This window comes from Pan troglodytes, chromosome 12, assembly GCF_028858775.2.
Source record: "Pan troglodytes isolate AG18354 chromosome 12, NHGRI_mPanTro3-v2.0_pri, whole genome shotgun sequence".
NCBI lineage: Eukaryota > Metazoa > Chordata > Mammalia > Primates > Hominidae > Pan > Pan troglodytes.
In genome coordinates this window covers 44,597,018-44,669,106 of record NC_072410.2, presented here as the reverse complement: position 1 = coordinate 44,669,106, position 72,089 = coordinate 44,597,018, and the positions used below count along the sequence as shown (strand labels likewise).

At 35.6% G+C, this 72,089-nt stretch overlaps 1 long non-coding RNA gene across 1 annotated transcript; it reads left to right on the top strand.

Moving 5' to 3' along the window:
- The first annotated feature begins 19,319 nt into the window (after positions 1 to 19,319).
- LOC104005046 (uncharacterized) lies at positions 19,320 to 58,375 on the top strand. Its single transcript, XR_678186.3, has 6 exons — positions 19,320 to 19,381; positions 24,080 to 24,229; positions 25,198 to 25,337; positions 37,493 to 37,704; positions 42,363 to 42,593; positions 58,071 to 58,375. It is a non-coding gene; the product is annotated as an uncharacterized LOC104005046 (long non-coding RNA).
- Positions 58,376 to 72,089: the final 13,714 nt, after the last annotated feature.

Genomic DNA, 72,089 nt, shown 5'->3' with positions numbered 1-72,089 from the left:
TAGTAAATAATTATTTTAATTTTTAAGATTTTCAAAATTTGAAAAAAGTCAGGAGAAACACAAAAATAAAATGACAGAAATGACCTAGAGCAGGAATTAACAAATCTTTTCCATAAAGGGTCAGACGGTAAACCTTTTTGGCTTCCTGAGTCATATGGTCTCTGTCTCAACTACTCAACTCTGTAGTTAGAATAAAAGTAGCCAAAAACAATATGTAAATACATGAGCATGGCTGTGTTTCAATAAACTATATTTATGGATGCTGAAATCCGGATTTCAAATAACATTTATACATCATAAAATATTATTCTTCTTTTGCCCTTTTTAAATCACTTAAAATGTAAATACTTTTCTTAGCTCAGAGAAAAACAGGCTACGGTAAGACAGAAGGTGAGCTGGATTTGGTCTGTGGTTCTTAGTGTGCAGACTTCTGATCTATAGTTCTAGAATATAACCTTCATATAAATTGGCACAGCTGACATTGTGATTTTTGCTTTTTTCTCTTCTATTTTTATAATAATGTACCTTTATAAATGTATATTTTAATACAGTATTACAGTATATATACAGTGTTTATATATAAATATAAACCTCCTTTGTAAAAAGATTATGAACTGTATCTCATTAACATACTATCATGTTAATAAGAAATCTTATATATTAATATAATTGGTTTATACAATATCAGCATCATTACTGATATAATTTTCTTCATTTTACGGATAAGAAACCTCAAACTCAAAGACTATCTAGAGGTTCCAAGTTCAGGTCCTCTGTTTTGAAGATAGAAAGACTGAAGCAGAAAAATATAATTTAAATTGCAGTAACATAAATGGACCCTTCTGATCCTGAAACAACACTTGGGAGCCAGTATGCTAGGTAAATAGCAGTTTAAAATACATTAACAAAGAAAGTAATAACAAACACCATTATATCCAAACGATGGAGAAGACTCATAGATAATTCTTTTTTCTCAGAAAAAAAAATACAGCTCACCAGTGTGACAACAATAATGATTACTGATTATTTTCCAGTCTCAAAATTATTCATATGGACAGTGCTGAGTAAACACTCTCAAACTCTGTTTATTCTTCATTTCTTAATTCATGTTAACTATCAACATTTCCTTAGTAAAGATTTTCCATTAAGTACAATAAATTCAATTTAATTTCTTTTATATTACAATTTTCCAGTTCTGAGTTTAGCCCATGTCATCTTGACTGAACATGGTTGTGATGTTTTCCTTTACAGACAATTTACAGTTTTTGCTATCAGTGTATATCATTTATTACTATCACATACTATTAGTGTAATTAATTAGTCTAATTGTCAGAAAACCATCTTAGCCCGCCCCTGCGCCCAAACACCATTTTTTTCTAATTTCTTTGGAGACACCTTAAGGTTTTTTCTGAGTGTTTTCTATTTTACATGGTTGTAGAAACTGATTGAATGAGGTTTCACTCACAGTAGCTGCTAAATGCATTTTTGTGGTTTCTTACTTTCTTACCTCTCTCACATGTAATGTATTAAGGCAGAGAAAAAAAAAGCTCCATGCTTTAGCTTACTGTAAGTGTCTTCAGAAAAGCTCATTTTTTCTTTCTCAGTTCATTATGTAAAATATTTAATGCAGTTGGAAATTATAGCCCAAATCTCAATTATGGGAGAGAGAGTGTGTGTGTGTGTGTGTGTGTGTGCGTGTGCACACACGTATATGTGTGCACAATCTGTAAGCCAAATTTTCTGAGGTAATAGTTTATCTTTAAATTCTTAAAAGTTTTCTATTTTTATGCATATTTTCTCTGAGATCCCAGTTTCAAAATTGTGGTTTTACAGAGGGAAAATGCCTACTCTTTTCTCATAGCAAGGCTATTATTTACTCTCCTAAAATATTTATAAAGAGTTTTAAAGTATTAACCTAAATACCTTTTAAATTTTTGCTTAAATATATTTTTCATTCTGTTTTGGGAAGTTCTACCCTATAAGAATTGTGAATTGATGGGCATTGTAGAAGATTGAAGATAAATAAGCAGTTTTTAAAATATGACAACAAATTGGCAGTCATGTTAGCAATACATGAAAGTGACGTTATTAAAATATGTTGATTTGTAATTGTTTTGACATTTTACCACTGACTTTTCAAAACAGTATTATGAGTACAATCAACTCCATATTTTAAGAAGTATTAGCAGATAGCTATTAAGTACCTCTCTTGGTGCCAGACAGCAAATCAATGGAATGATCAATATCACAATCCACAGGCCCTGAATCAGCTACAAAATAAGTGAATTTTGTCCAAATATTAATGTTCACACAAAACAATCATTAAGGTTATTAGTAAGATCACTTGTAATCATTAATACTATCAATTATTTCAAAGTTTTTGGTTTTTTTTCTATCCCCAAAAATGTATTTTTTAGTAAATATATTATCCTGATCTCCTGAATTCAGATGTTGGGCTTATTTTTTAAAAGGTTGGAAGGGTTATGTGACTCTAAGTGTTATGACTTTAGCCAAAGAGCAAAACAAAATTCCAGTAAATGTGAGCTGCGCTTAAAGAAACTAATATAAACAGTTCCAGAGATTTGTTGTTCATTGGATTTATTTTTAACTGCTGGTAAAAAACTGATATCATCAGTAATTACACGAATATTCATCTTAAATTTTAGAGGAACTCTATATTAAATATATCTCAAACAAATAATCTATTATGCCTTTCTAATATACTCTGAAAGACCTCAGGTAACTTAATATTTAGTCACTGGGGAAATGAAAGAAGAGCATACATAAAGCTCTATGGCATCCTTAATCATTTTGTTAAAAACAGCAATAACTATTCTCTTTTAAGAAAGGAAAAGCAGACCAGGCGCGGTGGCTCACACCTGTAATCCTAGCACTTTGGGAGGCCGAGGTGGAAAGATCACAAGGCCAGGAGTTCAAGACCAGCCTGGTCAACATGATGAAGCCCTGCCTCTACTAAAAAAATAGAAAAGTTAGCTGGGCATGGTGGTGTGCTTCTGTAATCCCAGCTACTCTGGAGGCTGAGGCAGGAGAATCGCTTGAACCCGGGAGGTGGAGGTTGTAGTGAGCCAAGATCACGCCATGGCACTCCAGCCTGGGCAACAGAGCAAGACTCCGTCTCGAAAAAAAGAAAAAAAAGCAAAAACAGACACACACATACAAACTGAATAGGAGAGGATGTAAGCTGGGGATATGGAACTAGTGGAAATAAAATATATCCTGAAGGTGTATTTCTTATATATTTCAGAGACAGGAAGAGCTCTGGTTACTTCACTTTTAAGGTCGCAGGTTCTGAGAAGAAATAGTAGATACAAGGCATTATTTTCACTAAAGTTTCAATAATACTTCTCAGTACATATCTGTATGTATTAAGAATGCCACATAATAAAAATACACATAATAGAAATGATCAACAGCTGATAAATAATAAGCATCTCCTAAATCTAGTATTCTATTGCAATAATTATTGAAAGTCATTTAGCAATACTAACTAAAATGTATTAGATTTTTATCTTGAACTATGACCTAAAAATTCTACTCTTCTTCAAAACACTTATGTGAAGGAAATACACAGATCTATTGTAAAGTTGAACTGTCAGGATTTCCATCACAGTCTTCATTACAATAGAAAAATTAGGGACACTATAACTATCTAATGTAGGGCTTTGATTAAATAAATTATAATGTAATAAAATGCAATATAAAAAGTAAAATATTTACTAGAAATATTATCTGCATTAATTTGTTTATGATTTACTGATAAATAATTATAGCAGATTTATTTATTATTATAAAATTTATATTGATAAAGGATTACAAAACTAACTATATATTCGACCTCACTGTATTTAAAAGAGAGGCATAATATAAAGTGCTGAAAGTAAAGGAAATAAATGCTACAATTTATGGAGTGAGATTTAGGTCATAAAATGTGTTTTGGCTGCTTGTCTACATTTTAAAATTTATCATCAATTATTTTTGTAATCTGCATATTTAAAAAGATGTACATATTTGTTTCCAAAACAATATTAAATGTTGAAATTTTGAGAGGTCTAAGTTTCATCGATTTTTCTTCTTCATTCTTTCCTTGATAAAAAAATGAGAAAAAAAAAACTTTTTTTCAATAGTTTTACTTACAAAACAAATTGCCACAAATTAAACTGTCAACAAATATCAAAGGGAAAGCAAATCTTTTTGATAACTGCCTAGCAAAATGTCACTTTGGGATAGTTGACATTTTGATACAATCATTGATAATTGTTGTGAAAAGCTCAGTAAATTTGTAAACCAGGTGCAAATAATGTGGCATAAAATGATCATTATGCAAATTAAATGGCTTAAATCTTCACATGTAGCTAATGTGTTTATGCTGAAGTTGAAGGCATTTATTTTCTTCTCACCTAGCAGAACCAACTGCAAGCACATCCTTCTAATTGTCTACATGTTGAGAAAACTACTTATATTACTACCTAAAGAAGCCCACCAAAGACACGCTACATAAAATGGGATCATTTTAGGCCTTCTATCCAAGTGGTATAATAGGAGAAAAAGGTTTCAAGATAAAATGACTTACACACAGTTGTTATAGGAAAGAAACTTAATAATCACAGGTTCTTGTTCTCAGTCAGTGAGGAAATTGGAAACTAAAGTAATTGAATTTCTCCCTCAAAACTTAACAATTAGTGGAATAATGGGAGTGTAACTCTAGTCTAGTCATAAATTTACCTACGCATTAGATTATATGCAAAAAGAAAAGCTATTTCCTTTATTTCTTTGTTGCTGATTTTATCTCCCTTACTCTGCTTGGTGCATGAGGAATTGGCAGTGTCATAATGGCCAGTTCCAGTAATCCAAGCCCAAAGTAACGACTGTGTCTTTTTGCAACTCTTCATGAGAAGAGGCTTCTATTTCTCTGTATGTTTCTCTGAATAAGGGGCAGGTATGATGAGATAGATATTCTGAGGGAATTAGAGACTATTATAAATACTTAACAGTGGTGAGGAAAATGCAGAATGATACATGGGCAGCATAATACCACCAGTCTTACTTAATAAATATGTGCAATCATTATTTGTCAATTAAGAATACAATAAAACTTAAAGTTGTTCTTTTTTCCAGTGGCTTTTGAAAGCTAGATGGAAAAGATGAGAAGCCAACATTTAGACTTTTACAAAATCACAGTTTAACTGGCAGCATGTAATAGGCATGCAAATAAGGAAAAGAATTTGAGATGTTGGCAAGAGAATGATTAAAATGATGCAGCAGAGAATTTAGATAAAAGGGGAAGACAGATAATTCAGTAGCGGGGATATGGCTAGGAGGCTAATCAACAAAGAGATATTACAGGCCGGGCACACGGTGGCTCACAACTGTAATCCCAGCACTTTGGGAGGCTGAGGCGGGCGGATCACAAGGTCAGGAGATCGAGACCAACCTGGAGAACACGGTGAAACCCCGTCTCTACTAAAAACACAAAAAAATTAGCTGGGCGTGGTGGCGGGCACCTGTAGTCCCAGCTACTCGGGAGGCTGAGGCAGGAGAATGGTCTGAACCCGGGAGGCGGAGCTTTCAGTGAGCCGAGATCGCGCCACTGCACTCCAGCCTGGGCGACAGAGACTGACTCTGTCTCAAAAAAATAAAATAAAATAAAATAAATAAAGGGATATTACAGAAGTAATAGGCCTAGAGTTCTTGGTGAGAATGCAAGACAGGTGTAGGGGGCAGTCACATGTGAAAGCTACAAGGATAGGTTAGGATGGAAAAAGTGGGAGAGTTGATTTCAAAAGTTCAGAATTGCAGTGAGTTTAGATAAGTATGCAAATCAGTGGCTGAAACAGAGTCAAAGTGAAGGTCCCAGATGTTGAGAACATTATGGAATTAAGAAGTTTACATGTTGGATGTCTGTCTGGATGCCTAATTAACTTTGCAGAATCTATTACTGAACTTGAGTGAAGAGAATGACAAAGAGTCAGGTGATACAATCTTTAACTAATACTAAAATGTTGCCAAGAACTCTATAGGTGGGAACAACTAGAAAGAATAATGGATGGTATAAATATATGACACAAGTGAGTAGGCCAATATGGGCAGCATAGAACAAACACACCAAAAACAACAATGTCAAGTATAAACCCAGATTATTCTCAAGACATGTGAGGATTAAATGCAAGAATGCTCTAGAAATACACAGGGCTGGCCAGGAGTGGTAGCTCACGCTTGTAACCCCAGCACTTTGGGAGGGCGAGGTGGGTGGATCACGAGGTCAAGAGTTCGAGACCAGCCTGGCCAACATGGTGAAACCCCGTCTCTACTTAAAAATACAAAAATTAGCTGGGCGTGGAGGCGCGTGCCTGTAATCTCAGCTACTTGGGAGGCTGAGGTGGGAGAATCGCTTGACCCCGGGAAGTGGAGGTTGCAGTGAGCCAAGATCATGCCATTGCACTCCAGCTTGGGCAATAGGGCAAGACTCCATCTCAAAAAAAAAAAAAAAAAAAAGAAAAGAAAAGAAAAGAAAAGAAAAAAAGAAATACATAGGGCTAAAGTAACTTTCCTTCAGAGCTTGATTATAAAATGATCAACTGACAGACAAGCCTTAAAAATCAATGCCTAATGTATATTATTTATTATTTGTAGAAGTAATTCACCCAAAGATATTTTCTGCAAATATGTGGTTGACAATACACTGAAATCTAATCAAGACAACTGCTAAGTAATCTTTGACCTAGGCAAAAATTAAGGGAAGTTTAATGTATGCAACTTTATGAATAGTAGAATTAGTTGAATGAATTGAGTTTTTGTTTAGAGCAACTATTTATTGATGTGTCTTGAGCTCTCTCCAGAGGACCTTGTGCTCACACAAAGGTGAGTGTTTTGCCATGGCAAATATCTCTTTATAGCAGTAATGGTAATTATAGGTCCCAGAGCTTGTTCCTGAGAAGAGTCTTCAGGTAACTTTCTTCACTCTGATTCTGTGTAGAGGAAAAGAAATCATAGTTTATACATCAGTTTTGTTTTTGTTTTTGTTTTTTTAAGTTAGGGTCTGTATTAGCCAAGGTTCTCTAGAGGGACAGGAGTAATAGGATAGATGTATGGATGAAAGGGAGTTTATTAAAGAGTTTTAAAGAGTATTGACTCACATGATCACATGGTGAAGTCCCACAAGAGGCCATCTGCAAGCTAAGGAGCAAGGAAGCCATTTCCCAAAACCTTGAAAGTAGGGAAGCCAATAGTGCAGCCTTCATTCTGTGGCCAAGGGCTGGAGAGCTCCTGGTAAACCACTGGTGTAGGTCCCCAAGAGTCCAAAAGCTGAAGAACTTGGAGTCCGACGTTCAAGAGCAGGAAGCATCCGGCACGGGAGAAAGATGGAAGCCAGAAAACTCAGGCAGTCTAGTTCTTCCACATTCTTCTGCCTGCTTTTATTCTAGCCTTGCTGGCAGCTGTTTAGATTGTACCTTTCTGGATTGAGGATGGGTCTGCCTCTCCCAGTCCACTGACTCACATGTTAATCTCCTTTGGCAACACCTCACAGACACCCAGGAACAATACTTTGCATCCTTCAATACAATAAAGTTGACACTCAACATTAACCATCACAGGATCTCATTCTGTCATCCAGCCTGTATTGCAGTGGCACAATCATAGCTCACTGCAGCCTCCAACTCCTGGGCTCTAGTGATCCTCCCGCCTCAGACTCCCAAATTGCTGAGACGTCCAATGCACATGGCTAATTTTGTTTGCTTTTTGTAGAGATGGAGTCCCACTATTTTGCCTAGGCTGGTCTCAAACTCCTGGGCTCAATCTCCCTCCTACTTCAGCCTCCCAAAGTGTTGGGATTATAAAATAAGTGTGAGCCACGGTGCCTGGCATATATAATTCTTTTTGGAAAATTTAGGGAAAATAAACATGAAAAAAGATCGTATGTTTAAAATTACAGATTAGATTCTAATATTCTGTTTCTACTTGTGAAGCCCTGTCTTAGCAAGCAGCCTTTCTCCTTTTTTATAATTTCTACCCAATCACCTTCAACATTTATGCAAAAATGAGTTTCAAAGTATAACGTACAAAATATAAGAAACATATGAGAGCACTAGGCTTATTATCTATAGCATTTGTAGGCGTAGATAAGGTCAAATCTGTAAATTGTTAAAAAACAAAACACTTCGGATATTAATACTAAGCTGAGTGATAGATGGCAGGATGGTGATTTACATGTTGGCAGGATCAAAGTGTTCTGAGTGTGATGTGTGTGGAAGTGGCTTTGTCTCTCCTTTTCATACTACTGTGGTGCCGTAAACCATAGCCTCGTCCATGAGATGAGATCCAGGCATGCTTTGGAAGCTCTCCTTTCTGCCTTGCACATATGCCGTATAAGCCTAATGGGCCCCAAGGTACACTTCCTGTGTGCAGGCCCAGCTGTCTGCTATGTTTTCCCTCCTCCCATCTGACAGCCAGCAGGAGACTAACCAGCAGTAGTCTAGCAACCTGAGTCAGATCATCCCCAGGCACGTGAGACAAGTGATGAGTTCTGGGCTTTTTTGTTGTCTTTCTCTCATTGAAGATACTTTCCTGCAATTGTTAAGTGTGTGGTTTGGTGTGAAGTTGTTTAGTCCAAATTAGCTTATCAAAATCACGTTGCTGCCTGTAGTCCAGTTCAGCTTCTCCCAACTGCAGGTTTGGGCATCAATATAGATTTTTTTAAATGTGTTCCTTTGTTTTCATTTCTTGTTGCCCTCTGTGGCTATATCATCTTCAGATACCTTGACTGAATGTCCCTGAGTTCAGATCAGTTTATGGCAGAGGCAATGTTCAAAATCTTTAACAATTGGTGTAGCATGAATTCTTCAGCATAGATGCTGCCCTTACAGCTAGAGCAGGATCCTAGATAAACCAGTTAGGCCAGTAATTCTTATTTAATTGCTGGATCAAAGAGATTTCTCCAGGACGAGCTGGGTATTTGAGTGGTAGCAGCTTTCAGGTGGGCTGATTGTGGCAGAATTCTACCCACAACCAGTATAGCAAAATATAGTGTTTTCCAGGTAACTAAAAACACTGATTTAGTGAAGATTTTTCTTGTGTTACATTCAATGGCTATCAAGCTATTTTAATAGTATAAATAACCAATGATTATGTCTAACAACATTCAAAATATTGTGTTGACTATTTTAGGAAATATGATTGTGACTCAAGATCTGTTTGCTTAATTGGTTGGACTGGATTAAGGAAATTAGTAGCGAGTGCACTTAGGTTAACGATGACACAGTAGTCAGAGTTGGTAGTAACAATTTTTCTGCATTTTTGCTCTTTAATCAATTTAACTACATATACTTGACTGTCTGTTACTTCTGGATCAAAGAGTATCTTAGTACATTTTTATTTAGGTGTGAATTCTGAACTATCAAAGTCATTAAAAACATTGCTTGTGTTTCAGCCCACATTTCTGTGCATAGAAAAGGCCACTGTAACACTTTACAGTTATAATCTCACATCTCACTCCTCCCTTAAAAAAGGGACATGTCAGGGATCTTTCGTATATTGAAAATATCCGGAGATCTGAAGCAGCTTGAACAAACTTAATTCTCAGTGCCTTACCTTCTATGTTTTAGTAAGCCTACTACCAAAACACACAATAATACATGGAGTTGTAGACTATGCACATGTAATACTCTACACATACACACTTACATTCTTTCCCTCTTTGTCTCTCCCTCCCTCTCTTCCTCACTGACACACACACACACACCTACACACTTACATTCTTTCCCTCTTTGTCTCTCCCTCCCTCTCTTCCTCACTGACACACACACACACACACACACACACACACACACACACACGGAGGCAAAAATATGAGGAGGCTTTTGATTGGGGTCTAGTGTAGTCTGAAATTCTGCAATACAGTTCATTCAAATCCCTCTTTGCAATTTTAACTCTATTTGAATGAGATCAATTAACTAATTGTTTCAGCCTATTCTTTGTTTTCTATCTGGAGAACTCTAATATTGACGAATTAAAACACGAAGAATGAAAGAAAAGCTCTCCGAAGCTGGCACTGCTATTTAAAACACACCTTTCATTGCACACTTTTCAATGACTTGGTGGTCCCTAGGTTTGTGTTTTATATTATTTTCTGTTTGGTTAAATGCTTTATAAGTACATGTTCTCCTCTGTTGTACATAATTAGTCAAACCATCTCGTGTTTCCTTTATGCAAAACTGTTCCCACATTGGATGCACTTCCTTCCACACAAGAGACAACTGAAAATGTAAGATCATGCTAATACCTATGGGTGCTTCATTTAAAAGTTAAATGGATCTGCCTCTGAATTCCTGAATTTCTGTAACTCTTCCAGATGAAGTCATGGCTATCAAACTCTTGAGGTTCAGTTTTACATGTTCCTGATCTAATTATGTATAAGAAAGGAATCATATAATGAACTTCCTCACAGAAGTAAATGAAGTAGGGAAATAACTCTAGCTTTTGTCTTGTGGTATTCAGAATGCCTTGATGTTGGTCCTTCATGGGCTCATGATGTCAACTCTTCCCAGTCTTTTCCTGTTTCTTGCCATGTTCCAGAGGTGAAAATGTCTCAATGTGATTCTTCCTATTTGTCTCACTTCCTTTAAATAAAAGCTAAATACCATGCCAGAATTTTTGTTTTACCAATTGACTCCCTGACGGTAAAGATGGGTGGTGATGATAGCATGAGAAAGGCAAATTAAAGTATTTTAAATGTTCTGCAATATTCAACATCCCTATATATCAAAGATTGGTGACATTAATAATAAATTTGTCAAAGCTATTTGATTGAGACATACGGCAAGAACCAGTGGCTGCACTATAGAACTCAGCATTGCATTTGAGGTTTTACCGTTGATCTCTGATTCTTTGGTTCTTAACTTTCACTATGTATACGTGCATTGTTTACTCCAGCTTGTCACCTGATTCAGACTAGCAAATATCAGCAAGGAAGCTCATACTTGTGGCAACATATACTTATTTGATGAATTAAGGAAATAATACTTCATTTTATTTACTCTCTTCATTCCAACATTTTTTCATCAACGTCTAAGGTTTCACTGTTTTAAAATTCTACTCTCACTATCTTTTAATTCCCAAACTCCAGTAAACTTCACTTCAGCTTCTGCCATGTCCTTAGTGATCGCAATTATTATTAGAGATTTTTCAACTGTTGTTACAATCATCTGGTTCTATGTTAACAATAATGATCCCCAGACATCACCCTCAGAGAATTGGGTCTGGAACAGGGCTCTAGAATGTGCATAATCATAAAAACCCCAAGCAATTCTGATTCAGGTAGTGCTCCTGCTTACACTTCGGGAAACACTGACCTAGATATTCTAATCCACAAAGTTACTTCACCATATAAATAATAAAATTCAATATTATAGTCTTTGGACACAGCCTCATAACTTTTTATCTCTTTCTCACTCTCCTTCATAAATTCTAGACCTCATAGAATTATGCTTTCATGACAGGCAGTGTTTCTCAGACTATGCATCAGCTAAGCTAACTTACCTTCTGCGTCCTATTATTTACATTTAAATATTTTCTTGCCAGCGTCTTAATCCCCTTTCATGCCTTACTTCAGTCACAAAGATCCTCCCCGGAAAAGAGAAAGATAAACAGAAAAATGGAAAAAAATTAAATAACTATAATAATCCTATATCTACATTGCTGTGTGCAATTGAAGAAAATCATTCAACTAGTTGGTCACCAATAACAATTCTGAATTTTAAATTAAAATGTCCTCAGTACTATTTATCAATCACTTATTTTACCTCTATACCCTACTTCACCCATTTTAAAAAACATTATTCCAAATGCAAAGACCAATAATAGAAATCCTAGCTGTACTTTCAAAAAAAAATGTGTTGCTTTCTTCCATAATTTCCCATAAAATTGTTGTGTCTTTCACAAACTTAGAAACATCTGCATACAGGTCTTGTTTATCTAGTCTCATTTGTTGAAACGACTAGTCCTTCTTTTCCTAATCTGGGCCATTGTTGTTCTCCTTGACCACATAACTTATGAACTTTCATCATTGAACATATCCTTTCTCTTTTGTATATTCACTCTGTTGGACAGTTAGTGCCTTGTCTTTAGCCAATAATATGTATTTATTGTTCCCATTTTATAAAAATATATTTTGAACTTTATTTTTATCTAGCTATTGCAGTATTTTAAAACTTTTTTAAAGTTGTAGAAAGAGTTCTCTTTTGCTAACTCATGTTGATTGTGGCCCAGATGTTATCCAACCATTATTATCTACTTTCTATACCCATATCTTCTCTTATCTCCTTGACATAATGTTGGTTGGATAATTTTCTCTAACTGCTAAGTAGCTTCACCTTGTTCTCTTGAAATACATATTATCTTTCTTAGAATTTGCAATCATTTAGTCAAAAACCTAAGTTAAGTCTTTTGCTGCTATTTTCAGCAAACTAATGCAATTCATTTCTTGCTACATTTTCCATGATTTAGATTTTCATTTTATAAAGCTCACAATACACAGTAGCTAGATATATTGAATCTATCCTTCCTTGCCTTTTTACTTTTACTTTATAATTTTTATTTCTTTACATATTTGCATTTTTCTTTGGTACAGAGTCACTACATATTGTTTTAAACTTTAGGGTATTCTTTTATTTTGTCCCAAATACTTTTAAAAATAAGCAAAAATTTGATTAAAAGTTTTAAATAATTATTAAGTTTCATAATAAGTTTATCAATTAGCTTTGTTTTGTTTCTCTTTCTCAAATTTTCTATCTTTCTGATAATATTTAGCATCCTAAATAATTATAAATAAGTATTTACATGGCTAAAAATGTACTTGATATTAGGAGTGGAGAATCGCTTTCATTTCTTTTGAATTAAACAACTTTATTTTTAAGATGGATTTAGATTTACAGAAAATTGAGTAAATAGTACAGAGAGTTCCCAAAATATTCCCTTTCTTTCCTGTTCACAGTCTCCCCTATTATTAACATCTTGCATTAGTGTGGTACATATATTGTAGTTGATAAACTTATGTTGATACATTATTATGAACTAAATTTTACAGTTTGCGTTAGGGTTCACTCTGTGTGTTATATAATTCTATGAGTTTTGACAAATGCATAATATCATGTTTCCACAATTACAGTATCATAGAGAGTAGTTTCACTTCCTAAAGACTATCCAGTGCTCCATCAATTCATCCCTCCTCCTTCTCCCAAAGCCCTGGTAACCACTGAACTTGTTCACTGTTTCTACATCTTTGAGATGTGCGTGACTTTGACAGATGTCATATGGTTAGATCATGTAGCATGCACTTTTTTTAGACTGAGTTCTTTCCCTAAGCATTATGCATTTAATGGTCCTCCACATCTATCTGTGATTCAATAGCTCATTTGTTTTTATGAATGAATACTATTCCATTGTATGGATGTGCCACAGTTTGGTTATTCATTCACCCTTTGAAGAACATTCAGTTGCTTCATGTTTTTGAAGATTATGAATAAAGCTGCTATAAATATTTGCATGGAGATTTTTGTGTAGATATGACTTTTTAACTCATATGGGTAGATATGTACGGGCATGATTGCTAGATAATATATAAAGATTATGCTTAGCTTTGTAAGAAACTGACAGACTGTCTTTCAAAGTTGCTGTACCAGTTTATCCAATTTCTATGCTTATCCACCAAGTAGTCTTTAAATTTTTGATATGATAAACAATGATGTAGCATACATCATTTTAATGACAAATTTGTTCACATGCTTAAATATGTTTTTAAGACATCCACGTGTTTTCAGACATGAACTACTAGTCAAAGATTACACACATCTTAAGGTTATTTATATTAAGAATCATCATATAATAAGCTTAACCAGTTTTTATTTCTGCTCATATTTATAGCTTAGAAAAAAATAGCTTTTGGTTAAGGAATTTTGAAGGATTTCATGATAATAGCTTCTAAAGAAGGAAATTATAATAAAAGTAATAAATCAGCTTCTATAGCATGAGAATGAGTATTGCCCAAAAACTCAAACATGTGCTGGTGGGATAAATGAAGTCGGTTATGATGGAACATTTCTTATTGAAGATGACTGCAAATTCATAAGGTAAAGTAGAACTCCTAATATAAACAATAAAAAATCTGGAAGCTGAGGTAAACAGAAAATTTCTCAGAGATATGATGTACTTCTATCCTATTTTGTCATGATCATGAGATTAGAATGACCTTGAGGTCATGGTCATAAGATAAATATGAACACATTGGTATGCTCTGAACTGCGCCTAACAAAGCCATGTTTTGCCATAATGTTCTGTGCTTTAGAGACACTTGTGGAATAGTATGGCATTAAGAGGTTGATTTGCTGTGAAATTGATTGTTTCAATGGAAAGCACACATTCACACACCTACACCAAGATGAAGTTAAGTTCATTTCCTGGTGGCATGGAGAACAGCTCTTGTTGAAACAACAAATCTGAGGGTTGAGAACCGGCACTGATAATGTCCACGTCTCAGATAAACCTTCTCATGTGGAATAAGGTTGTGCCTCTTCGTGCATTCCATAAAATGATCAGACTTTCAAGGGAGCAATTCTGAAGTTCAGTAACATCAAACAGCACTTTCTTATGTTATAGATGAACACTAGAGCATAGTAACATTATGCTGGGTTTTGCCTCCAATTATTTGGAGCTAGATAGTTAAATGAATAGACAGATTAAATAGATAGATTAAATGAATGACTTGGAATTGTTTTTGTGTGTGTGTATGTGTGTGTGTTAGTGTGTTACATACGTGTGTTAATGCACATACATATGTATTTACATATTTAACACATTTAAAGCATGTGAGACTCGCATAACATATAACTCATTACTCTATGAAACTCAATGATAAAAAAGAATATCTAACTTTCTGCATAAAATTTAAAGTTCAAAACCAAGACTAAAATAATGGCCATTATGTATTAAAATAAAGTAAACGAGATAATACAAAAAGTAGTGATAAAACTAACTGTTTTAATTTCAGCTATTCTTCGAGGAGAGTGATAAATAAAGAAGGAGGCGCATAGGCAGTAATCATAAAGTCTTCACAAAGTAACTTCTGTTTTTTTTTTTTTTGTGATATTTCACCTATGTTATACACTTGAAAATGCCTCTGGGAATTAATTCTGATTCTTCAACATTTCCCCTGAATATATAAAATTAGAAAAAGCCAGAGTTGGCGATTTATGAGAGAATTAGGTAACATCTCTTGTTGTCTATTGAATATCTAAACAGAAAAAGATAAGATATATGTTTTAAAAGTATATGTAATGTTGAAAATGTATACTCTAAGTGAAGTCCAGGTGAAGTATCTGCTAGATATTCTGGACAGGACATAGATGAATTCAGTTCTATTAAATGGAGGTTAAAAAATTGTGGAAGATTAACTTGAATTGGAAAATGATAAATAAAAGGTATAATGAAGGTTACATTAGTTGTTTTTATAAACAATTTTAAATAGAGCATCAAATGTGGTATGGACTGAATTGTGCTCCCTTAAAATTCATGCTCGAGCCCTGTTTGCCAATGTGGTCATATTTGGAGGGGCGATTGGGAGTTAATTAGGTTTAGATGAGCTCACGAAGGTATGGTTTTAATGATGGTATTAGTACCCTTACAAAAAAAAGATACCAGAATGCTTGCTCTCTCTCACTCTCTTTCTCTCTCTCTCTTTCACCCTCTTTCTCCCCTTTCTCTCTTTCTGCATGTGAGGACACAGTGAGAAGGCATCTGTGTACAAGGAAGGAAGCAAGACCTCACCAGAAACCAACCATGCCAGCACCTTGATCTTGAACTTCTAGCCTCCAGAGCTGTGAGAAAATAAATTCCTCTTGCTTAAGACACCTGATCTATGGTGATTTGTTATGGCAGCCTGAGCTGAGTAAGACTATATGCTATACATAATTGCAATACACGAGAAAGTTGAGGTGTGTATGTATGTGTTTGTGTGAGCACATGTACAAATATGTTGAGATAGAGACAGCAGGCAATGAGAGAGAAAGATAGAGAGAGAGAGAGAGAGAGGGAGAGAGAGAGAGAAAGTAGCAAGCAAGCCACGAAAAATAATATTTTTCCCGGTACTTCCTGAGGTAGTGCGTCTGATACCTGTATGTTTTAAAGTGGAATAAAAATAGAATTTTAGTCAGGGTTCTTCACAACAACCACAAATCCATTGTTCTGGCCTGCTCGATGCAAGAATTTGGTGTTTGGCCTAGTGAATTCACTACATTGTGTTAAGAAGGAAGCATAAAATGAAGATTTCCTGTCCTGTGTAGCAAAAGAATCTTGTGTTATATCATTTATCACACTGTAATATATGCAAAATGCTATTTAGAAGCCTATCTTTTTTTCAACTTTTATTTTAGATTCAGGAGATACATGTGTATTTTCGTTACCTGGGTATATTGTGTGATGCTGAGGTTTGGAATATGAAAAATCCCATAACCAAGGTTCTGAGCATATACCCAATAGTTTTTCAACTGTTTCTCCCTTCACTTCCCCCCAGTAGTCCCCAGTTTCGATTGTCACCATATTTATGTCCATAAGTACCCAATGTTTAGCTTTCACTTACAAGTGAGAAGATGTGATATTTGGTTTTCTGTTCCTACATTAATTTGCTTAGGATCATGGCCTCTAGCTGCATCCATGCTGCTGCAAAGGACATCATTTCATTTTTTATGGCTGTATAATATTCCATGGCATATATGTACCACATTTTCTCTATCCAGTCCACCACTGATGGACATCAGGATGGTTCCTTGTTTTTGCTGTTTTGAGTCGTGCTGCGATGAACATGTGAGTGCATACATCTTTTTGATAGAATGATTTGTTTTCTTTTGGATATATATCCAGTAATGGGATTGCTGGGTCTAATGGTAGCTCTGTTTTAAGTTCTTTCAGAAATCTCCAAATTGCTTTCCAGAGTGAAGAAGCCTGTCTTTTAGATAATTTTCACTTTTCCCTACTTTAGTATCCTGACTGATACCTGTATTTGGTTTTAGATAGGTAATTTGATTTGAAACCAACAAACAAGAGTATGCCTTTTCCATAATGAATGTTCTATCATGCCAGAATTAGGTCTTTTAAAATATCACTTTTCAAAAGGCCATAGTTTTGAAGGGTTATGGAAGAAATGTTCTGCACTGTTGACCTCTAATATGTATCTATTTGGGATCTCAACCACTTACTACTTTTATGCTCAGCATACGTTATTATAAGGTGCCAAAATTAAAAACAAAATTCCTTCATATAAATTAGTGACTAAATACCATAGTTCCAAGTTTAGCGTGTGCTAAGGTGACAAATTGCTGAAGTATTGTAGAATAAATGATAAAGAACTATATCTTTGGAGGCAAATATATCTACATTTGAATGCTGTCTCTGTACCACCTGCTCATGTGATCTTCACAAGTTTAATGAAAAATGTACATAGGTACTTTGCCCAATGACTGGCATTTAGTCACTGCCCACTTAACGTTAGCAGATGTAGAAGTCTTTCAGCCTTAGAAATCGGAAGGATATTTATTGTTTCTATTTGCTGCAATGCACTTTTTTCCCTCAACATATGCAGAAATTTATTTCCAAAATGAAGGGAGATAAGGAGGGAAGGGGAAGGTAGTGGTACTAACCAAAGTCATCAAACCCAAGCTGCAACAAGAACAAGTCACTTTGGTTCCTGGAGCCAAACTTGAAGAGGAAATAGGCAGAAAGGAAGACACAATTGTAAGAATATACAGTCAGTGGGATTCTTTTTCTATCTGAATGATTTAGTTATAAATATAGATGTCTTCCCTCTATGCATGTAACAAATACAAAATTCACTACCGTGAAATTTTAAAACTGAACTCTTTCACATTTGTTAAAAAAGTTAAAATCACATAATTTTCTTCCCTTCAGTTTCTGAATTATTACATGGAATAATGGCTAGTCCTAACTTCTATACACAGTTAAGCTATATTAAACTCCTTTGACAGTATAAGGAGCTACATAATTTCTATCACACTTGCCTTGAATTTAGGCATGAGAAAAATTGCTTGAAGCGACTAAAAAGGAGCAAGTTAAGAAAAAGGAAAGCTATAAAGGAGACAAAAAGAAGACTACCAGATGAAACAATTACCCTGAAAAACTCATGTATTTTATTAAAGGGGTACAAATACCCCACAAATGACAATAAATGTAATCTATTACAACAAAGTAAGCAAAATAAAGTGCACATATCAAGCATGATAAATGGCCCTAATAGGCTATCTGCTGAAAGATGTAAGGCTCGAGATTAAGTCCACCAAAGGGTCCAAATTCCTTTTAGACCCTAAAGAAAAGGTTCTGCAATGCACTTCTATTTTTTTCTTTTAGTCTTTAAATTGTTGCATTGCACTTTTAATATACAAATGTATGTATACAATATTTCTCATGTATGCATTTAAGAAATATTCATTGTGAACCTACTATTCCAGATACTGTTATAGGCATTAGATTAACACACACACACACACACACACACACAGAAATCAGCAAATTTTCAGAAGCATTCTGGGCGGCACCCACTGGATTGATTACCAATGCTTCCTACATACTATTTGAATGGTCCTTATTTTCCATAAAATAAAGAGAAATGCATAGCTCAAAACATATCTTTACAATAATAAACTTCAAGATTTTCCTAGATAGTTGCAAATTTGAATATTATGTGTGATCAGACCATAATTCATATGTTTCATTGTCAATTTATATCTTATGGTTACCATTCTTTTATAGTACAAATACAATACAAATTTGAAATAATTCCTTTGTTAAAAAAATTAAAACCTAAAACAAAATTTAATTATGTAAAAGCAAAAACTGCAGTGATTCCAATAACAATATTCTATTATAAATATTAGAAATCACATTCTTCTCTTGGTTAGAGTGACCTGAGAATTTTTTTCTCCACATTTAGTATCAAATAATCTTATTGACCTGATATAGGGCATACATGTGTATTTACATCTGTGTGTATTTGGACACATATAAATATGTGTATATATTAATCATTATACACACACACATACATATATGTATATACACATATGCATTTAAGATGAGGACATTGAGACTTGAGGTGATAGGTGTTATGGTAATAGTTGAATGCCCTTTATTAAATAATTGTCTTTCAGCTCCAATCCCTCTACTTTCCACTCTGTTTGGCAACGATGGGCTTGGAACTTTGCAAATCACACTTCAACATCACCAACTGCTCACATTCTTCCAAGAGAGACCAGAAGGGAAACTGGGAAGCTGGAGGAGAAGGGGAGCGGACCATGCCTTCCCTGTGTGTTTCCCGTTAGTGTTAGCAGCATCTCAGTTTCTGTGTGTGTGTGTGTGTTTTGTGGCAGTTTATTTCCATCGCATTAGTTGCAGTGTATTTTCTAAAAGTCTTCTGCAGTTTTTTGTACCTGGGGTCTGGAGAGGGCTAGACAGAAGAGCTAGGAATAAAAATATGTGGAGTACTAAGTCAGAGTGGAGAGAAGGGTCCTCAAGATCCCCCTCCCCTCTTCTACCCCCATAAGGAAGTGTTTGCAGAGGTGCCTGAGGAAGGCCTCAGACAACGGGACCTCCAAATGAAGGCACGTGGGATAAGAATGCAGATATTTGTCAGGGCACAGCTGACCATATGGGTCTGAGTTTTTGCTGCAATGCATTCGCTGTATGCTAAATTCGATGTGAGGTATATAGCTTTGCTCCATGAGGCCTGCCAGGCCAAGCCTTTGTGATTGCCTGTGGTCAGGCCTGAAAGATCACCCATGGGATTTTAGCTGTACTGCTAGTTCCCTCATGTCATTTTTGAGTCGATTTATAGACCAAACCTCTCCCAAAATCCTGCAACCAGTGTGCGTATTTTTCTTCACTGTAGATTAGCTTTGCCTTTCCTAGAACTTGATGTGAATATAATACTAATGTCGATAGATATGGATAAATTGTAATCACAGGATAGGAGAGTAGAAATAAAATGAATGAGCAAAGTTCATGAGAAAGTAAAAAGAGAAGGCATCTAGAGCTCAGATTGAGGGATTGGAATAGTTATTTTATTAACAGCAAAATTGGAAGAGAAGACAGATGGAGTTGAAGATAATTTCTAAAAAGAAACTTAATATCACCTGAGATTATCATTCATATAATTCCTTTGATGTTCAATATATTATATTTTATTAATGATTTTCTGATTGCAAACCATCCTGTTGTACCCTATTTAGTAACTATTATTATTTACCCTTCAACTTTAAATGATAAAGGTTGATGCAGAAATGTTTATCTGAACCATATTGTAGAGAAAAAAATTAAATCCTCAATGAATTGAGAGCATGTAAAAATTATGAGGAAAGAAAAATACCCTACGAAAAAACTAATCACATGAGAAAAGCTGGACGCATTTTAAAATAATTAGTTAATACATATAATTTAGACGTCTGAGTAGTTAATAATGGTAGAGATGTTGAAACTGTCACCCACATTCATATGGGTGAAAATCACCATGTTTACTAGCAACCTATGGATGCACAAATTGAATGAATGAATGAATACAAATGAGTATTATTTATGTATATATGTGTGTGTGTTTGTCCCTTTTGGTAAAGTAACTTCACATTTAGGAATTTATCATACAGGAGTGACAAGAGTCTGCTCATGTTTTCACCTGCAAGAATGTTGATTCACATGCATATTTAAATTAGTAACACAACTAAAAAGCTCTCCTGAGTTCAACAATGAAAACACAGTTAATAGTATAATAATACAGATAACTAAGTGATTGTGATGAATAGATCTTTGCAGCCTATTGTTAAGTGAAAAAACGCTAAAAATTATGTATAATATAAACCCATTTGTATAAATGTAAATATAGAAAGATTTTGAAATGTTATAGCCAAATATTTACAATCACCATCTCTTAATTGGTGAGATTACATGTGAGTTTTAGATTTTTCTTCTTGTTCTATTTTGGATAAGGTTATTTAAATTTTCCTCAGTAAATATATATTACTTTTGCAATAAAAGTAATTTGCATTTCTAATAGTTTATAGTTTGTTTCTTCCCATGTTTCAGTTATTTTGTGTTGTAACTATCACTCAGAGCCCTTTGAGACTCCAGTTATAGCAAAACAATTTTGCAGCTGCTTTTCACAGTGTTAAAGTCTCTCTGGTTATTCTGCTTTATTGCTCTAATAGTTTAATGTCAACTCTTTTTCATAAGAAAGATCTATCTTGGGTATTTCAATCATCTTGCAAAAAAGGAAAAGCGTATTTTTTTCATGAAAGATTGAAAATAAATACTGGCTTTACATAAGATCATAAACTTGTTATCTTTTTTTCTTTTTTGTGTGGGAAAATGTCAGAAAATTGCAATAGTAGGACTAAAGTAATAAATTAAAATATAACTAGTAGAATAATATAAAATGTTAAATATATTATTTAAAGCAGAATAACATAGTGAGAGCTACCATATAAGAAAAACTTGGATTTAAATTCTTACCTTTTCATCTGATAATCATGTGATCTTAAAGTGATTACTTAACATATGAATATACCACAATAACCTCTAAAATATACAAATTTTCCTGCCTTTATTTGTAGGATGAGAATGAGACTTAAAAGAGTAATGTGCAAGGACTGATACATTGTAAGGATGCATTTATTATTACCTATACTTAATTTTTTTACTGTTCAACCAGAAAATATATATTGCCAGATGGTAAAACATATTACCAGATGGTAATATGTTCTATGAAGAAAATAAACCAGACAACATAATAGATAGTGAATGAGAATTAGCGTTGGAAGAGATTTGAAGAGGCTGACTTAGATTACTTGAGTTCATCAGAATTTAAATATGCTCATACCTACCATCAAGTGTGATCCCACCAAGTGTCAAATACTTCCACACTGTGACAAGTAGTATTAATAACCAAAGCCAATATATTACAAAGTTTTTCTATGTGCCAAACTGTTTGTAAGATTATTTGCTTTAATCCTATATTAGCACCAAAATTGAACTATAATATTGACACCACAGACTTCTGGACAAAACCAAATGGAAAAGTCCATTTCATGGAAACGAAGAGTAGAAAGGTGACCACCAGAGGCTGAAAGGGAGGCAGAGAGATGGGAAAAGGGGGAATGCTGATCAAAGGTGTTAAATTACATTTAGCCTAAAGTTGCTTCCGTAGGTATTTTAAATTTGACCTAAAGTTTCTCTGTACATAGTGAACTGTAGCCTAATTGGATATATAAACAGATTGTAACTTACTCTTGTACCTATTACCAAGTTTCAGCCAATCAAAAGCAGCCAGCTGTTCAAACCATATTTAAATAAAGCAAATGCCATGCTGTAACCATTCCGGCTGTTTCTCTAACTCACTTGTATTTACTGTACGTCTCTTTCCTCTTTCTGTCCATAAATCCTCTTGGACCACACGGCAGTACAGAGTGGCTTTGAGCCTCCACTGGTTCTGGTCTGCTCGATTCACAAATCATACTTTGCTCAATTAAACTCTGTCAAATTTTATTTCTCTAAAGATTTCCTTTTAATAAAGTTTCAGTTAAGCTGGAGGACAAAGGGTGATCCTTTGCACTGCATCATAACCAAATTTAACAATAAAGTATTGTATATTTCAAAATTACAAAAGAATAGTTTTCAATGCCTTCACCACACAAAAAAATAATAGGTTGATGAGGTGAGGAATATGTTAATTAGCTTTATTAACTCTTTGGACAATGAATACATAGGTCAAAATTTTATACCCCATAAATATACACAACTATTGTTTGTCAATTGAAAATGACTTAATAAATATATTTTGGTTTCTACTGCTTCATTTTCATCACATTTGACATTAAATTAACGAAGTGGCAAAATTTATTTTGTGGCAGTGGACTATAAGTAAGCTCTCTACCTATACCCAATTAAGCCATGGTTAAGTAAAGAGAAAGTGCACAAAGAGTTGGCCTGAAGTTTAAGACATATGAAAGCAGTCTAACAATGTTTAAACCAGCACTGAAGGAATATGAGAACATAAATTTTTTAAATTTAAATTCCATTTAATTTTTTAAATTTAAATTTAAATTTTTTAATTAAAAAATTTTATTACAAAAAATTATGTATACATAAATATCCTCCCAATCTATATTTTCTAAAATTTAAAGTTTATTGTCCACTAGATGATGACAGAATTCTTGCTTCAAATTTAAGTTGGGGGTCAGGTTGATGGGCATGGTTCTTAGCCTAATTTTTTAACTTCTCAGAAAGTTTTTCAATACAAGACTACTGCACTAAACTGTTCCTTCTAAGTTTAAAACTTGGCTCTATAATACACTATACTAGTGTAAAAATAAAAGGTAAAGATTCCACCATAAATGACAAGGAGGAGAACTTTTGCTGTAGTTGCTTCTGCATAGAACAATTTACTTATGGTGAAACCATCCCATAGAAAAATGTGACATATGAAACTTACTCATTCTTCCAGTCTCCTTCTTTCTTCATTTTTCTTCTCTGGAAGTTGCTGTATTTGAGTAGTTTATAAAGTTTAAGGGTTGAGGGTGAATGGGATGATTGGACTTCACCTCTAAAAGAAACATCCAGTGCAGCACAGGATAGCTGTCCCATTATCTCAATGCAGTTTCTAAACTGAGGTACCTATAGTGCAGGAGGGGCTTTCTTTCCTATGTGGGATCTATTTTATATATCAAGGTGTAAATTGGGCTTGAGGTGAAAACAATTTCACATAATATAACTCCATTAGCATTATTAATAGCCTATTACCTCCACAGCCCCTCACACACTTTTTGTAGGTTGACTATCAGTTTGAATTTCTTGGTAGGATTGTGTTTTCATCGTGCTGTAGTTATCAGTATTTTAAAGGACACTTTGCAATAGCTACGTATGGGTGTGTTGGTCATTCTACAAGTAAATCTGGAATCCTTTTGGAGATTACAATATAATATACTTAAAGTACTATTTTTTTTTTCAAATTACAAAGAAACAAAAGACAAAGCCTTTTGCTTCTGCTATAAATAGGACACCCTCAGGAAAGCTGGAACTTCTAATTCTTCCAGTGATGGAACTCAGCATATTTCTGAGGAGCAGAGAATTCAGAAGCTCCCATGGGCCTCCCACAGCTGGAATCTAAGTAAGAAAATGAATTCCATCCCTCACATGTTTTAAAAATGCAAAAGGATGCTGACATTCTAGTTATAAAAGTTATCCAGGCTGTCAATTTTGTGACTTTAATGTATTCAGTATTCCAAGAAAATGCTTCTTGGAGTCTGGCACCTGCAAATACTGATTTCTTAAATCTATGTTTTAATGCTGTGTTACAGAAATCGTAATTACAACAATTTCAAGCAAGTAGTTGTACTGAATGATATGTTCACTACTCTTTACATTTAGAAAGAAAATATTTCTGAGTAGGTAAATATTGCTGTTCAATCCCATTGACAGTTTGCTTTTGAGGTGGCTTATGAAAATGTCCCTGAATTTTGAAAGCTCTTTTATAGCCTCTGGATAACTTTTACTTTCACAGAGCTTTCTACCTAAACTGCTAAGTCCATGATACAATATGTTAAAAATAAACATTAGTGAAATATTGAATTTCAAAATTATTATATATAGTTACTAAAATATTATCTTTTTAAAATATAATCCTTTTGTACAATTTTTGCATTAGTTACTACATTTTGCTTTTATTATTTATAGCTCCTAGCCATAGAAAGCTTTCTTTACACTGGTTTTTCACACTTAAGAAGTTTCCTCATTTATATTTGTTTTAAGGGACACCTTTTTTTTAAAATTTCAAATGTTATCACTTACCGTTATATACTTATTTGTCTTCAAAGTTTCACTTCTTGGTCAAATAATGGACTGTAATTTGGTTTTTATATTCATCACTAATATTTGGATTTTATCTGTCAATCTATTTATATATGTGGTTTAATCAATAAAATGCAAAAGACTGGTCATTACTCATCTTTCTAGCAGATAAGTTGAATAAATAAAAATTTAGAATCTCAGAAGTTTACTTTAGCAAATTTTCTTCAGATTCAAGAGGACATCTAATCAGAAGTTCATGACACACCCTATCAATTTGTTTTTCACTAGAACAACCACAGAAGTCTCAGAAAAGAGAATATAAAAGCATACAACAAAATAAAGGACTCCTAAGAGTACAGGGATCACATACATGAAGTTGAACAATGTTCGGTTTTAATTCCTCGCAATTATCATTTGTAAGATCGTAGGTAAGTTTATTTTTCTAATACTGGGTTTGTCTTTTTTAAAAATGCAGATAAATGGCTGGGTGCAGTGGCTCACACCTGTAATCCCAGCACTTTGGGAGGCCAAGGTGGGCGGATCACGAGGTCAGGAGGCAGAGACCATCCTGTCTAACACGGTGAAACCCTGTCTCTACTAAAAAGACAAAAAAAAAAAAAAAATAGCGGGGCGTGGTGGTGGGCACCTGTAGTCCCAGCTACTCGGGAGGCTGAGGCAGGAGAAAGGCATGAACCCGGCAGGCGGAGCTTGCGGTGAGCCGAGATCGCCGGAGAGCGAAATCTCTAGCCAGGGCGACAGAGCGAGACTCCGTCTCAAACAAAACAAAACAAACAAACAAACAAACAAAGCAGATAAGTAAATATCCACTACATTAGGCATTGTGAAGAACAAATCAAATACTATGTAAAACTTTTTTGAAACAGTGCCTAACATGTATGGCACATCAATAAATAGGGATTTTATTGATTATTTTAAATTAATCTTGCAACAATAAAAACGAAGAGATTAGGAGACAAACTTCTATTCGAATCTGGGGGTAAATTTCCTTACTTAACCACTATAATTAAAATTGAATTTACGATTGAAAACTGATATTGCTAAATTCTGTCTTACATGTGAAAAATCAAGTCTAACATGCTAAAGAGTGGTAAAGGGTTGCCTCTTCTGATACCCTACATTACGTTTCGCTGATCCCAGTCTTACAGTTTTTATAACTCCAAATCTGAGGTGCCTTTTATTTATCTATATCTATATGTATATCTATCCACCTAGATCTATAGTATATATTTTTTGAGGTCACCATACTACAGTTTTTCTGTCTAGCATATCTCTTTCTGTTTATATGCAAGACAACAGATCACATGTGGGAGATGCTTGAAGTGGAGAAGTGTGTCTCCAAAAGTGTGATATCTACAATGAATCATTTGGAAAGAGTCCTCAACCAGCTGTGGTGTCTTATGCCTGTAATCCCAGCAGTTTGGGAGGTCGATGTGGGTGGATCGCTTGTGCCCAGGAATTCAAGATCACCCTGGCCAACATGGTGAAACCCCATCTCTACAAAAAATACAAAAATTAGCTGGGCATGGTGGCGCATACCTGTAGTCCCATCTCCTCGAGAGAGGCTGAGGTAAGAGGATCACTTAAGCCTGGAGGTCGAGGCTGCAGTGAGCCATGATTGCACCACTGCACTCCAGCATGGCCCGCATGGGGGACAGAGCATGACCCTATATCAAAAAAAAAAAAAAAAAAAAAAAAAAAAGAGTCTTGATGCAAAGAGCACTGATGGTGCTTTAAGCTTTGGATTTTGGATTTTCATGTACCTATTGATTTATCATAACAATCAAATTAGCCATGAAGTCAGGAGAACATTAAGCCTCAATTTGGCAGAGCTAGTATAGATAAATAACTTGAAGTCATCATCAATTGTACTAGGCAACAAAGTGTAACTGTCCTTTGGAATTAGGGCTAAAAAAGAGATTCATACACACACACACACACTATATATACATATATACAGTGTGTGTGTATATATATAGTGTATACAATACGTATTGCTATATATATAGTATATAATAATCCCTTTGTTAGCCCTAATCATGCCTTTTGTTAGCCCATATATATACAAAATGCTCAACAGCACTGATCATCAGGGAAATGAAAATCAAAATGAGATATCACCACACCCTGCTTAGAATGGCTATTATCAAAAAGACAAAAGATATCAAATGCTGGTAATGATGAGAAAAAGAGAACTCGTCCGGGTGCGGTGGCTCATGCCTGTAATCCCAGCACTTTCGGAGGCTGAGGCAGGCAGATCACGAGGTCACGAGATCAAGACCATCCTGGCTAACAAGGTGAAACCCTGTCTCTACTAAAAATACAAAAATTAGCCAGGTATGATGGCACGCACCTATAATCCTAGCTACTTGGGAGGCTGAGGCAGGAGAATCACTCAAACCTGGGAGGCAGAGGTTGCAGTGAGTGGAGATCGTACCACTTCACTCCAGCCTGGGCCACACAGTCAGACTAAATCTCCAAAACAAAACACACACAAACACACACACACACACACACACACACAACTACTCATCAATAAAAGGAAAATGCTTCTAATTTATTAAATATAACAGTCCAACTTAAATATATAGTAAACGCAACATAAATGACAGAGCTTTTTAAATCAAGCTTACATTGTAGCTGTTTGAATATTTTTACATTATCTAATCATACAATTTTGAAGCCCATGCCCCTGCATGTAGTATACTGTAGATCTTATGTACATATTTCATATATCAGCATAATGATATATACAACATAGAATATAGAATAATGCCTAGTGCTTTTATGTACATAGGCAAGTAGTTTGCATGTAATGTATAAAGATTATTTATGTAAACTACAAATGAAAATTAGTGGTATTAGTTTTTAACATGTTCTATGAAAATTAGTTCTTTTATGTTTTGTTTTAATTTAAAAGCAGAGAAATGTCAAATCAAAAAGGTGTGTTTTTCAAATTAACAAGTATTTTCTATACATGGACAAAGAAGAATATTTGTTAATTACAATTAATTATTAATTACACAGTCAGGTTAAACATAAATGTCCTTGGTATAATAAAATTCAAACATTCCAAACTTTTACCCACATTTAAATATAGCTGTGATGAATGGAAAAAGACACAAGGTATAAACAAGATTTTTAGAGCAAGGAAGAAAACATCCAAGTTTACAGGTTTCACCCCAATAGCAAAAGGATTCTTTTTGCCAGGGTTAGCTGACACAAGCAAAAAGCAATGCAACAGCCATCAATCTGCCTTGAACAAGATCTAGTCTCTTTTGGTTGTTATATTTTAGTAGACTTTTTCAAAACTGAATTTTTCAGGAAAACTGAACATACACATTAAATTTACATATTTTCCTCCTTGTTGTTTTCATATGTTAAAAGACTTTGACTAAGACCCCAAAAGCAATTTTTCAAAAACCCTGGCTAATTTTCACTTATTTTGCAAAAACGAAAATTTTCTATCATCTTCACCCCATATTTTCTTCCAAGACAAAGGGTTTCACTAAGCGAATGAATCTAACATATATCATTCAACATTTTTATTATATCATGCCACGCAACCTCACTCATTATGCTCTTTGCATGATCTAAACATTCAGTTCCCCAAAATTAAAGCCACTGCCTGCAAAATACTGTCTTTTGAGAAGTACAATTAATGAAATGTTTTTTAAATGAATGTATGTCCATTTATGGAAATGGGACTTTTCTTAGAAATAGTTTGTTGCTTGAAAAGTATTCAGGATTATTTTGTGAATGAATTGTGCACACAGATGGAACATGAATAAAAAAAGATAGCTGTTGATAATCATTTATATTAGAACCTGACTGTCTGAAATAATGAAGTGAATTAAGAAAATAAATTGTCTTCAGAATGTACAAAATACAAAATTGAAGAAGTATAAATACCCTCCATGTGTCTCTACTACTGTCAAATATAGAGGGCACCTTCCCTGAAAAACTAGCCTTAATATTCTGGTTAACTTGGGAAGTGTGCACTGAGAGAGCAGACATGGCAGGGTGGCCTATTGGCTTGATTACTGAGGTCACTTTACTCCTTATCTCTGATCTGAAGAGGTGCAAACGACTTTCTGAACATAAAATGACCAAGTATTTGGATTTTCTGCAGAGGAGACAATTCAATCGAAATTCAGTGAATGTCTTTTTATTTCTATGATAGGTAAAGTGAAAAGTTCTAAGTTTTTAAAGATAAATTGGTTCCATTGCTGGCCTTAAAAAAATGTTCACAAATTGTTGCTGGCTAAGGGCAATCTGGAATGTGGCTAAAAATGTGATAAGTGCTTATGAATAGGTGCTGTGGGAGCACAGAAGCAGCAGCAATTAATTCTGCTTCGAGTAAAGAGAAATATTTTACAAATAAAGTGGGAAGTCAACTGGGACCTAGCTAATGAGAAGAATCTTGCCAGGAAGGTAAGGGGAAGCTTTCTAAATAAGAGAAAGACAATACAGTATCATCTTTAATCATCACAGCTTGTATTATCCCCACTTTGCAGGCCAATTTATTGAGGCTCAAAGACCTTGTTCAATTTCCCTTTTTAAGTTACGATGAAAAATCAGATTGTAATGAAATGCTGTTGATCCCAAATATAACTTTCTCAGCACTTCTTTCTGCAGTTTCAGTTAATAATACCAAACAGACAAATGAAATGTATGAAAATTAAAAGACAGATTAATATACATTTATTTTCATGGAAGTGGAATGGCTCCAGAAGAGCAAAGCCACAATAGAAAACTCTGCTCTGGGTAAAACAGCAAAAAATTTCTGAGTTCAGGAGATAAAATTGTCTGGGATCAAAATGAAGTGGTAGAGAAAACATGGACCCTGGTTTGGAGACCATGGAGGAAACAGAAAATGCCATGATCAGTTTAGTGTTGAATGTACAAAGAAAAGGCAGTAAAGCTACATTTCTGTAAGTGCTAGAACTTACTACTAGGACAATAGGAACTCAAGGGGCAAGTTGCTAAGGAAGTGAGAACAGCCAATGGATGCCACTAATACTTAACATAGCCCTTGTAAAATTCCATAATAAAATTGATAAAGAATTGCAAACATTGAAAAAGAGAAAAATTATCATTCCTCTCCAGAACACAAGGGTGCCTTTCTAGAATGGCAACGAAGTGATATTTTAGCTTATAAATGAGTAAATAGGAGTCTATAATACATAAAACCACATCTGTCTGCCACAAAGTATGTTTCACTTTCCCAGTATCCCTTCTTTTATAAGCCAATAAATTTCTTTCTTTCTTTCTCTCTCTCTCTTTAATTTTTTCCCTGGTGATCTTACTTTAACACCCTTGATATGATATATTTGTTTACCAAGACTAACTTTTATAAGAGTAAATGTGCATAAATATTTTTGGCTATATCAGTATCTGTAAAGTATGCCTATAAAGATAAAAACTATAATTCAATAATACAATTAATATTGTTTTCTTGAACTTCAATTCATAAACATAATAATTATTTTATATCTTTTAGTTGATAACTATACATTATGAAATATATGGTGTAATTAAATTATAGCAATCTCTCCAAATGGAGTTCTCTTTGAGACCTCACATAATTAGAATCTACTCTTAACTTTAAAAGTACCACAAAGGCCAAAAGTTCTTCATCCCCAGATGTAAGATTAACTGGAGATTTGTCTTCATGAACAAATATCTCTCTTACTTACAACTTCTATTTTGATATTTCCTGACAATAAGAAAATATCTTTACCAGTATTCTGAGCTTAGTAGGTGTGCATTATGTGTTGGCTTCTTTATTTTTTCACTTTCACTTCTTTCACACACATTTACTACCTTCCAGTCTATACACAGAACACCTCTTCGTGTGATGACAAGCATTTGAGGATGTGAACCGTAGACTTTAGTTAATAATAACATATCAGTATTGGTGCATCAATGGTTAAAAAAAAGCACCACAGTGATGCAAGATGTTAATAGAGGAAACTGGCTGGGAGTGAGATGGTATAAGGGAACTCTGTATTCTCCACTGAAATTTTCTGTAAACCTAAAGTTGCTTTAAAAAGTATGTGTGTGTGTATACACACACACACACTTTATTATATAGGTAATATATACTTTGTAATATATACTTTATTTTCTATATATACTTTTATATATACTGATTTATATAAACTAATTTGTATGTAATATATATGTTATATATGATATATAATTATATATGTAAATATAATGATTTTAACCCATTCCACCAATTTACATTTAATGTGTGTGTGTGTGTGTGTGTGTGTGTGTGGAAATGAGAATAGAATTAAAATGGTTTCTACACAAAATCAACTAAACAAAAGAAAGACAATAATGGAGGGAAGGAGGAAATAGTTGACAAAAAGGTAAAAGACATATGGAAAGCAAAGCAAAATTGAAGTTTTGTCTTTCATTATCAGTAATTATTCTAAATGCAAATAATTTGAACTCTAATCAAAAGGGAGAAATTGCCTAAATGAAAAATGAAAAACAAATATGATTACACTGTGTCCTATCTACAAGACTCATTTCAAATCTAAAGACATATATAGATTGCAAGTGAATGGATAGGAAAAGACATCCCATGCACATGGTAACAAAGTAAGAGTTTGAGGTCACTCTACTGTTATCAGACATAAAAGACTTTAAGTCAAAAACTGTTGCAAAACACATAGAAAGACATGCTGAAAATAATGCCAATTCATTAAGACAATATGACTATTTTTCAGCTTTATTGCAGTGTAATTGCCAAAGAAAAATGTACATATTTATGATGTTTTGATATATACATACACTCTGAAATGATTAAATCAAGCTAATTAACCTATCGATCACTTCACATATTTATCACGTTTTGTATTAAAAATGTTTAAGGTCTACTATCTGAGAAGTTTTCAAGTTTACAATGTATATTATTAAATATAATCACAATGCTCTTCAAGCTTATTCCTCCTCACGGGAAACTTTTATTCTTTGATGAACATCTCTCCCTTTCTATCCCACTACCCACACAATTTTCTTTCAACCACATTTCTACTCCCCTTCTATGAGATTGAAGTTCTTTAAGATATTTTAATACACAAACATTCCCTAGGATAGAACATATGTTTCCAGAATAGATCATATGTTAGACACCAAACAAGTCTCAATAAACTTATTAATAAAAAGACTGAAATCCTACAAGTATCTTTTCTGACTATAAGAAAATGAAAGAGGAAAACAATAACAGAAGGAAAACTTGAATATTAACAAATACATGGAAATGAACAACTCTCTAAAACAACCAATATGTCAAAAAAGAAATAATGATGGGAATTAGAAAATAAGATGAATAAAAACAAAAAATGCAACATGCCAAAATTTAATAAATGTAGAGAAGGCAGTGCCCAGAGGAAAATTTATGAATACAAATAATTACATTAAAAAAGAAGAAAAAGTTTAAATTAATCACCAAACTTTATACCTTGAGCCACCAGAAACAAACAGAAAATTATACCCCAAAGTGGCCAAAAAACAAATAAACAAACAAAAATAAGAATACAGTGGTTATAAAAAGAAAGAACATAAATACAATAAAAGAAACCAAAGTTGGTTCTTTGAAAATACTTTTTAAATAATTAACAAGCCTTTAGCTAGACTGACAAATCAGAAAAGACAAAAATAACTAAAATCAGAAATGAAAGTGGGGTACAGTTATTGACTTTATAAAATAAAAAGGATTATAAGAATATATTATGAATAATTGTATATCAAAAAATGGATAATCTAGATGAAATAGAAACTATCTTATAAGCACACAAATTGTCCAAACTGACTCAGAATAAATAGAGAACAACAGATCTATAATAAGAGATTGAGTCAGTTATTGAAAACCTCCCAATAAAGTCCAGGATCAAAAGATTTTACTGTGACCTTTATTAAACATTTTTAAAGTAACACTAATATTCCTGAAACGCTTACACAAAATAGAAGAGAAAACACAACCTAACTCATTCCATGAGTCCAACGTTATTCTGATACCACTGACGAGTACGAAATATTGCACAAAGTAAAACACTCAATTAAATGGAAAGATATTTTATGTTCATTGGTAGGAAGACAATATTTTTGTGTTAATACCACCCTAAGTAAGCTCTGGCCTCATGCACTCTCTATCAAAAATTTAACAGCCATTTAGGCCTGAATGAAAAAGCTTGTCCCCGAATTCATACGGAACTGCAAAAAACTTCAAAAACCCACAACAATTTTGAAAAAGAAAACAAAGGAGGATTCATATTTCTCAACTTCAAAACTTTTTACAGAGCAACAGTAATCAAAGCAGTGTGAAACTGGCACAAAGATTAGAAACAATATATTAACTCATTAGAATTAAAAGTCTTGAAATAAACCCTCACATATACGGACAATTGATTTTTTTTTAAAAGATAGTTATGTTTCCCAGTGAGAAGGAGAACTATCCTCAACAAATAATACCAAGATAACTGGATTTCCACAAGCAAAAGATTTAAGTTGAACCCCACTTTACAGCTTTTACAAAAATCAACAAATGTATGAGCTAAACCAATAAAACCCTCAGAAGAAAACCTAGGCATAAAACTTTACGTCCCTGGATAAAACAACGGATTTGTTGATATATCACCAAAAAACAAGCAACATTAGTGAAAATAGATGAATTAAGATTCATGAAAATTGAAAACTTTTGTGCATCAAATAAAATTATCAAGAAAGTGAAAATAAAACCTATTAAGGATTTAAAATATTTATACATTGTATATTTTTTGAGAGCTTAATATATTGAATGAAGTACTCTTACAGGTCAAGAACAAAATGACAAAAAAACCCAATGAATATTAGGCAAAGGACTTGTATAGACATTTTTCCATACAAGACAAACAAATGCTTAATAAGAACATGAAAATCTTCAACATCTTTAGTCATTACAGAAACGCAAATTAAAACCTCAATGAGAAACCACTCACACATCATCTCCTAAGATGGTTATTGATAGCAACACAGGCAGGAGGTAGACAAATCCTAGGCAGACAGGGATGGGTCCCAGTGAAACCCAACCTTCAAGTTGAAGGCAGTTTGAAGCCTAACTACAAGTCTTGGGTAAATCCACAGACCAGACTGAGCACCTCTATCCCAATTTGGTGCACTTTTTTTTTTATTGCTCCCCACCCTTCACCTATTTTACATATACCTATCCTTCCCTAATTGTTTTTTTACACTGTCATGTGCACCTTTGAATGATGGCTTTCTTTTAGCCTCTTTTGCATACTTATAAACCAATCAGCATAGCACACTCACATTCTGAGCCCATAAAAGCCCTGGACCCAACCACACTGAGGGAGAAACCACCTGACCACATTCCCTCTTAACTAAGAGCTGTTTCATCACTCAGTGAAACTTTTATCCTCTCTCCTCACCCTTCGATTGTCAGCATAAGCTCATTCTTCTTGGACTCAGAACAAGAACTTGGGACCGTGCTGAACACAGGTACAAAGAAAGCAGTAACGCTGTGGCCCTCCACCCTCCACCAGCAGAAGGGGGCTGCCCCACTCCATGGAAAGCAGTGCTGGGGCTGAGCCAACCCAGGTGCCTCAGGCCAGAGTGGGGTGACAGGACTGACAGAGTTGTTAACTTGCCACTGTGCCTTGGGCTGTGGACAGTGGGACTAAAAGAGTTATTATTCACACTGTAACACCCACTCTGGGACTTCTGGGTCATGGGCTTCCCTGCTTGAGTGCCTTCATGTTCCCCTTGTCTAGATGCTAGAGTCCACCATGGAAGTCACTTGCAACATGCTTGGTCAAGCTGTAAGCCCTGCATGGAACCCACTCCTGTGCCAGCACTTGAAGCAGCTGGCCAGATCCTTCACTCACTTGCCCACACACCCTCTTCATCTGGGGGCTGAGCTCATAATCATGGTGGCTGCAGGATTCATGCCAGAGTGCAAGCCAGGTGTGGCCCAGTGGCTGAGTGGTTGGGGCACCTCCTGTGGAGAATGTGGGCCAAGCAGGGGCATTGCTGGCTGGAAATCTCCAGCTGGAGGTCTCAAGCTGGCAAAATGGCTGAGAAAAATCCTGCATCATTTCAACAACTTAAAAAAATTAAAAAAAACATAAAAGGAAAATAACAAGTTTGGGCAAGTCCATGAAGATATTGTGTTAGTGTTACTATAAAATGGAGAAGCCCCTATGTGGAATAGTTTAGAGGTTTTTCTTAAAAAACCTAAACACAGAATTACTATATGACTAAACAATTCCACTTCTAGTATATACCCAAAGAATTTGAAAACAGGAACTCACGCAGTTACTTGTATGCCAGTGTTGATGAGGATATGGAGAAACTGGAAACTTTGCACTGTGGTTGAGAACGTAAAATGGTTGCAGCTACTACAGAAAACAGTGTGCTAGTCCTCAAAATAAACAACAACAAAAAAATTAACACATGATACAGCAATTCACTTCTGAGTATATATCTAAAATAATTTAAAGTAGGTTCTCAAAGAGATTTATGACACTGATGTTCACAGCAGCTTTATTTACAATAGCCACAAAATTGAAATAACCCAAGTATTCATCAACAGATGAATATATAAATATAAGGTGGTATATATAAATGATGTGTTATTTAGGCTTAAAAAGGAGTGAAACATCCTATAATATGTATGATCCTTGGAAATATTATGCTAAGTAAAATAAGCCAAGCAGGAAAAGAAAAATATCATATGATGCCACTCATGAAATATCTAGAACAGGCAAATTTGTAAAGACAGAAAGTAGATGAGAGGTTACCAAGGGCCATGGGATTGGAGATTGGGGGGTTTTGCTCAATGGTTATGAAGTTTCTGTTTGGGATAATGAAAATATTTTATAAATAGATAGTGGTGGTGGTTGTATAAGATTCTGAGTGCACTTAATACCACCGAATTGTATACTTAAAATGGTTGCAATGCTAATTTCATGTTATATATATTTTGCCACACAAAAAAATCAAAATACATAAAGGGACTATGAGTAGATTAACATGCTATTGTTAAAAAGAGAACGGGCATTAAGCATCTGGAGTTTCAAATAATAAAAAGAAAATTTTTCCATAGATGAATTGTTTATGGGTAAGAAATGGGCAGATTAGTCTGAAAATATAAACATGGACTTGAGGGTGAAAGGTCTTGAAGGTTAAATATAGTCTTCAGGGTTCAGTCAGTGAGAAGACAATGAAGGTTCTCAGGATGGAGGGTGCCAGGTTCTAACTGAGTGGGTAAGTGGCAGGTAGCTGGAAAAACACTCAAGGAATCATAGACTGTTTTGACATGGATTTACTCTCTCCCTGGGTACAAGCAAGCCGTATATATGGTGTTATCAGGATAATTATACCTTTTACAGACAATAATGGCTGCAAGCCAAATATGAGCTAACACGGGTGATCATCTAATGTGCCTCACATAGCACGCTTACATAATGTGTGGGGTTGTATGCCTGCATTCCAAACTTGCTGAGTTATGCTGCATTAGAAGGCTGCTTCAGCCTACTCCTGACTAAAGCACAGCCATTCCCTTACACTCCAACCTCTAGGCTGAGGTTTTCCTCTGGGCAGGGACACGAGCCAATAGGGCGAAGACCTGAATCCATAACCCACAACAACAATACAGACAGCAACAGCTCACTAATAGGATCCAAGCTATGCAACTTATGACTATTAAGGCCTAGCATAGGCCAGAGCCTAGGGATTCCCACCATCTCTGCAGGGAGTCATCAGTAAGGCTCTTGACCACCTTAATCTCCCATGAGTCCCCTTGCAAGGCTGCTGTTATATTCTGCCAATTGTCAGGGATAAAGGTACAACATTGTGTTCCTAAAAGGGCACAGATGCCTTCTTGGGCAGCAATTATTATGTCTAAGTCCATTCAGTTTTGCAACAGAACCTTTCTGACCTGATCAACCTCATCTTTTAACAGGAGGAGGACCACTCAGGTGTAATTTAGAATCTGAGCGGTATGCTCTGCAAGAGCAGTAACTTGTGCTTCTACTATTATGGCACCTGCGCCAGGGATAGTCATTGCCAAGGGGTAGAATCACCAAGGGGCTCATCACACTCACAAAAACGAAAAGCATTGTACCTCCTCCCAGTTATGTGGGCATCTGGGCAACATGGGGAGGACAGTGGCAGGTGCATAAGGCCACCCTCAGGTACATCATCCAGTTCAATCCACTGGTAAGTAAGTAAGCCACCCTTTGTCCCAAGAGACCCATAAACTCCCAGGGGGCACAAACTCTATCAGGGCCTGACCTTGGTGGGGCCACTCGTTCCACCATACCTTCAGTGTGGCGACATCTGTTATGTTTACACAGGCCGCGATGGGTACCCGCCCCACAGTGGTGTTGCCCCAGTGTTGCTCTATGCACTGTGGTGCCTGGGCTGGGGGTACCACATGTTTCCCAATTAGCTAGCCCCACACATCATAAATGCTGTGGGCCAGCCAGGGGGCAGGCATGCATGGATCTTGTGGCATCCTTTGTCCAAAGCTTGTCACATTGCATTACAGGCATTGGCCATGGAACCCCAAGTCTCCAGCCATCTCCAGTTCTCTGCAGGCACTGAATGTATGTGCTAAGGCAAGCCATCTGCAGCTGCTGCTAGAAGGTAGGTACAGATCTAACAGTTGGAAACCTTGGTCACCACAGCATAGGTGTGGGGCCAATCCACAATGCAGTTGGAGCATGTTAACTTATGGATGAAATGACAGAGAAGACACAGGTACTAATGGAGATAAATTACATCCCTCAGGCAAAATACAGGCTAACCTTTCATCCCTGGATAACAATGCAGCCTCTAAGGGCGTCTGCCCTGGGCAATGGTACCACACCTTCTCAGCTCCCATGGTTCCTTTAAGTCCTGTATCTATGCCAAAGTCATGGGGGAGATCATAATAAGCCACACAGACAGTACATATGTCCCCTAGAGGAGGGTTCCTTCCCTGGCTATTCCCTATAAACAGTCAACCATGGGGGCCATGCACTGAACACCCAAGGAGTGACATGAAAGTCATGCTGTAGATCCTCCCCACAGGCAGCTACGACGGCCAACCACTGGCAATGGGGGCTTGGAGGGTCCATGGCCACGGCCAGGTTTTCTGTTCCCCTACCTGCAAGGGCACTGGAGCAGGCAACAACAGGTTACCATTCATCCCCATACCTAGTTGGAGGAGCCATCCTTGGTGTGTATCTGAAACTAAATATGGGTGGCAGCCAGGTGTAACAAAGCCTCCACTGGGGACAGGCCACCTTTCCGTGGCCATTCATTCAAGGTTTGGAGCACCCGGTCCAGCCTGGAACTCCAGCCCCACAAAGACAGAATGTGACATGCAAGTGTAACCCATTCTTCGAGAGCCCGTTATATCACTCAATCCTACTTGCAGCTTGCGGGTTGTATAACACATAGAATCCCCACTTTTTGTCCATGTATTGTACTTATTGTTGTACCTGTTTTCAAGTGAAATGTGTCCCCCTATCATTCTCAACAGCCAGAGGGTGAATAAATGTTGCAGGGCCTGGATGGTGTACTGTTGGTTGGCCACCCCTGCATTTGGCAGGGGCTCAATACTTGCCACCTGGTCAAGGCCACTCACCTTATTGTTACTTGTTGTGTAACACTGGGCACCTGCCTCCATCTAGGGTATGACTGAGCACATGCCAGGCATTTCTGACAAGCCTTCCAAATGTCTTGTGTGGGCAGGGACAGACCCCAATGCTTATTGACCTGTTGCATCAGTTTACCCCCCTCATGTCCCAGTTTCTGCTCTAACCACAAGGCCACATCTTGTCTAGGTACTGACTCTAACCATCAAACCTTGGCCAAGGCATCTGCCTCATCATTGCCGGGGTGGCCAAAGGCATATGGCGTGACATATGATAAACAGTTGCCTCTTTCTGATGTCCAATTTCCCAGAAGTCTTGCCACATGGCTTGGCCCCAAATGTGTTGGTGGCCGACTAGCCACTTCTGTATTTTCCAGGTAGTTAACCACAAGGCTAAGCCTCAGTAGACTGCCCAGCTATTGGTACAGATTGCCATAGGTGTCACCTCCTGGGTGATTACCATCCACACGGCTCTAAGTTCAGCCCATTGGCTACTTTGTCCACACCTGGTTTCAAATCATATGGTGTCACTACTAGATTGGGCTGCAACAGAGATACAGGCAGCAGTAGCACCTCAGCTAGACCCATCTGTGTACCATGCCCCATCAGGAATGGGGGGATGTCCTTCCTTAAATGGTGAAGGCTCAGGGTCTAGGGGTGCCTCAGGCCCCATGACCTTATCTTGCATTAGGACTACTGGTCCTAAGATCTCTTGCAACTCTGCTACTAAGGGGCTTGTACTCAGCATGCTCCACTACTCCACGTAGGCGCCACACTTTGCCAAAGTGGATGTCTGTGCCATTCCAGGCCAGGGGGTCATTACCCATGAACTCACCCATCCTGCTATCGAATAAGTCATCCACATGATCATGGCAGCCCATCCTGTCACACTCTCACAAGCCTGAAGGGTGCCAAACAGAGCTGTTTCTCTATCAAGGAATAGTGGAGGTCAGCTCTCTTCCATAGTTTCAAAAGCCTACTGGCATTCTCAAGTGCTCTGTGAGCTGCCACAGACCCCATCCAAAAGCATCTGTGCTCATATGCACATCCAGCTCAAACGGGCACCTCTAGTAAACTACCCAAGGAGCTTGTGCCTTCTGAATAGCCTGCTTGCCTGCCAGGAAGTTGGTCTCAGCTGCATCATCCCAATCACAGGTAGCGCTCTTCTTTGCTAACATATGAAACAGTTTTATCATTTGAACTAAATAGGGCACAAATGCCTGCCAATATCCCAGGAGGCCCACAAAAGTTTGCAGCTGCTTCACTGTGGTGGACTGGGGATACGCCTGAATCTTATCAATGATAGCCTCTGGATGGCCTTTGTCTTACGCAACCAGATAACTCCCAAGAATTTGGCAGATAATCCAGGCCCTTGGACCTTGGATTTGTTGATGGCCCAACAACATGCTGCCAAATGTTGCTGCAAGAGGGGCACTGCCTCTTTTAAATCTACAAGAGAAACAGAGGTTAACATAATCATCATCAATATGATGTAATAAGCAGACCACTTCTGGACATAGCCAGGTGGCTAAATCCGTGACAACTAGACCATGACATTTCGTGGAGCTATGCACATAGCCCTGCAGCAACACCGTAAAAGTCCATTGTTGCCCTTCCCACGTGAAGGCGAACTGTTCTTGACTCTCTGGGGCGATGTCTATGGAGAAAAATGCACTGTCCAAGTCCACTACATAGTGGTACTCTCCCAGTTCCTTTGTCAAATGGTCCATCAAGTCCATGACTGACAGTACAGCTGCATGCAAAGGGGGTGTTACTTTATTCGGTTCCCGATAGTCCACCATCATCCACCAAGTTTCATCAGTTAGAAAGCTAACTGGCCACACTGGAGAACTGTAGGGGCTGTGGGTGCCATGCACTATTTGCACCTCCTCCAGCTTTTTAATTGTCTCAGTTATCTACATATGCCAACCCAGCAAATCATATTGATTGGGGTTGTGGCAGGACCTAAGACTAGTGATGCATATGCCCTCGCAGCACTGGCTTCACCACATGCATTCAGGGTCTGAATTCCCTGGCCATGGTTTGTAATGCCAGGTCACGTAAGATAACCACCAGCAGAATGTATTCCAGTATGGGAGAGACATACACAGTATATAAATGGAGAGCCAAATGGACGATGCCAAGGAGCAGAGATACAGGTTTCACTTTCACTGACTGGCCTCCATAGTCATAAATGTAAGCAAGATTGCCAGGAAACTTATCCGGGTTCCCATAAACAAGGCTGCAATCTGCACCAGCATCCACCAGTGCCAGCATCCACTGTACACTGGTTAGCGATCCATTAAACTGGATCGCTAATTCTATACATGGCCTCCAGTCATCTGGTGTCCCCCAAGCCGGGCACCTCAGCCAACTCCCTAATCAAACAGAAAAAGCCTTATATTTTCACCTGGCTGCAGAAAGTAGTCATTGAGCTACAGCACCTGGGTGGGACTGGATCACACAGCAATGTCCTTTTTTCCCTTAGGCATTTTCTGGGACTGCTCCTCCAGAGACAACCATCTCCTCAAAGTTAAGAGTACTTTATTAGGTTGCTTATCAATTTGCTCATAGTCAACCCTGGCCAAAATCAAATCTATCCACACATGTGAGTGTGTCACTCATTGGGGCTCCTTTTTCTTCCATTGTGGGGACCCCTCCAGGAGGGATATCCTCCCCTTATTTACAGTGTGGACCCCTCTGTTTCACTGGCAGCCTTCTGCTTCCCCGAGAGCCGCCGTAGCAGTGGTCACTTTATGTATGCTGCGCCGTAGGTATGGGATGAGATAAGGACAGCACCTAGCAAGTCAAAGGCACTTGGGGGTGCAGAATCCAACATGATATTCCTCTTGTGGGAGGTGAAATGTTCATCATCTGGCCCTGGGTATTCAGGTCAAACATAGCCTATCGCATACCCATCTCTGGGATGTTTTGTACCAAATCAGCATACAACTGCCATTTACTCACGGTTTTGGGTATTTCACTGGTGTCGTTCCACAGTCTGTATGGCTGCCCATAGTCACTCAGTCAGAGTGTGGTTACCTTGCCCTTGCACCAACTACCTGCTCATCTGCAACCACTGATGGAGGGAAGGGTGAGTCATGATAGAGGCCAGCTTTTCCATCTCAGAGGCAGAACAGGAGATACTATCTGCTCCCTCTTCCCACAAATGAAGCACTCAGGCAAGCAGAGGTTCCCCTGGATGATAACAGCAATGCTTGCCTCATTCCTCCAACTCAGTTGGGGTACAGGCAGTATATGAGGTATGTTGCCTTACCTTGGAGAGTCCCTGAGTTTGCCTTTGGGGCCCCAATGGCTCTTCATGATCTACCTTCTGATGGACCACTGGGCAAGCTCACAACGGGGGTTCTTCCTCCTTGGTATCATACCAAGTGGGGGTGTCTGGCTGAGATGAGAGACCCAGGCCTGTATTCACAGCAGCCTCTAATTCCTTTTCCAAGCTCTGTAGCCAGGCCTGCAGGTGCCCTGCTTGCACCTGGAGGTCTCCATTCATGGCAGTTTCTATCTCTTTTTCTGAGATGTGTAGCAGGGCCTCCAGGTGCCCTGCCTATGTCTGGAGGTGTCCATTCACGGCAGCATCTATCTCTTTTTCTAAGCTGTGTAGCTAGGCCTCTAGGTGCCCTGCCTGCACCTGGAGGGCCCTGAACTGCACTGCATCTCTCAGGGACTGGGTGTGTACTTCTTGTAGCACAGTCAAAAATGCCTATTCAACTCTTCTGGCAAAAGCTCACTCACTCTCCATGCTCTGTACTTCCAGCTGCTTCAGCGCTCTCTCCATGCTTGCAGGAAACCATCTACCACCACTCAGGTTTCCACCGGAGCCTATCCGAGCAGCACAGCTGCCACTGGGTACCACAACCCATGTTGCAGCCACGTGGCTGGCCCAGAAACAGCAGGGAATGAAGGCCCACTCACCTCGGGATCCTGTTCGTAATGCCAATTGTCGGTTCTAACTGAGGTGCGAGGGGAGTTGGTGGGCGAGTGGCAGGTAACTTGGAAAACACTTGAGGAATTGTAGACAGTTTTCACATGGATTTACTCTCTCTCTGGGCATGAGTGAGCCATATGTACAACTTTTATTATACCTTTTACAGACAATAGTGGCTCAGAGCCAATCACAAGCTCATGTGGGTGATCACCTAATGCGGCTCACATGGCGTGTTTACATAATGTACAGGGTTATGTGCCTGCACTCGAAACCCACTGAGTCATGCTGCTCTAGAAGGCCGCCACAGCCTACTCCTAACTAAAGTGCAGTCATTTTCCTTATAGAAGGTGACATAAACAATACTATATTACAAATATTTAGCCTTTTAGTAGATGGGCCATAATGGAGAAATATTGCTGGGCACAGTAAGCTGTTTGGTATGTTCACAATCATCCATATATGCAGTATTTCAGAGCCATCTATGGAATAGGAAGAAAATGATAAGTCCACCATATGTTAAGTTCTTTGATAAGAAATATAAGTTTGAGTTCATCTATATATACCCTAAGTAGCATAGTGATTGGGATATTTGACGTACACTTAAAATATTAAATATTTTAAAATGTTGTATAAATGTGAGTACATATCAAATAGCTTAGATGAGTAATTTCGAGTTGGGGAGGTGGAAATATTAAAGATCCCTTTTGAGAATTTGAGCTGGAGTGGAAGGAGGTCATTTACCATGGAAAGGTCCTATTGCAATTTGTCAGATTTTTCCATTGGACTGATATAATTAAATATTTCCAACCCATGCTCATACACATAAGTAAAGAAATTATTCTTTTTCTGTGCAGCTACAATTCTGGCTCTAAAGGAACAATAAAAATGACAAACAACTCTTATGTGGCTGAATTAAATTGGTAAAACCATGGAGAACCATGCTCTTCAGTGGGTCTTCTGGTAGAAGCTTATGAGACCTTAGACAAACACCTCTGGCTGATGCTGCAGCCTGAGGAAATATCTCCCATTAAGTCCATGTGTTCATTTTACATCTGGCTTTTGAATTGTATTCTAGGTTTATGTATCATTTTCTCAGGTTTGGATCTTCCTCCCCATGAGTCCTTTATAGTTGATTCCTCAATCAACTTATACTTTTGAATTACTTTAAATTTTTACCTCTGTCCAATGTCTTATTAATTCTCTGTGGATCAGTGCTCTTAATATCAGTTCTACTTATCCTGCTCCCATCTTCAGCTCCCAGGAGCCCCCTTTCTTATGTGTCTAGTACCCCTGAGTGAAATGCGTCCAGATTTTCCACCTGGAAGTGCATTGCTCCTTATTAGAACAGGTGGTTCTTATGATATCATACATCTTTACTCTGCACTCTATTGATATTTAAAATTTAAGAAGTATCATCTATTTTACACATATTCTAAGATTACTACCTTTTAAAAGCAATCAATTTTTTAAAAATAATCAGGGATTAAACTGTACTAAAAAAACTTTTTGTCCTGAAATTATGCCAGAAACTCTATTAAATATTTTAAATTGCCTATTCTAAATATATTTTTAATGTTTTATGTTATTCAAAACTCAGACTGAGAATAATTTTTCAAGTCAATTTATGGAATTAAGTAATTATCCTGACATAATTCATTGTGACATTCAGTATATTTTTCTTGCATTATCTCTTAGAGTTCTTGTAAAAGAATAATGCAATTATATATATTCATATAGAAACTTGCGATTATACTCTATCACTAAATTACTCAACAGTTATCACTTCAATGCTCAGAACATCAAAGAAACTTTGAAATGAAGATAATACTTATGAGATCAAGTTCACAAAGTAGTTGTGACATTTATAAGAGGGATAATTAAACATGCTTTATGAATTGGGGATGGGATCTAGATTGGGCCAAATTCTGCATCCTTTGCAGAGTTGAAAATTGATCATTTATGTCTAATGAGAAAATGATGAAATTCTTTCACTTAGTAGGGAGAAATCCTAAGGGAAGTTGCTGCTAGACAGAACAAATTTGTCCACATACACTTTCCCATTGGAACAGTGGCTTCTAGCTTTCATCACAGTAAAATATTTTTACTCAGTTTTCAATTACTGCTCAGCTTCAGCTTCTCGTTGTGATAGACTGTAAAAGGGAAGTAGCTACGTTTTAAAAATTACTGTTTTAAAGCCATGAGAGACTGAAGTATAAGAGAGCATCCCCAAAATAGGAAAGAGGCATTTCTCCTGAACTCATCAATCAACAGCCTTTAATTGTGGCATCTCCTTAGCTGCTGGGCCAAAAATGTGTAAGTGGTATGCGGCAAACATAGTAATACTCACCAAACAAGTACCTGTACCCAGAGGAAGAGATAATGGGGCCCACCAGCAATGGTCTTTCTGGCAGAAACAGTAGTAAAACAGAAATGGCAGTAGTTTGAAACAAAGATGGTGATACCCAGGGGTACTCATGACCCATAACAGATAAGGCAGAGGTGTGCTTTGAAAGTAGAAATGTGTGGGGCCACAATACATGGCTGTCCTCTACATCTGGTGCTGAGGAATAGAAAGGAAGGACAAGTGTCACTTGATAAGCAGGAAACAAGTTATATTTTTGAATTTATTTGACATTCTACACCTGGCAATATGTTTAATTCACATAGCAATTTCTGTATCAGTAGGTGAGAGTAAACACCAGGGTGATGTATTCACTTCTCTCAAAGTGACCTTGTAAGCTAAAGAAAAGAATTGCATATTATTATATATTTCTGGAAAAAAATTGGCTCTTGATACCACCTAAATTGATTACTTTTTAGTATTTCCTCAGTAGCACTTATGTATCTAGTCAGCACTATATTATTTTTACCTCTGCTAACCTGCACTTTGAAATTGGTTCCACCAATTCACTTTATAAATATATATTAAGTTCAAGGAATGTGGCCCAGTATTGTAGTGGAGACATAAAAATGAATAAGATAGCTCTTGCTCTCAGAGAGTTTGCAGTTAGGCAAAAATACAAAATAAAAATAAAGATCATATAGTTAGCAATATATGTAGTAGTCTCTGATATGATACAGAAGAAATTTACTTTCATAATTAGAATATTATACAGAATAAGTTCCACTAATTTATTTATTCCATAAATATTAAATAATCTACTATATATTGAATGTTAGGTACTTAGTATATGGCAGTGAAGCATACAGACAAAACCCCTTGCTGTTATGTAGCTTATAGTCTAGTGAGAAGACAAAGAAAATAAATAAATACATGAATAAAGAAAGGAACAATTGAATGAATGAACGAATGAATGAATGAATGGCAAAGAGAAAATGTGCTATGAAGTAGACTCAAGCTATAATTATACATGTGATTTCTGGGCTTGGGGAGGTTAGTTTCAATTTCATTTCAATAACACGATTTGTTAAAGCATCTTTGAGTAACTGACTAAGAACCTGAAAGTGATGAGCCATACATGTACTTGGAGAAGACAAATAGCGATAGGATAGTGTTTAAATGAAAAATCTCGAGGCGGGAACATCCCTTTCCAATGGAAAGAATGGGATACAATCCAGTTTAGCTGAAGCAGAAAATCTAAAGGAGACTAGCAAATGGATGACTCAAGAAAGGTGTCAGGAGCCTGGAACATGTAGAACTTTGTAAGCTATCGTGAAGACTTTGGTATTTTTCACTGAGAGAGATAGGAAGCCATTGGAGAGTTTGAGTAGATGAGTGACCAGATTTGACTTACAGCTTAAGAGAATTATTCTGGCTGCTGTGTCCAAAATAGACATCAGGGGAGCAAGTGCAGAAGAAAAGACACTAGGTAGGCAGTTGCTCCAGATAAGACATGATCATGGCTTGATGCACAGTGGGATAAAGACACACACTCAGATGCTTGAAATGCTTTGCAGATATAGTTTACAGTACTAACTGATGTATTGGTTATGAAATTTGAGAAAAAGAAAGTAAATGCAGTCCCCAGGATACCTGCCTTGAGTAGAAAGAGATTGGTGTATCCACTTATACATGTGGGAAAGACTGTGGAAAGAGAAAATTTAGAGATAAAATTGGTACATTTTTCTATGTGTGAATCTTGAAACGTCAATTACATATTTGTGTGGAATTTAATACACAAACATTTACAGCTCAGTGGAGAGGTCTGTAATGAAGAGGTCAAAAGTATTAGAAACCCTAATACTGGATGATGATATAGAAAGAGAGGTATAAATAGAGAGAATAAATTAGGAAGAGAAACAGTAACAAAGAGAGAAATAAGAGAAGAAAATAAGGCATGACAGCATTTGGAGACAGAGAAAGTGAGCTAAAATAGCGAAGTACACTAAATGAAGTAATCAATGAGGTAGAAAAACTAGAATTTTCTTTCTTTCTTTCTTTCTTTTTTTTTTTGAGACGGAGTCTCACTCTGTCGCCCAGGCTGGAGTGCAGTGGTGCTATCTCTGCTCACTGTAAGTTCCACCTCCGGGGTTCAAGCCATTCTCCTGCCTCAGTCTCCCAAGTAGCTGGGACTACAGGCACCCGCCACCACGCCCGGCTATTTTTTTTTTTTTTTTTTTTTTTTTTTTGTATTTTTAGTAGATACGGGGTTTCACTGCCTTAGCCAGGATGGTATCCATCTCCTGACCTCGTGATTCGCCCGCCTCGGCCTCCCAAAGTGCTGGGATTACAGGCATGAGCCACCATCCCCCGGCTTAGAATTTTCTTTTTTAAGTGAAGCCAAGTGAAGAAAGTATTTCAATGAGAAGATAGGGAAACCATAAATTCCCACTAATAAATTGAATAACTGGAAAAATCCATAGATTATGAGTGCGTAGTCATGAATTATTACATGTATTAGACAATCTATAATGTGTTGCATACAGAGTATGCAAAGTGGTAGGAATTTGTACCCTACAATATAGCTAGACGAATACCATATTTTTTATTAGTCATAAATTATCTACAATAATAATTTTATCTTTCTTCTTTAACGGAAATATAATATTTTAACGTTTTACAGGTCACAATACATTCATTTAAATACATTTAAATTATAATTTTTAAATGAACAACTATAATAAATATCACAAAATGTTTTAATAAACATTCATCGTCCAACTTTTTTTCTGTAGAGTTCTACTATACACAAATATAATGAGTGATGGTGAGATCTATTCCCTATGGAGAAATAGCTATGCACCAAATTTTAGTCATATTCTGTTATTGAACACTCAAATGTGTATAGGTAAATGAAGAAAATCTACATTTTCTTGGCTTTATTAAGTCATCTTTGCTGCACATATTTAACTTAAACTTGCAAGAAACAGAAATAGCATCTTTTTCTTAAGGTTATAATGATAGTCTACATCTGCTAGAAAGTACAATACAGACAAGGAATTGTCAGAAATATATTTATGCAACGACATCAATGTGAATGTAGTTATAATATTTATTGCTGCAAATAAAATACAATAAAGTATACAAAGAACACATAAATCTTAAATAATTTGGTATTTACAAGTTATTTTATAAGATTAAAAATTTGAATGGTAAAATATTTTATAAATTAAACAAAAACCAAATAAAATGTAAAAATGTGTTTGTCCAAAGGATTATATGTATATTTCTATTAATTGTGCAAATTATCTCTATAGATTTCCTTAGAAACTTTTGAGAAAAAAAATATAACCTTACAAGTCATAGAACATACTATGATAAACTCACAAGATGATGTATTAAACGGTACTCAAATAATCCTAAGAAGTAAAATTGGCTATATTTCTTAAGTTTCTGAAATTATTCCTGAGAGATTTTATAAATAAAAATGTAAAAATCCATCATCATGAAAAAACTCCAGTGGCATAAATAACATTTCATGATTAAATTAAATAGATTGAAAAAGGATGTAGAAAATTTTTTCCATCATGATGTTGCTGTTTGGTGGATAAAATTTTTTATTGTAATTCATAAGTAAAACAATCTTAGGAAATAGATATATTTCCTGTCTCATCCAGAAACACATGCTTTTCATATTCACATTTCAAACTAACCAAAGAGTGTATTTTACAAAGGTTCATAAAGAGAGCTAGCAGGAAAATCGACTTGTCCTTAGTCATACCAACTGTTGCCAATCTTAAGTAATTCTAGGAGAGGTTTGATCTCACACAGGCAACAGCTGCAGGACTCTGATGAGCCTCCAGAGTGGCCTTGTGTGCCCAACATTTTTGTTTTCTACTTAAAAATCAACTGACCAGGATGTGCCTGATTACACGCAGTTCTAACCAAATGCCTAATGCTATTTTATGATGCCTTGAATTTTATTACCAGGCATCCTTTGAAATACGACACATGCCATTTTTCTTTAATATCTAATTCTAAAAGCAAAGGAAGATAGCTTAATTTCCTTGTATGTTTCATCAGTAAGGCAAAGAATCATGTTGGAAGCATAAAGCAATGCACTCCTAGGTAACAAGGTATCACTTAGCAAATTATCATGAAAAGAAATGCCAAATTGGCGTAAGGTAAAACAAAACCAGCAAGAGAAAGTTAAATTAAAAAATCATGGTCAATTCATTTTTTATTAGAAAAGACACAATGTCATTATACAATTCTATTTTCATACTTAATCTTTGTGGAAAACGTAATTAGAATAAACAATGATGAGAGAGAACAGATTCATAATCTTAACATCTATGGTTAGCATCTTGATCACAATCTTTTCTGATACACTCACAAATTAGGATTTGTGAGTCAATCCTCACAAATCAAACATGGTGCTTATAAATTCACTTTTCCACATTAGCGTTCTATCCTCCCCTAAATTTTTCTTCTCTTTTTTTTTTTTTTTAACTTTTACTTTAGATGTAGAGGTACATGTACAGGATAGTTACATAGGTAAACTGTGTGTCATGGGGGTTTGTGGTACAGGTTAGTTGCTCACGTAATAAGCACAGTACCTAATAGGTATTTTTAAAAAATTCTATCCCTCCTGCCACCCTTCACCCTCAAGTAGACCATGGTGCTATTGTTCCCTTCTTTGTGTCAGGAGATCGAGACCATCCTGGCTAACACAGTGAAATAAAAAATGATCAGGGCGTGGTGGCGGGCGCCTGTAGTCCCAGCTACTCGGGAGGCTGAAGCAGGAGAATGGCGTGAACCCAGGAGGCGGAGCTTGCAGTGAGCCGAGATCGCGCCACTGCACTCCAGCCTGGGTGACAGAGCGAGACTCTGTCTCAAAACAAAAACAAAAACAAAAAACAAAAGTAAAACACTCTTTGATATAGACAGTGATTCATCATGTGATCCACAGAGAAGCCCTGTGAGGGATTCCATGTGCAACTGAATCAAGGCCAGGCCAGGGAGGTGGACACAGAAACCAAAGATCATTTTAGTATCATTCTAACAATGTTCCTTTTCAGATCCAGGAAGCTTTTTATTTTACCATGGGCTTACAAATAATTGTAGCAAATAAGCATGACCATGATTCTGTTGTTTAAAAAATCAGAGCTGTTTATGTAGCTGATTTTTTTTTAATGGGACACAGTGTTATAAAATTTCAGTACTTTTATCAGCAACTCCTCAGCCATTGAATATTTCTTAATGAACTAACCATTAGGAATACAAAAATGTTTTCTTCTTACTTTAAGGGTTGCATTCTTCAACTAGGCAGGCATAATCATGTTTGGGCACATTGATTATGCTTTTTTGTAGTGAAGCTTGAGTCAATTAAAGACCTGAATTTTATAGCAAGCAATGATAATCTCTCTTTTAAAGCATGTTTTCTGAAAATCTGAAGGAAGAGGAGGGAGAGAATAAGGAGGAAGGAGAGGGAGAGAAAGAGAGAGAGAGGGTAAATTAAAATAAAACAAGTTATGTTAGCAATATTAGCCACTATGTGATAACCTTTAGGTCTTGCTTTCTCTAAACCAAACAAGTAAAACAATTAAAACCATCATACATAATTCTCTCTAAATATATGCTATATTTAGAGAGAAATATAAATACTATATTTAGAGAGAAATATAAATACTATATTTAGAGAGATATATATATACTATATTTAGAGAGAAATATATATATACTATATTTAGAGAGAAATATATATACTATATTTAGAGAGAAATATATATATACTATATTTAGAGAGAAATATATATATATACTATATTTAGAGAGAAATATAAATATAGTATAGAACATAACATTTAAATTCTGGCTAAAACATAATTTACTTCTGGAAAGTCTACAGCAGCCTATTAAAATGGAGAGTGAAGTTTTATGGGTACCCACTCCTTTGCTAATCCTTTATTTCACCATACATTGATTATGAGGGTCAAAATAGTGAGTTATTTCTTCAGGTTGCATGTGGCTTTTCTGGATCTTTTTGTTTCACATTACGCTTCCTCTACTTTATTTATTTTCCACTCTTGGCATTAGGCATTCCCTAGATACTCATTATGCCACTAAGAAAAATGAATATAATTGAGAAATCAAGTTAGAATCTGCAGCTGCTTCCTTCCCATCTATCAACTCTACCCTCTACTTCTGTACATGGCCAAAGAGCTTAATTTGTCATGATTCTCAAGTTCTCCAGCAACTCAATGAACCTTACATAATATACTAATCTAACTAAATATATTTGACATCTTTGTCTTTTTAGTAACATGTCCGATTATAAAGTTACATAGTAACATAAACTCATGATAACAGGAGAAATAGAACTCATTTCTGCTCTCAATATATTTTTAAAAAATTACTCAAATGCCAAGCTTCTGAGTGACAATTCACAGTATAAATGAGTAGTTACATGATTTTTTTTGTGAAATTAATCACATTTTTCCTAAATAGTGTTGACAGATAAAATGCAGAGTGCCTAGGTAAATTTGAACTTCAGATAAAACAGTGAAGAATTGTTTTCATATAAGAATATCCCAATTATTGTATGGAACATAAGTATCAAACATATTTCTTATCTATCTGATATTCAAATTTTACTGGGTGTCCAATGTATGTTTATGTTCTGGAATCCTTTAATAGGGGTTAGCTAAAATCAGTGTGTTTTCTCTACTTTGGAGAGATGAAATTAGTTCTCTCTCTCCTCCCAGGTGTTGTTTCTGGACCATTTTCCTCATCTCCAAAATCAAATAAATAGAGAGAGAAAAAAATCACTTTAAATACGTTCCCTTTAGGCACACCTATTTTCTTCCCTCCTAATAAAATATAATCTTCTGACCTCTAACAATCATTTTAGATTCAAAACCTTATATTCTTACCACATTTCATTCTTCAGTTTGGTCGCTTGCCTTACAACCTCAGTTTTCTGATTAGTTCAAGGAAATTTATTATTTGCAGAGTGGTTTAGAGTGATGCCTTTCAAAATGAGGGTTTTGAAACTGGGGTTGTATTATTTTTAGTTTACAATAGCCATGTTTCAAGCAACTATATTCTTGTAGGATTTTCAAGAGAGTATGTCATCAAACTTTTGGATATTGCCCATCTGATAGGTGAAAATACCTCATAGTATTTTTGTTAGCATTACATTAAATTTATAAATAAACAAACACACACATTTTCTTTATCTATCTTTCCTTTGATGGACCCTTAGGTTGACTGGACAAGAGTGGACATCCTTGTCTTGTTTCTGATCTTGGAGAAAAAACTTTCAACTTTTCATCATTGTGTGTAATGTTATCTATGGATTTGTCATATATGGCCTTTACTGGGTTGAGGTATATTCCTTTTATTCCTAATTTGTTGAGTTTTATAATAAAAAGATATGAACTTTTTAAAATGCTTTGTCTGCATCCACTGAGATAATCCTATTATTTTTCCCTTCATTCTCTAAATGTGATATATCACATTAATTTATTGGCATATGTCAAATCTTCCTTGCAACAAGGAGATAAATCCTAGTTGATCATGGTGTTTGATTTTTCTAATGTGCTATTGAATTCAGATTTATAAAAATTTGTTGAGAATGTTTGCATCAATGTTAACAGAGATGTTGGCCTGTAGTTTTCTTTTCTTGTAGTGTTCTTGTTTGGCTTTTGTGAGAGAGTAATGGCGATCTTCTAAAATAAATTTAGTAGTTTTTCCTCCTCTTCAGGTTTTTCAAGTGTTTGAGAATAGGTATTAGTTGTTACTTAAATGTTTAGTAGAATTCAGCATTGAAGCCATCAGGTTCTGAGGGTTTTTTTGGTTGTTGTTGTGAGGTTTCTGATTACTGATTTAATATTCTCACTTGTTAGTGAACTGTTTAGATTTTCTGTTTCTTCATTGTTCAGTCTTGGCAGGGTGCATATTTCTTGAAATTTATTCATTGCTTCTGGGTTATCCTATTTGCCCACATATAATTCTCATCAGTAGTCTGTTAAATTATTTGCATTTCTTTTACATGAGTTGGAATGTCTCTTCTTTGATTAATAATTTTATTTATTCAAGCCCTCCCTCTTTTTGTCTTGGCGGGTCAAGCTAAAATTTGTCAATTTTATTTATCTTTTCAGAAAACCAACTGAGTTTTGTTGATTATTTATATTTTTTCTACTTCCAATTTTATTTGTATTTTCCCTGATATTTGTTACTTCTTTTATTCTGCTAACTTTTGACTTAATTTTTTAAGTTGCTTCTTGGAGGTTTAAAGTTAGATTGTTTATTTGAGATCTTTCATTTTTCTTAGTGTAAGAATTTATCATTCTAAAGTTCCTTCTTAGAATTTCTTTTGCTGCATTTGCTATCTTGTGCTTCCATTTTCATTTCTATCAATAACTTTTAAAATTTTGCTTTGATTTCCTCTATAACCCACTGGTTGTCCAATAATATGTTGTTTATTTTTCACATATTTATACATTTTTAAATTTTTCACCTGTTACTGATTCTAGTTTCATTGCACTGTGGTTGACTGAGATATTTGATATGATTTTGATATTCTTAACTTTATTGGGACTTGTTCTGTTGCCTAACATATGATGTATCATGGAGGTTGTTACATATGTGCTTAAGAAGAATGTGTCTTCTGCTGCTGTTGTCCCCAGGTTTTCTGTGGTAGGCCTGAAGCTGGGTTTATGATGAAATCAGATACTCAATTCACTCTCCTTTATTTATGCAAAGGATATCTCTCTCCATACTGTGCTTTCCAGGCTTGTGAGAGGAATGATGCAGATAATCTGAAACTGTCCTTTCTAACATTTTTAATACATCAATTTTAATTTCCATGTTAATCTTTGGTACTGTAACATCTTATCTGCATCCTTTAGTTCTGTGAAAGTATTTTTGTGGATGGATAATTGTTCAAACTGACGTTTCTGTGAGGAGATAATTGCTGAAAAGTCTTAATCCATCATTTTGCTGCGGTCACTCTCCTGCCAATTTTGTTTTAGATATTGTCTATTAGTATCAGTTTTTTATTCTATTTACTCAATTCTCTTTAGATACAATTTAAAAATCCAATACAATTATTTACATTTTCCCAGAGTTATAACATTTTTGTGTTCTTCATTTACTTTCATAAATTTTGTTTTTTATAAGGTATCATAATTTTATGCCTAATGAAGTGCCTTTAACAATACTTATAGTATATGTCTTCTGTCAGTAAATACCCACTTCTTGTTTATCTGAAAATGAATTATTTGCCTTTATGTTTAAAAGTTATTTCACTGGGAATATAATTCTAGGTTAACACTTCTTTTTTTTTCCCCTATGCTTTAGAGATTATCTCATGATCTATTTATCCGACTTGCATAGTTTCTGAAGAAAAGTCTGCTCTCATTTTAATCCTAGTTAGATAATATGTGATATTTCTTTTTTCTCTAGCTGCCTTCAAGGTTTTCTTTTTATCTTCAGTCTTCAGAAATTAGACTATAATACACTAGGTTATTATTATCATTTTATCCTACTTGTGTTTCTCTGAGCTTCAGGTACACCTAGGTTTTTTACTTTTGTGAAACCTGGAAAATTCTAATTCTTTCAAATTGATTATGTATCTCTCTCTCTCTCTCTCTCACTCTCTTTGCACTGCTTTCAGTGTTTCAATTACATGTATGTATCATACAGACCATTTATGTTATTAAATATTGTACAGAGCATTTATATTCTTACACAGGTGCTGGATACTTTGTTCTTTTTTCACTTATGTTTCAATTTGGAGAATTTATATTTGTTTATCTTCACGTCAACTGATATACTAGTCTTCTTCGTCAGTTCTGGTAATAATCCCATCAAACGAATTCACCTTTGATAACTGTATTTTTCATTTCTGCCATTTCAGTTTTACTCTGTTTTATAGTTCTGAAATTCCTAGTCTCTTCCAAATATGTTGTCTTATTTTTCAAGATTATTTAACACATTTTTCATAGCTATTTTTGTTTTCATTCTGATAGAACATGTGGTCCATCTCCATGTCTCTTTTTGTTCTATTATATCTGTTAATAATAGGTTGTAGTTCTTTTGCATTTTTGTGAATAGCCTTATTTCCATTTTAATTCTAAACACTGTGTGCAAAAGAACAGATACTGGAAATAATATTTCTGTTTGACATGTGTTTTCTTCTGTCTGAATATCAGTGTCGGGAGTGGAATCTTGTAAATCCGTAGCTGATCTGGAATTGGTTTATATTGTATAGTCAGTAATCATTATCTGTAGTAGTTATGTTCTAAAATGTTTCCAGACACCAAACCATTGCTTCTAGGAAAAATATAGATCTAGGTTCCTGAGAGCTTCTGGTTACATTTTTATTAACCAATCAATATATGACTTTGTTTCATTTGTTTTCCTGTGTAAAGACAACTTATTTAATATAACAAAGAGAATCTAACGTAGGCATTTTCTCTGTAAGGCACATCCTAGCTTTCTTCTGCTTCCAAACACTAAACACACTTTAGCACAATACTTAGGGGCCAAAATAAAAATAAGAATAAAAAAACTGTATTATTAAGTAATCCTTGGAAAGGATGCATTTACAATATAAGGTCTGAAACAAGAAAGTAGAATATTTCCCTGTTTGACCTCATCTGGGAATGCGTGCATCAAGAAACTCAAATTTTTCACTCCTCTGTGCATTCCCAAATAACTATAAAAGTGCTACAAGCATGCACTTTGAAATGACAAATAATTTTTAGCAGGCAGGTGAATTTGCAAATAATCCACAAATAGTGAGGTTTGACTATGTTTGTGTGGTGACTTTCAATGTACCATATGCTTCAAGGTTATGAATTTGCAAATAAAGAAGCCACAGATAGTGAGGACTGACTATGTTAGTGTGATGGCTTTCAATGTACCATATGCTTCAAGGTCATTGTGTTCAGAGCAGTAACTTCAAAAAAAAATGGGGTTAAGTTGCTTGCTTGTGCTTGATATGAGGCCTAGAGGGCTTGAAGAGTTTTTCTCAGTATTCCACTTCATCCCCCAGATGCAGTGGACTATGCACACCTGCATCACAAAAGAAATCTCTCTTCCCCATTGGTGCTTGTTACTTAATTCAATGTTCATAGTGAGTTCATAGGAGTTCCTCAATTCTCTTTTCTTTAGACTCAGTCTTAGGTAGGCACTGTGTAACCATGACTTGGAAACAACACTTATATAACACTCCTGCCTATTTCCCAGGGGCAAACAAAAAATGCTTACTATTCATTATAGGCTGTAAATCAAGGCTATAAAACATTTTCCATAAATAATCAGATAGCAAGTAGTTTAAGCTTTTAGTCACATACACTAATTAAAAAATACTTTATAAAATGTAAAAAAGCATTCTCAGCTCACAGACCTGCCAAAAATGGACTGAGGCATGGAATGAGCTCCAGACTCTAGCCAGCCCATGGGCACTTAGCACAGGTTGTTAGTACTTAGCACAGGTTATTTTCCTGTGCTTCCCACCTGTGGCAGGTTAACTCTGCCTTGAATCAGCAGGGATTTGGGGACATGAGCAAGCATGTTTCTGCTACACAAGCAGTAGGGTCTTGTAATCTAGTGTCAATAAAAAGTTCTGAGGGAGTGAGTACATTTTCTACCCTTCCTTAAAAGCAGCACACAATTAATTGCTATCATGTAGAGGACAAGGGCACAGGCGGGTTTTATGCCTGTAAATCAGTGGTTGTCAATCTTCACCTTACATACAAGCAGATTATGGATGTATGTTTTCAAAGTATATTGCCTCTACCCTCACACATTGGAAAGTCCTGAATATCTGTACCACGAAGGGAGCCTTAGATCTCTTTCCTTGCGCCCGTGTTTTCCAGGAGGATGCTACAAAAGCGTATGGAAATTCCTGGCACGTAGATGCATGCTGTCCTGTGTCTAGGACACATATAAATTCTAAATTGCAATGTTAGACTTTGCCCAGCTTTTGAAAAGTTTTTTTTAACAGTTCTGTTCTTTTTTCTTACCCACTTTTAAGGCTTCCATTTGTTTTCTCCCATGCTTTACCCAAGCTAAAAATAAATAATACGACTTGTCTCTCCTTAGAGTAACTTGTTACTCATTGGAATTCAGTTTATAAGATTGCTTTAGGATCACAGCTTTCTGGTGGACTGAAATTGTTACGTACATTTTTTTTCAACTTTCACATTTTTTCTTACTGTTAGAATAGCCTTCCCTGTGGCCTTCTCTATTCAGAGTGGAAGCAGATCTTTCAAAGATATTTAATTAATATTTTTATATGTATTTTGATTTACATATTTTATAAGTATTTTGATTTACTTTGTTGATCCCATATTTTGCTTTATCTATTTTACTTTGAGAATGAACTAAATTGCATGGAACCTCATTTGGGTACACTTAATAATAAGACCAAGAACATCACCTTCTCAGTCAAGGAACTTCCACTGTTGTATATCCACATAGACGTTATTGGCTTTTTTTCTACAAACATATTGAACATTATGAAGGTATGACTTCTGGAATGCTAACTGTGTTGGATTCAGCAACATTCTCTCCAGAATAAGCACACTTCTTTTGTCACACCAAGAATTAAAGAGGTTGTGGACACTATTCTACCTCTGTGCCCGTAAGAATAACAATCAAACCTATTTTATATCTTTACTATATTTTACAAGAGGGATGTATCCATGAACTCTCACCATGATTGTCTTTAAACCAGGGACTTACGACTTTATTCATCATCCAAATATCCCTTTTTGTTCCATTTATTCTGTTTTTCTTCTTTCTTTTAAAAATTCATTTATGTAAATCTATTTTTCACGTTTTATTTTTTATTATATTTATGGTTTATTTTATTTAAAATTCATTTTTCACTTCTTATTTTTCTTTCTGTACCAATTTTCTGTAATCTGTCTTCTTGGCCCACCCCAGGATTAAAAGGAGTAGTTAATCTAATAGAGTTATGTGAACACATTTGGAATGTGCAACCCAGCATTAGAGTGTCGGAAGTTTATCAGAATTCACAATGAGTTGTCTTCAGTTTTTTAGGGATACCAGAAACATATGAGTTAAGCTAGCCTAATAAAGGGGTGAAACATAATCGAACTAAGTTAGCCCATAACTAAAGCTTGCATTTCAGTGACTATTTCTTCTCTTTCTTTCAGTTGGCTTAGAATTACAATCAGGAGAAAGGAATGTTCTTTTGCTAATGAATGAGGAGAAATTGGCAATGTTCCAGTCCCAAGTCTAGGCCTTGGGAGGCTTGCATTTTGCCAAATTATGATCCCCTTCTCAGCTGCTGCTCTTTCAGCATGGACGCTATCACAAACACATGGAAAATGGCCTTCCCTAGTTAATCCCAGCCAAACCAAACCCAGGTGCAAACTAGAGCCACACAGCCAAACCCACCCTACACCAACCATTCCCAGCTGAACTGTATCCATGAGAATAAATTATTGTGGTTTTTCAGCCACGTGGTGGCATGTAGCATTTTTGTAGTAATAACTAGCTGATACAAGGGATGTTATTTAATTGCCCTTTTAAATCCAATATATGAAGCACAGGCGAGAAATCATGAAATATAGATAAAGGCTGTTATTAGGCATCAAATGCTGAAATCAGGTCATAGAGCATCAGCTTTAGCATAGAAAGATAGAAAGAACGTATTGAGATTTTTTCTTTTTAATAGTAGAATAAATGCAAAATAATGCACAAAATATAAGTATATAACTCAAAGAATTAGCATTATCTTAAGAAATTACTAGTGTCCACAAACCCATTCTCTCCCAGAACTTCATGAAGGGGAGGAACTGGGAGTTGTGATATTTTAGTAATTAAAATGTCTTCAGGTTTAGATTTAAACACCTGCAGATTTAAATAGAAAGGCAATAGTAAGCTAAGAAATGAAGTACTATCTTTGTAAGCAACATTCCTAAAATGACATTCATCTTAATGTTTTTAATTCCCTGTCATAAAATAGGAAAAGAGAGTGCCAATTAAGGGCTATTTGTTAGGTTCACTATCCTGTGCCCTGTATGGTGAAAGACTGTCTTTCTATATTTAAAAAACTAAGCAAACTGTTATGAGAATCCACAGATTTTAATAGTATTGGTACAGATCAAGTGAATAATACATTTAGATTAATAAACATAACACACAATGGAGAAGAACACAACCTGAAATTTTGTTTCAAAGAGTCAAGCTGCAAATGTTGATAAAATAAATTAAATTTCAACTGATGTGACATTTTTCAAAATCAAGCAACAATAAAGCATTTAAATGTCAGCACAATTTTTGTACTCAGTTAAATCTTTTTCAAACTAAATCATATTTCTTTACTTCCATTTTAAATATCAGTTAATTAATATGTTCTTAGTGGAATTCAGAGTAAAATAAATTTGGGAACTCAAACAATGAATGTGTAGATAAGTAACTTGGAAAAAAAATCAATAAAATTCTTTATTACAATGTTACCACATTAAATTTATAGCAGCTGGTTAAACAATACACACCCTCCTCCATACTTCTAAGTTTTGCTCCAGGATCTTTTTTATAGACTGTATTATTTCATGGTAGAATTGTAAAGAGTCAGTTAAAATAATTTTTCTGAACATTCAGTGCACCTTCAAGAAAAGTTCTATTTTGAAGATTTCTCCAAATAATAGCTTACTTAAATATCTCAGAAATAGTTTTTCTTTAGGGCACATGTAGGTTTTCACCATGGGTAATTCTAAAATAGAATGTTTTTACCCAGAAAGGGAGCTTCCCACAGGGAATGTTAACCTTTTAAAGATATAATCAAGATCAAACTTTATATAGGAGAATCATGAGCTTTGACATCTATTTTAAATTATTTCCTTTTCCATCTATCCTACTTCCTCAAAAATTATTTTTGTTTTAGTGCTAGTTTATCTTATTGGTCATAGGTTTTTTATGTTTTCAAATATTAAAATACATACTATTATTTTATGGCCGTGGAAGGTATTAGCAGACCACACAATAAAACCTGCCACTGTTCATAAGAAGCAATTCTGAAAAGATGTCACTTGCTACACTTTACAGGGTCCTCTCTAAATAGACAAAAAGAGAAAACGATACTAAACTTTCACCTCCTGCAAAACTTGTGTTTTTGCTGACCTGCCAGTTTAGTAATTCTATTATTAACTGTGTGTTCTGATGTGTAAAGAGGAATCAAATTCATGGTTCATCTCTAGCAGTTGTACAACCATATATATATCATTTCTGTTTTCTAAAATCACAATTATTATTATTATTTACTTGTATTAATGTTCTAATTTTATATTTAGTCTCACTCAAATTGTTATAAATATTTTGTTCATATATATTAAAATCACATATAACTATTTTCTCATGTGAAACTTGCATGATCAATAGAGGGTAAAGAACAAAAACAGTAGAAAAATGAATAATCCCATTACCTAAAGCAAGAATATACCAAGTACTGTAGCTAAATTATATGTGTTTCTAAATCTAGCTCTAGTCCCCTGGATAGGCTTATAAATGCACACATAATTATATACATTGTATATGTTGCTTGCAAATTCTATGTTCTATGAATTGGCTGTAGATACATATATAATTATATATAGTATATATATTCAAAAATATATGGAAAAAATTGCTTTTGCAAATGATATAATACTGTATTTATTTAAAATATCTTTTACTTTATTTTTAAAAAATGAGCATTTGAAATAAATGCTTTATGGCAAGACTATAAATCACTTAATTTACTATAGAAGTAAATTAATTTACATAAACATTTCTCAATTGCTCGATAGAACTTATACAACAAGTTTTTCTGTACATAGATAATTGAACACATGTTTTATAACTTTCTAGATGTAGAATTTCTGAGTCAAAATATGTACAAAATTCTAAAGCATGTGATGTGCCCTGGGAATAAAGAAAAGGGAGCATGTAGCAAAGATTCTTAGTTTGAAGATGGATAAATCAAAGATGATGCTGAGATTTCTGGCTTATGCAATTTAATTATCAATATGATTGTCATTGATTAAATAATATATAATACTCTAATCTCTTTATCATTGAACAACTTATACCATAATTTAGTTTGAATATGTGTTCCCTCCAAATCTCATGTTGAATTGTAATCTCCAATGCTGGAGATGGCGCGTGGTGCGAGGTGTTTGGATCATGGGGGCCGATCCTTCGTGACTCAGTGCTGGCTTCATGACAGTGAGTTCTCATGAGAGCTGGTTGTTTAAAAGTGTGTGCACCTCCTCACCCACTCTCTCTCTCCTCTGCCTCTGCCACATGATGTGCCTGCTCCAACTTCACCTTCCACCATGAGTAAATGCTCCCTGAGACTTACCCCAAAGCTGAGCAGATGCTGGTGCCATTCTCGCATAATCTACAGAACTGTGAGCCAATGCAATCACTTTTCTTTACCCAGTCTCAGGTATTTCTTTATAGCAAATGCAAGAAAAGCCCAATACACCCCCTTATTATTCAATCTGACACAAATACAGAGAAATTTAACTATATTTAAAATATTATTAAATTATCTGTAAAATGACCTGTAAATAGATGAAGCAGTACATATTTTTCTATACAAACTCAGAGTAGATCTATAAAAAGACATATTAACAAATGAAAATATGTGCAACCTCATTAATTTTTAAAAGAATTAATAAAAAATTACTATAGTGTTTTCATGTATCCAAAGGACAAATGTAGTATTCTTCATAAATGGAGTAAAACAAGGATCTGGGTCAACAAGTCATTTCAAACTCTTTGTTATCATGGAAATGAATGAGGGCTCTTTGGGGAGTATTAAGACAATAACTTTAACAGTGCACATTTTCTTTGACAAAACAATAATACGTCTAGTGATACGTCCGAAACACAGATTACATGTAACTATAAAGTTATGAACCGATAAGATAAATGCGTGTTCGTTTTTTGTATTTTCCTATTTTCTGTACCAATTTGTCATTATCCTCATGCCCTAAATCCAGCTACTTCACACTAACCAAGAAAAGTTGTATGATTTTATTGAGTAATTCATGGAGCCACTAATGAGGATAACTTGAGAAAGAGTTTAAGAATATTTCAATACACTGCTTTATTCCACATTTTCCCCATGTGAGAGAGAAAGGAATTACCACTTTTCTCAAGCCAAGTGATGGGCCTTCAATAAACTTCTGAGATTGCTTGACGTGCTTAACCTGCGGTTTAAAAAACATTCAGCATTCAGTGTCTCACTCTCATCTGAAAAGAAAGATGCTGGCATTGCAGCTGCCCCTGCCTATGGGATGGCACAAGCACAGAGGTATACTGAGGCTGTAGTTGCAGAAGTATGCAAGTTTCCCATGGAACAGATATTGACTCCATAATAACTACTTCTGGAATTCTGAGATGCCATTTACAAAGGGCTGTGCTGCTGGAACTCAAACGGGAAGGAAGATTTTTCAGTTGCCATTTGAAGATTGCATTGCCCATGGCAAGTATACTGTAGATGAAAGATCCTCAGCAACTTGAGGTGAAGGACTAGTTAAGGAACTCAAACATGCTAATAGGAGGGAAAGAATAAATAATGGATTCTGTCACATCCAGAAGCCAACAGCATTAGATTAAAATCTTACCAGCCGAAATTCTTGCAAGTTATTTCTACCTGTCAAATGAGATATTTCTGACGCTTTCTCTTTCCTCCATTACTAGATACTCCAGACCTACAAGGGCCCCAAACTGCAGTTACGGAATGGAAAAATAAGAACAAGAAAGACAGACAAGCTTATCTTATTATCTACTTCACTGCAGATTTCACAGTCAGGGCAGGCCCAAATTGGAGAGGATAAACAAATGAAAACTCATTACTTTGATATGACATTTATTAGGCTGTCTTACCATAAATGATTGAAAAACATTTTATTACTTGAGCCTGACTGAGAAACTGAAGGACTTGCACAAGCGTTTACATAGCATGGAGAAGATATGAGCTCACAGAGCACACTTAAAGGCACAGTCCTGAAAACAGATGAAAATAAGTTTAGCTAGTAAACTATATTAAAATTTTACAAAGATTTTCATTGCAGCCTTGTTAATATTAATAAAACTTAGATTAAAACCTTGTTTCAACTAGAAAACTGGCTAAAGAAAGTATAAACAGCTTTAAAATGCAATACTATAAATCTTTCAAAAAAAGATGGTAGGTTTCACTTGTAATAATAGGTATGACTCAAAGGACAGTGTTAAATGCAGGAAGCTACAGACATAACTTAAGAGCACGGTAGACCCTTAAACAATGTGGAGGTTAGAGGTGCCAACATCCCTCACAGTTGAAAATCCACATATATCTTTTAACTCCACAAAAATAAACTATGAATAGCCTACTCTTGAACCTTACCAATAATACAAACAGTTGATTAGCACGTACTTTGTATAAGTATTATATACTGTATTGTTACTATAAAGTAAGAGACAAGGTTATTAAGAAAATTATAAGGAAGTGAAAATATACTTACAGTACTGAACTGTATGTATCGATACTGTAAGTATATGTCATCTGTTTACAAAATAAACCTCTTCCTGAAAAGGCAGGCAACTGCAGCTGCAGACCTCAGTCCTCTGTACCTATCAAGCAATTCAGTTTTCTCCTGTAATATCATGAATTTTCTCTGCTTCCTGGGAGCACTTCCAGCATCACTAGTGGCACTTCGTATGGGATCCATGATGCTATTCAAAGTTTACAAGAGTTTGCAACATTGAACTAAACACAAGGAAAGATACTCAAGAACTGCAAGATCATTTACTGCAATATGCAATTTACTGAAGACACGACTGGTCACACAATGCTTAGCATAGAACGGCATTGTAAATAGATTCTCACATTTGAGATCCCCACAGTAGCAACAGGAGGTGGCTGTAAAATTATTACAGCAGTGCAGTTTGTACTAGAGTTAATTTATGCAGTTAGAATTTAATATTGCTTATTTACATTTCTTTCTCTACTGCATTTACTTCGTTATTGCAAATGGCACCAACAAACACTGCAAGTGTTTGTGTCCATGTTTTGATGCATTTTAACTTCTTATAAATTTGTGTAACTTATGGTAATAAATGATAAAATAGACTAATAACTACATATATTTTTTGATTTATGCTTTACCTCTTTCTTTTTTTTTAATATTCTAGGCTACATGGTTTATTTGCAAGTTTTTTGAAACTGTAACAAATTTCTGATAAATTTTCCAGTATATTTATTGAAAAAAACATCTGCACATAAGTGGATATAGGCAGTTCAAATCCTTGCTGTTTGTGAGTCAACTGTATAGTTAATTACATGTTCTTCATTCCATAATTTGTTTTTTTTTTTAAACTAGGTGTTTTTGAAACTCCATATACAAACTAATTTCCTCGGATGTTAGCTTATTTTCTTCTTAATCAGGTGAATTTATTTCATGTTGCATTAATAAAAGACTCCTACAACTTAGTTGCTTTTAACAATAGTGTTTTATTTTTTTGTTCCTCTTACATATCCTTATGGGTCACCTTAAGTTCTTCTCTTCATTCAATGATCAAGGTTGAAGAAGCAAATCTACCCTGGGAAAAGATAGCCTCATGACGAGTAACAGCCATGGTGAAAAAGAGATAACAAGAACTTCAGAACTGCCAGGCATATGTCATTCTTGCTCAGGTTTAATTGTCCAGAAGTCACAAGGCCAACCCTGATGTTTCCAGGGCAATGAAATACAATTCTCTCATGGGGAGGTGAAGAAAATAACTAGGACCAACTCTGTCAAACGATTAAGAATATTTTTAAATTTTATTAAGTGCCATAAAACAATGTCTAATTTTAGGGAAGCATTTTTTGTTGCAACACAGCAAAACCTGATTTTTAACTGAAAATATCTGCAAATATACAGTAGAGTTGAGAGAATTTAACTATGAAAATCCAGATACCTAACATCTAGACTCTACCACCAAGATTTTACTTTAAAGCTTGATTTTGGGGTGGGGGTGGTTATTCCTTGAGGTCTAGAAATTCCTTTCTCATATATTGGGAATAACAGAGCAAGTATTATTATGCTCATTTTATACAAAAGGAAGTTGAGTTTTGGAGGCATTTACTGGGTCTACTTACTAGTTTAATGCCTTACTAGGTCAGGTTTTCTGAACTTGGCCGTACATGATTTTGTTTAAGAAACTTTAAATATGTTGATGCTTGAATTCTACCTGAAGAGTTTTTAAAATTTATCACTACTAGTGATTTTAGATTCCGCATATAAGTGAGATCATGCAATATTTGTCTTTCTGTATATGGATAATTTCACTTAGTATAATGTCCGCTAGCATTATCCATGTTGTCACAAATGGCAGTTTTCTTTTTTAAAGGGTGAATAATATTTCACTATATGTATGCATGTAATATACAATTGTAGCATATAATTCCACTGAATGTGCGCATTTCTGTGTTTGTGTGTATATATATGTATGTGTGTGTGTATGTGTATATATATTATACATACACACACACATATATTTTCTGTATCCATTCATCTGTCAGTGGACATTGAGGTTGTTTTAATATCTCAGCCGTTGCAGATAATGTGACAATAAATATGGGAGCGCAGATATTCCCTTTGAATATCTACCTAGAAGTGGCATTGCTGGATCATATGGTAGTCCTATTTTAAATTATTTTCTGTTTTCCATAATGGCTGTACCAACTTACATTTCCACTAACTATGTACAAAGGTTTCCTTTTCTCCACATCCTCACCAACACTTGTTTATCTTTTGTCTTCTTGATGATAGCCATTCTAACATGTGTGAGGTGATATCTCATTTTCAACTTACATTTCCCTAATTATTAATGATCTTGAACATTTTTAATATCCTTATTGGCCATTTTCATGTCTTTTTTTAAGAAATGTCTCTTTAGGTCCTTTACCTATTTTTTAATTGGGTTATTTGGTCTTTTGTTACTGAATTGTATGCATTTCATATATATTTTGGATGTCAACCCATTATCATATATACGGTTTCCAACTGTTTATATATGCACTACCAATCTTTCATTCCTCTCCTGAAGGAGAAGCCCCGGTATAGGACGTTTCCTCCTGGATGCATGTGCTATGCCACTTAGAAGATGGGCAAAGATAGATGCACAAAAGATTGAATTTTCCTTTTGCTGGGATCTTTCCTTGGCTTTAATTTGGCCAGGCCACTGTAGCTCTCAGCTGGTCTCTCAGAGGTATTTTAGTCTGGATATGGCTGTTAACTTGATGTCTTCTGGGGGGAGATAAGGTCTGGAGCTTCCTAGTTTTCCATCTTGCTTATGTCACCTCTGAGAACTTTGGCAGATATATATCATCCTCAGAAACCATACATTGAAGTTGATGATATAATGTTCCACCCAGCTCCTCTTTTTAGAACTCAGTCATTCATTCCTCCAGTCTTCAGGAGTCTTGGCAACTGATAGATCAGAGTGGAGTCTCTTCCTGAGAATTGCCTTTGCCCTTAAAGAACTGCTTTGCCCAAGTTTATGGATTCATCAGCAGCAGCCCACCTCCAGTGACTAGTCTACATAGTGCTTCTAAGATTCCTTGATGCCTCATTGGGCAATGATTCTGAAGGGTTTTGCCAGTTTCAGAGCTCCTGATGGAACCAGCTGAAGGTGATTAGTTCTTTTTTTTTTTTTTCTAAGTTCTGCTTCCCTTGCTCTCTCACAGATGTTATTCCTGACAACACTGCTCAATACCCTTCTAGTCTGCAAATTCCTTTTTCAGTTTTTCCTAGGGAATCTGAATGAAGACATTCAGTTACATTTCTGTCTCTACTGAAATATCTCTATCTTGTTTTCTGTGAATCTGAAAACTCCACTGAATCATTATATTCTGCATGTGTGTGTATATATGTTTGTATGTTTACATGTGTGTACATGGTGGGTATTGCCCTTCCTACTCTACACAGGAATGCCTTTTATCTCTGATCAATCTAAGGATGTTGTTGCAAGAGGATGTTGCCACATTATTTATACCCTTACTCTTTCTTAATGTACTGACTCTCACTAAGGTATGAAAGAAGACCTTCAAAATACCCTTAATCACATCAATTTTTGTACTTTTTTCCTGCTAATTACTAGTTGCTCAAATGGGATTATTTTTTCTCACTTATGAAATCTATTAAAGTCTTAATAATGCAAATCACTGATGCTTTGATAAACATTACATGTGGTTGAAAGTATAAAGTTGAATAGATTAAGCAAAGTTTGAGATAAATTATATACCATTCTATCATACATTTGACAGAAACTCTATGTTTTATCATGTCTTATCAAAGAGGAAACAAATGGAAGGATGCATAAATGTCATCCCTTTTTATACTCTTTCAGATTATATGATATTTGAATAGTTTTTATGTTTCTCTAAGAAGAAGCCTTTAAATAACGGATATATAACTTATTTATATGGTTTGGCTCTTTGTCCCCACACAAATCTCACCTCAAACTGTAATCTCTTGAACTGTGTCCAGGTGTCCAGGGAGGGACCTGGTGGAAGGTGATTGGACCATGGAAGCACTTTCCCCCATGGTGTTCTCATGACAATGAGTGAGTTGTCATGAGATCTGGTTGTTTGATAAGTGTCCGGTGCTTCCCCCCTTTTTCTCCCCCTTTTTCCTGCTGCCTTGTGAAGAAGGTACTTGCTTCTCCCTGACCTTCCACCATGATTGTGAGTTTTCTGTGGCCTCCCCAGCCATGCAGAACTGTGAGTCAATTAAACCTCTTTTCTTTATAATTTACCCAGTCTTGGGTAGTTCTTTATAGCAGTGTGAAAATGGACTAATACAGGAAATTGGTACCTGTAGAGTGGGGTACTGCTATAAAGATAACCTGAAAATGTGGAAGCGACTTTGGAACTGGTTAATGGGCAGAGACTGGAACGGTTTAGAGGGTTCATAAGAAGACAGGAAGATGTAGGAAAGTTTGGAACTTCCTAGAGACTTGTTGAATGGTTTTGACCAAAATGATAATAGTGATATGGACAATGGAGTCCAGGCTGAGGTGGTCTCAAATGGAGATGAGAAACCTACTGGGAGCAGAGGTTACTCTTGCTATTGTTTAGCAAAGAGACTGGTGGCATTTTGCCCCTGACTTAGAGATCTGTGGAACTTTGAACTCAAGAGAAATGATTTAGGATATCTGGTGGAAGAAATTTCTAATCAGCAAAGTGTTCTAAAGGGATGACAGAGCATAAAAGTTTGGAAAATTTGCAGCATGCCCATGTGGAAAAGAAAAACCCATTTTCTGGAGAGAAATTCAAGCCAGCTGTGGAAATTTGCCTAAGTAATAAGGAGTCAATGTTAATCACCAAGACAATGGGAAAAATGTCTCCAGGTCATGTCAGAGATCTCTGTGGCAGCCCCTCCCATCACAAGCCTAGAAGCCTCGAAGTTAAAAATGGTTCTGTGGGCCAGGGACAGGTCCCTGCTGCTCTGTGCACCTCAGGATTGGTACCCTGCATCCCATCTGCTTCAGCTCCAGCCATGGTTAAAAGGGGCCAAGGTACAACTCAGGCCATTGCTTCACAGGTTGCCAGCCCCAAGCCTTGATGGTTTCCTTGTAGGTGTTGGGCCTGCAGGTGCACAAGAGTTGAGCTTTGGGAACCTCCACCTAGATTTCAGAGGATGCATGGAAACGCCTGGATGTCCAGGCAAAAGTCTGTTTCAGGGGCAGAGCCCACATGGAGAACCTCTGCTAGAGCAGTGCAAAGGAGGAATGTGGGGTTGGAACCCCCACACAGAGTTCCCACTGGAGCACTGCCTAGTGGAGCTGTGAGAAGAAGGTCATTGTTTTCCAGAACCCAGAATGGTAGATCCACTGACAGCTTGCATCATGTGCCTGGAAAAGCCACAGGCACTCAATGAAAGTCCCTGAGAACTGGCCAAGGCCATAGGAGCCCACCCCTTTTATCAGCATGCCTTGGATGTGAAACATGAATTCAAGCCCACCCGGGTTTTAGGCTTGGATGGGGCTTATTGCCCCTTTGTTTTGGGCAATTTCTCCCATTTGGAAAGGAAACATTTACACAGTTGCACAGTGCCTGTACCCCCACTGTATCCTGGAAGTTAACTAACTTGCTTTTGATTTTATTGGCTCGTAAGTGGGAGAAACTTGTCTTGTCTCAGATGAGACTTTGGACCTGAACTTTTGGGTTAATGATGAAATAAGTTAAGACTCTGAGGTACTGTTGGGAAGGTATGATTGGCTTTAAAGTGTGAAAAGGGCTTGAGATTTGGTAGGGGCCAGAGGAGGAATAATATTGTTTGGCTCTTTGTCCACACCCAAATTTCATCTCAAATTATAATCCCTATGTTTTAGGGACAGACCTGGTAGGAGGTGATTGGATCATGGGGGCAGTTTCCCCCATTCTGTTCTCAAGATAGTTCTCATGAGATCTGGTGATAAGTGTCTGGCACTTCCCCCTTCTCTCTCTTTTTCTTGCCGTTTTGTGAAGAAAGTACTTGCTTCCCCATGATTGTACGTTTCCTAAGGCCCAGATATGCAGAACTGTGAGTCAATTAAAACTTTTTTCTTTATAAATTTCCCTGTCTTGGGCAGTTCTTTATAGCAGTGTGAAAATGCACTAAGACACTTATTAAGAATTCTCTCCATCACAGTATTCTGTTTCCTTATTTAACTACAAAATCACGAAATTTAGTTCCTAAAACCAGCCCCATGAGAATGACATTCACTTCTGCATGACAATTTTTAAGACTACAAACATATCAATTTGTTCAAAATTATAATGAACAAGAAACCAGGCAAAAATGCAAATTGGAATTAGAATATCCATTTGAAATATACTTATTAATAATCTTAACACTGCATACAGTTTTCAAGAATCCAATACTGTAATTAAATTAGCACTCTTTATGCTTTTCATATTTAAAGTCTAAAATTGCAAGCAATAACCATAAAATAAAGTAGTAAATAATGATAATAACCAATTACCACAGAAATTGAACAAAACATTGTAATAATCACAGTTTTTTATTGACAACAGCTTCTTTATGGAACTCCAAATGAGTGGATAATTCTACAAAGATTATTCTTATTATCAGCAAAACTTTTGGTTCCACCTATTCAATAAAACAAAGATTTTCTCTGCTTACATGAGACAGCTACCTTATTGTTTACATTTTTAAAATTTCTGTGAACTAGTGCCCCCTCACATTTTGTGACCTAAATTGTAGGTTATAGGAGATAAACTAATTGAAGACCACTTCAAATAATTACATTTAAAGAGTTGAATGCATTACCAATGGAATAATTTTGACTGGTTATAATTACAAAAGAGTCATCATCCAATACAAACACCCCTCCACACACACACATACACACACACACATACACTTGCAAACACACATATATATTTCTTGTTTATTCCTTCTTATCTACCACCAATGTTACACTATTGAATTCTGGAAATCCAAAACTCATGAAGATTATAAAAACTTTCTAGAAGTGAGGGAAGTGTGAAATAAAACTACTCAAATAGATGATTCAGATGATACTTGATTAATGGAAGGCTCTACATAATTTTTAATGAGCTACACTTACTTCTGTGATACACTTATTTATAAAGCAGCAATGTATCCTAGTGCATAAAGTACTACATTGTAAATGAACCACAGATACAGATAACATATAGTCAAATTTCATAATGATATAATTTTGAGTGAAAGAGGCTAGAGACAACACTATTAGATTCTAACGATATAAATTTTAAAAAAATATATAGCAAATTGATGTGTTGCAGGCCCAGGCAATTTTTAACCTTCATGAGGAAGAAAGAATGAAGTGATCTAGAAGGAGTATCGGGAGGACTTCTGTCTATTCTTATTTTTGGACCTGGATGGTATTTCTGGTAATTTTTTCTTGATAATTTTTAGCTGTATACTTAAGGTTTAGGCATCTTTTTCTTTTATATTTTTAAATATGTGTGTATGAATATATGTAGACTATGTGAAGAGATTTTGAAATATATTCTCTAAAAATATCTTACTTTGTGACACCCAAGCAATTCAAAAACAGCAATAAAACTATTATATTAGCCTCAAACATTCAATAAAATTCAACAGCATATATTGTATAGGCTCCATATACTGAGGATAACTTTAGAAATATATAGTAAAAAAAATGTTTAAAATGCATTACATTTATCAGATAATTTTATGATGAAAGGTATTTTAAATAGAAAAGCTGTAATTCCATTACAAAAATTAGATAAATTCCATTATTAAAATTAGAAAAACATTTTAATAAAAATTTCTATCTAAAAATTGAAAATAAAATTCAAAAAATTATGACACTTTATTTTGAAAGGTATACATGAAACAGTGTCCATTAACATACTATTTTATCCTTTGTTAACTAAATCTTGAAATTTTTAAATTATAAAATAAGTTTTTACCATGTACAGAAATGCATACAACATGCTTATGGCAGCCTTTTTCATTGTAGTAAATATTGACAGCAAAATGAATTTACACAAATAGGGAAATGAACAAATTATTTAGTATTCCAGTTGGTAAAATGCATGAGTTGAATCTACAAGAAGGATTTAGGAGGATTTCCACTGTGTGTTACTAAGTAAGGAGTAAAACAAGGTGGCAAGAGTATACATGAGACTTTTAAAAATTAATAAAAACGCTATGTGTGGTTTCAATTACGTTAATTCTATTTGAGTCTGTTGATGAATATATTGGGGCATATATTGGGCATAAATAGATGGCCAAGAAAATGTAGATTTCTATTTCATGATGGTTGGATTTTAGGTGAATTTTGTATTTTTGTTTTGATTTTATGTCTTATTCAATTTGTGTCAATGGAAATATGTTATTTATATAAATAATTTAATATTTTAAAAGGTATTGTTATTACAAAAATATTCAACTACAAATAAATAACAGATTTTAATGCATGAGATATTTAAAATATGTGAAATATAAACAAATTCATCTTTGTAATTTCTACTTTTCTGATTTTCTGCTTTCTCCACATGTTTTAACTTTGTGGATTTTTCTCTTTTTATAGCTCAGTTATGCATTTAAAAAGTTTTTTTAAAGAATCCAATTTTCTTCTCAATATTTACTGTCCCATGTTTCCAGAAATAGGTGTAAATAAATTACATTTTT